A 60,948-nucleotide genomic window follows, 5' to 3' on the forward strand; every position below is an offset into this window, starting at 1 on the left:
TTGCCCTTTTCCCTGAGATAGACCATTGGAGAGAGACAAACAAACAACAAACATACAACACACATACACATACACACACACACACACATACACACACACATACACACACACACACACACACACACACAAACACACATACACACAACAGTTGGGGCAGAGGCCTTTGTATTATTTTCTGCTGCTCGACGCATGGTGCCCAATGCAGACGGTGAGGCTGTGAGTCCACAGGAAGGCTCGTAGGTTCTACACCACTGCTCTTATCATCCCGGGAGATAAGGGCTCACTTGTCCTGAGGTTCCTTGCTCCAGTGAAACTTGTGTACGTCATAGACTGTCACAGAACTTCGAAGACTCCTCTGCACCAAGAAATACAGCACTGTGTCTATTACAAACAAGAGTCCTATCAGCAGGCAGACCATGATTTGGTACCATGGTGGGAAAATGGATGAAGATGTCAGATCTAGGAGGGACGAGAAAGAGACGAGAAAGATGGCTGTCATTAAGGCAGGGGCTTGGAAGATGGTGGGATCAACACCACCAGACTGCTCCTGACACCCGCTGGGAACCAGGTCTGAGGGAGAGCCTGGGCCAGGTCTTTGCTCCTCTCACGAGATTTTCCATCTCAGTGCAGCCTGAGAGGACCTCTGCAGCTCAGATGCTTAGCCACAGCTTCTGCTTGTTTGGTGGGGATGCCACAGAGGGGGTCTGGTGAGGTAAGTCGTCTACAGGAGTCACATGACACTTGTGAGGCTGCCTTATTACTGTTGTCCAAAGTGGACAAATCTGTACATTTTACTCTCTCTCTCTCTCTCTCTCTCTCTCTCTCTCTCTCTCTCTCTCTCTCCATTCCTCCTCCCACCCCCCCTTCTTGTTTTTTAAAGACAGGGTGTCATTATGTAGCCCTAGCTGGTCTGGAACTCCCTATGTAGACCAGACTGTCCTCAAACTCAGAGAGCTACCTGCCTCCGCCTCCTGACTGCTGCCATTAAAGATGTAGACTATCTCGGGAAAAGGGCAAGCCTGGAGTCTTTAAGGACCAACCGTGAAGCATCAGTGAGCCTGCAGCTGCCCTCCCAAGAAGCAAAGCTTCAGCCCATCTCAATATTTTTTTTATTTAAACATGTTTATTTTAATTTTATGTGTATGAGCATTTTACCTGCATTATGTTGGTGTACCAGGTTTGTGTCTGGTGCCCATGGGCCAGAAAAGGATGCCAGATTCCCTGGAACTGGAGTTAAAGTTGTGAGCCACCATGTGGGTACTCGGAATCAAACCCAGGTCCTCTGGAAGAGCAGCTAGTGCTCTTAACCACTGAGCCATCTCTCCAGCCCTGGGCTTAATATTTTTTAATTAAAAATTGTATACATGTGGTGTGTGTGTGTGTGTGTGTGTGTGTGTGTTTGTGCACATGTGTGTATATGTGTACATTTGTGAATCTATGTATAGGTATAAGTGAGTGTTGTGTGTGTGTGTGTGTGTGTGTGAGTGTTTGTGTGTGCTTGCATATGGAGATCAGAGGACAACCTTAGGTGTCATCCTCAGAAATGGCATTCACTTCCTCTAGACAATGTTTGGTTAGATTTTACTGTCAATATAACACGACCTAAGGTCACCAGTGAAGATGTAACCTCAGTTGAGTCATTGCCCAAGTCAGTGAGAAACTGTGTTGATTGCTGTGGGCAGGCCAGCTCACTGTGGGCAACGTCATTCCTAGACAAGTAAGCTACATAGGAAAACTAGCTGAGCGTGAGCCAGACAGCAAGGCAGCGAGCAGTGTCCTTCCAAAGTTTCTGCTTCAGTTCCTGCTTGAGTTTCTGCCCTGATTTTTCTCAGTGGTGGACTATATGCCCAGAAGTATAAGCTGAAATAACCCTTTCCTCCCCTAAGTTGTTTTTGGTCATGGCATTAATCACAACAGAAAGAAAACTAATCCAGACAGGGTCTCTCACTGGTCTGGAGTTCACCACTTAGGTTAAATGGCAGTTCCCCGGAATCCCTTGTCTCTACCTCTCCAGTACTGGGATTACTAATGTGCCACCAAACATGGCATGCTATGTGGCTCTGGGGCTCTGGGACTCTGGCTCAGGTCCTCATACTTGTGAGGCAAGCACTTTAAGATCTACTGAGCTAGCTTCCTAGCCCTAGTCACATCTGTTTGTTTGAGACAGGGTCTTATGTGTGTCCCTGGCTGGTCTGAAACTCACTTATATAGACCTGTCAGGCCTTCAACTTACAGAGATCCACCTGCCTCTGCCTCAGAGTGTTGGGATTAAAAGCATGTGCCACCAGGCCTAGCCCAGTTTTAATTTTAATTTTTACTTTAAAAATATGTATTTATTTATTTGTTTATTTAGTCTATGCTTAGGCATATGTATGTGAACTACATTCATGAGGTTCCCTGGAAGGTAAGAAGAGGCATCAGGTTCCATGGAACTAGAGTTATGAATGGCTGTGAGCCACCATGTGGGTGCTTAGAATTGAACTCAGGTCCCCTGAAAGAGCAGCTAGTGCTCTTAATGGCTGAGTCATCTCTCCAGCTCCCTACCTTTTAATTTAATGTAGTTTTAAACTATGACTGAATGTACCTGGATACCATAAAGAATTCTCATGTGTCTTTTACTTAGGTTCTCTAATTGTTTACATTTGACTTGTTTAACTGGTCTTTTCTCCTAACTTTTTGTGGTGATTTGAATGAGAATGACCCCTGAGGCTCAGATATTTGAATGAGCCTAGTTGTTCTTTGCTAGTTGGTGGAACTGTTTAGGAAGGATTGGTGGGTGTGGTCCTGTTGAAGGAGGTATATCACTGGGGTGGCCTTCAAAAGCCCAAACCAGGCCAGGTCTCTAATTCTCTCTGCCTGCTTTATGAAACATAGCTTGTGAGGAAGACGTAAGCTCTCAGCTACGGCTCTGGTGCCATGCCTGTCTGCTGCCATGCTCCTCCGCCATCATGGTCATAGACTCACTCTTTGAAACTATGAGCAAACTTCCAATTAAATACTTTTTTTGTGTGTGTAAGTTACTTTAGTTCTGGTGTCTCTGCATAGCAATGCAGAAGTGATAAAGATACCCTTTGAGAGCCCACATCTGTGCCAGATTAAAATTTTTAAAAATTGAAAAAGACAAGCAAAGGCTCTTGCTGCCAGTCCTAACCATCTTAGTTGGTTTAATAGCCAGGACTCATATGCTGGAAGGAGAGAACTGACTTCTAGAAGTCTTCTGACCTCCACAAGCTCACAGTGACACATGCACATGGACGCACAAACGTATGCACATGCACACAGTAAATAAATGTAATGATGATGGTGATGATGATGAAATAAAATAGCATATTGTAAAAGGATCTGAAGACCTCTCACCTCCTATGTTTATATCAAAGGACGTTGAAGATTTGTTGTTGTGTCCAATGATCCCTCTGCAGAAGTAGGAGCCACTGTCATCGTGTGTAGCTTTTGGAATGTAGAATTCAGAATTCTTATGGAAATACTTCTTGCCTTTGCCATTCTGTAAATAGGTGACCTTATATACAGGTCTGTTTTGCCAGCTGTGGCATCTCAGATGAATGGGGTCTCCCTCCTGGAACAGCCACTTAGTGGTCTGAAGCAACAGCCAGCCTAAAAGACAAAGAGATCTCAGTTGGCAGGGTGAATTCTGAATGTGGATTTCTTCTGTAGGGCAAAGTTATCACTCCATCCTAGATGCAATGGGAATCCAGACTGAGAATTGTCCTACACAGCTCCTCAGGTCACACCATGACCTTTGGTCTAAAGAAGAAGAGGGGCACACACAAATACACACACACACACACACACACACACACACACACATGCACACCAACAGACAAAGAGACAGACAGACACAGGGACAAACACAGAGAGAGAGAGAGACAGAGACAGAGACAGAGAGACAGAAAGACAGACAGACAGAGAAATAGACACAGAGCCAGACAGACATAGACATAGAGACAGAGACAGAGTCAGAGACAGAGAGAATGAAGATCAATGAAGGAGGGAAAAGAGAAGCAAAGTTATATATCTGCAGAATCCCTATGTGCTGGGCTTACATTTGGCAGGTGACAAGAACTAAGAGTATTTCCAAACTCAAAATTTAAATTACATTTAAAAATGAGTTTCTAAGTCAGGTGCTGTAGTGTATGCCTTTCATCCCATTGCTTAGAAGGCAGAAGCAGGCAGAGCTCTGTGAGTTTGAGGCCAGTCTAGTTGACAGAGTGAATTCCACAACAGTCAGGGTTATACAGAGAAACCTTGTCTCAAAAACACTAAACCAAAATCAAACCAAAAAAAGTCATTCTACATTAAAAAAAAGTCATATTTCAAGAGACAAAGGGACATTGAGAGTCCCCACGGTGGTCAGGTTCAGGAGACTGTGTGTTCACAGGAGTGGTTGCAACAAAGGTCTAGGAGGCCTCAGTATGAAAGGAGGGAAGTGGAGAAAGTGAGAAGTTGGGGGGGGGGGGGTTGAAGGGCAAGGTGAGTGTCAGCTGTCACATCATCTCTGGTTTTGAAAGATCTCAGTCAGACCATGAGTAAGTAGGACTTTCAAAAGAGAAAGGATGGCAGGGATACTGTTCACACTATGATCTCAGGAGATCAGACTTCCCATGGGGAGGCTGTGAAGTCAAGGTGGGACGGAACCTAGGGAAATACATGTCAGATAAATATTGATAGCAGGTGACAATATTAGTGGGATCACGTTAAGTGCATAGAATAAAAGAAGGTGTGTGAAGAGTAATGGTAGTTTTCCCTGGGGACTGGGAGCAGAGGTTATTAGAATATTCTTTTCTTGTTAATTTTTGAACTATAACCCAAGTAGCATCCACAGTAAGAACAAAGAAACATATACTGTGGGTTTTAAATTTTAGTGTCCAGAGCTAAACAAACTTGGTAGAACATTTTGGTGGGAATTCTTTACTGGGAAGAGTCTCCAAACAGAGGGCAATTTCTATTATTTAATGAATTAGATCATTTATCAGCCAAGATGATGTACAAGAAGCCGAGGTAAGAAAATCAGGCGTTTAAGGATAGCCTGAACTACATAGTGAGTTCCAGGCAGCTCTGAGCTACATGATACCTACTATTAAAAAAATAGAAAGAAATTCCCCCAAACAAACAAAAACTATAAATAAACAAACTATGAGTTATCAAAAATACCACGTGTCTATTTAGCCCCTTACCTTTTCAGCCAAAGAGCACATTGTGGTTAGTGTAAGATTGTAATTGGTATGGATACTGCATGGTTTTGAGGTGATATTCTCTTATTAAAATGGTACAGTTTATTTGTTTCCTAAGCCATTGTCCAGTGATGCCAAGGTTATCTTGAACTTGCTTCATACAGCCAAGGATGCACATCCCTTCATCCTCCTCCTTTCCCCCCCAAGAGCTGGGGTTCACAGATGTGCTCCGCAGCAAGGGCTGGGGTAATATTCTCTGTTTTATTTGTCTTGCTGCACACAAAACTAATATACTGACATATACTCATTTAACAAACACCTGGCAGACATTTTACACTGGGGATATTCAGATTTCTACTGTGTATGGTCTCTAACCTTACAGAACCTATCGTCTAGAACATAGAAATGTACTCCAAACATTATACCGCACCGTGGTAAGTTCTACAATGAGCTGGGTGGGGGGGGGGACTATAGAGCCAGTGAGAGTAGAATAATAAAGAAAAATTCTACCCAAAGAAAACACAGAGCATAAGCAAAGGTGAATCTGGCCCTTAAGGAAAATCTGATTTACTGTTCACGGTCTCAGCCTTGCACAGTCCTTGTTAACTAGACATTAATTAACTAGACATGCCCATTTCTAGAGCAAAGTCAAACCAAACTAATTCCCTTAGAGTTGAGTTTTCTCTTTAACTTTTCCTTTTTGAGACAGGGTCTCACTATGTATCTCTGAGTGTTCTGGAGTTTACTGTGTAGACCAGGGTAGCCTCAGACTTACAAAGACCCCTCTGTCACTGCCTCACGAGTGTTAGGCTTAAAGGTACAACCTGCCATGCCTTTGATTCTGTTTTTTTAAAATGTACATGTGTTGGCCTGGAGAGATAACTCAGTGGTTAAGAGGTCCTGAGTTCAATTCCCAGCAAGTTCATGGTGGCTCACAGTCATCTGTAATGGGATCCTATGTCCTCTTCTGGTGTGTCTGAAGACAGATACTCACATACATAAAGTAAATACAAATCTTAAAAATTAATGGGAGTTTTCCCTGGGAGACTGTGCATGTGGGTGTGCGTGTACTCACATGCTATGTCATGTTTGTAGAGATGGAAGGACAACTTACAGGTGTGGCTTCCTTCCTTCTGAGTCTTGGAGACCAAACCCAGGTTTATTAAGGCTTAGCGATAAGCATCTTTTACCACAGAGCACCTCCCCAGCCCTAAGACCTGAATTTTCTATTGCTTTCTTTCAGCAATTCCCCACTTCGTTCACTCTTAGTTAGCTACCTTTCATCCAACAAGATACAGTAGCTCTGCACAGTGAGATCTGTGTGGTCTGGATGGAGAGGTAGTGGCAAAGGAGCCACAAGAAGCAGCTTGACAGGCCCAGTTCTCTGGAACCCTGGTGTAGAATTCTTGAGTTTCACCTTCTTCCCCTCCAGCCTTGTCCCACCCACTCACTGTACAAATAAGACAGTTGTGTAGATAAGAGTCAGGCTGACAGTATGTGATGTGATTCCAAGGATACTAGGAAAGAGCTATGCCTGAAAAAGTAATTCTCTTACCTGCTGTCATACTAGAATGCTGTTAACACACACATACACACACACACACACACACACACACACACACACACACGTCTATTCTATGGTAAATGTGATTCCCAACCTGTGTGTGGGTCAAGTGACTATTTGGGTAGAAATCATATCCTGCATATCGAATCCACATTATGAATCATTGCATTTCACAACAGTAGCAAGAGTGCAGTTATGAAAGTAGCAACGAAACCATTTTATGGTTGGGGGTCAGCACATGAGGAACTGTATTAAAGGGTCGCAGCATTAGGAAGATTGAGAACCACTGATGTACAGTGTGAGTGTATAGATACTCAACACCACCACGTCAAATACTCGGACCCATGGAAAATGGCAAAGCTTTCTTTGGAGTGAGTTTTAGAGGTGTGGTCCAAGTGTGGATGTTGATGGTATGTGCAGAAAATGTGCACCGTATCTCTCTATCCCTGGATGTTTATGGCCTGAAGACTGCCCCCTACAGAGACTGTTCCTACTAAGATTAGTTAAACCTGCCTCGGTAATCTATATACATATGTACATACAAAGGTATCTTCGTGTTTAACTGTATGTAATGACCCCAATTTCTTGTTCCGCTACATGCAATAATTTCACCCTCTGTTCAACTGCATATAATAAACACGCTTCGCATCCTGGGGCTGTGGCTTTGCCAATGAAGTGGGCTCTCTAATGCAAGATTTTCTGTGCGTTCATGTATTTACTTTTCCCTTATCCCCTTGCCTCCTCAGACAAGTCTGTCCTTCTTGCTAGATGTGGCAACACTGGGAGGGGCCAAGTGTATGTTAACAAGTAAGTTCCAGCACAGGATTGATGGGAAGACAGTACAGACAGACACTGATTATTAAAGATCTGAAACTGAGGATTGCGGGCTGCTTGGACCTGCCGGCTCCCGTATAAGGAGCGATTTATTAATATTTATGAGTGTCTAGGCAATATAGCTTAGCCGGTTCTCAGCTAGCTCATATAAAATTAACCCCAACTATTCCTGCCACATGACCGGTTACTTCTCACTCAGTCCGGGCACCAGTTCCTTCTACTCTGCGTCAGGCTGAGAATCTTCTGCCCCTGAATCTTCCCACAGTTCCTATCTCTGCCAGGAAGTTCCTCCTTTCCTCTCCTGCTTAGCTATCGGCCACGAAGCCAATCAAAGGCGAGGGAGGTGTCAGTTTACAAAATATCAGGTGCCGAGGCAGGTGCCGAACCATAAGAAAAAACCGGTATCAAAATCCTGGCAGTATTCAGCTCTCTGAGGATACAGAAATCAACATTTGAATAACACAAGGACAAGCTTACACTGGAGCGCAAAAAGATTACCCCAGCAGAGGAGTGTAACGTCTGAGCGATGATTCGTGAGAGGGAAACTGAGATCCTAGGAGCACAGTCTGATGAACGAATGCTACGCAGCATGTCGCTGACCTGAGAGCTCATATCTACATTGTATGTGTTCGGTGAAAATGCCAATTCCGGGAATCGTTAAATGCCAGCGGCCCTTACGCGCGCACTGCAGGAGTTTCTGATGTTTTGCATACTGCAGTTCTGCTCCTCTTCGATGGACCCCATGTCACCCTACCACTATTAACCCCAACCATACTGGCCCCACCCCCTTTCCCTTCAACTCACCCATGTGGACGTCTAGTTGCACCGGGTCACTGAGAGTGGAGAGGGCTGTCTGGCACCTGTATGCTCCACTGTCCTTAACTCGGGCACTTTCGATGAAATAGTTGGCATCCTGGTGTGAGATGAGGCTTTCATTATGAAACCACCTGGTAGAATTGTCCTTGGGGGAGAAGGTGCCCTGGCACCTGAGGGTCACATTGTCTTCCTCAAGCACCCTGACCCATTTAGGGTCTAGGGTCACTGCAGCCTTTTGGAGACCTGATGAGGAGTCAGGAGAATTTGGAGTGAAGACACAGGAGTGGACTCTACCTGACACTCCCGGGTAATACAGGCAGAGGGAATGGACCCACAGCGCTCCCAGTCCATCTTTGACTCATTCTTAGGGTATCTAGAAAAATTGACCAGAGGTACTAGAGCTAATTCTGACTGTGTTAGGGTATTGTTCCCAGTCCCCAGACCCCCACCTCTGTACCAGACACCATACAATAGTCCTTCCTCAACTTCCTGGGGCCCTTGCGTGTGTCTCCCTCCATCAGTCTAAGACTCTGAGGCAAACTCACCAGCTCGAATGCTGGAAGAAACTGCAAGAAAAAGAAAGGCACGAATCAGATGCTAAGCAGCGAGATTCCCTCCCACCTTTCCTCCTACCAGTTCCTTCTCTTCTCTAAGGCTTGGGCCTGGGCTGCAGGAAGCTCAAAGCCTAGTTTTTTACATTGTTTCCTTTCTCCTCATTCCCTATTAAAGCTGTCAGGTTAAAAGTAACAGATTGCATTTCCCTAAATCAAGCCACAGAAACCACCTAAACCTAAACCCTGCCTGGAAAGAGATGCTAGAAAGTCGGAAGGCACAAACCTTTAAGAGCACCTCGTTCGGGTTTTTCAAGGTACACTTAGGGACATGAAGACCCAGGCCAGTTAGCTTACAGCCCTCTCCTAATAAAGCACATCTCCTAATAAGATGCTGCTTATCTCTAACAGGCCCATACTGGGGGTTCTGTGCCTGGCCTGGAACTCAGGAGGTCTCTGCATGAGTTTTTACCTTCGTCTACACTGAGCCCCACTTACCTGTGAGTAACAGAGTTGTTGGTAGTAGTAGCTGCCACATGCTGCTGCAGCAGACAGAAAATGTCACCACAGAACCCCGAAGAGCCCTTTTTGACTAGAAGAGAGGAAGTAAATAGCTTTTCCCCAACCCCCTCTCCCCACGCCCATCTCACCAGTTCCATCTGATTCCTGAGCAGTTCACTCTGATTGGTGCGCCCTGCGGCAGGGCAGGAACAGGAGGGAGAGCACCTGGGGATGGGACGACTTGTTTTCTGTAGATCAGAGCTGAGCACCCTGGGAAACACAGAGAGTCTATCAGAGGACACTCTTGGTAGACTCGAGGCTCCCAGGGCCAAGAATGAGGCAACATGACTTTGCTGATGGCCTTCACAGCAAGAGCCATGTCCCAGGGGGTCCCATGGTTCTAGCTCAGAATTTATCACTGTCTTGCCTGGCCCAGACCCATCTGCATGCAGGCAAGGGTCTGACTACATATATAAAATAGTAGTTTAAACTTTTCAGTCTACTAATATTTCTTTTCAATACTATCACAGTCTACATTTTCCTTCAAAGTGTATTGAAAAATTTTTTTTTCTAAAAATCTAGGATATGTAAGAAGTTACCAACTCCCTCCCCCACATTTTTTATTGGACATTCTCTGCATTTACATTTCAGATGTTATCCCTTTCCCACAATCTCATCCCCCCCTCCCCCTCCCAGTTACCAACTTCTTAGTGCATATTTGATAGCTAAATTGCCCTTTTGTGTTTGTTTGTTTGTTTGTTAAGAGAAACCCACACAGGAGTTGAAGAATGCTCTGAGAAGAGAAGAGACCAATGGGAGGCAGAGAGAATCACAGAGAGGTGGGAGTACCAGGCGAAGACAAGAACTCTTTAAACATTCTTCCCTCCCCTGCATGATTCCATTGATTATACAGAGGAATCAGCCACCATGCCAAGTGTGTTCACTTCTTGTGAAGGTTGAGCTGTGGGTACTTGGCAGCTGGTTTCTGCATGAAACATCAGCCCTGGGTGCTAAGCCTCAACCTCCCCTTAACAAAGCTAAGTGTTTGGTAGTTATATCAGCTCAACTCCTAAAGAAACCAGACGACTCTGTTCACCAGCATGTTCCTAGGAATCCGGACAGCACTCGTCTGACTTGGGGAGGGAGAAATATAAGGTAGGAAAGAGTGAAGTTTTGCAAGGGTTGAGCAGAGAAGGAGATGCCCAAGGGCCCTGCTGACCACTGCTTTGGGCTGATGGCCTCTCTACTCCAGAATCCCATGACAACCATCTCTCAGGCTTGGCTTTTGCTTTGTTTGTCTGTAGAGCTAGTTGACTGTTGCCCATAGCCATCCAGTCCTCCTGGTGTTCTTGCAGCAGCCCCTCCCTAACTGGCTTTGGCTTAGATGTCTGATGAAGGCGGACAATGGGCAGGATTAAGACAGCTATTCTAATGTTGGTCAATAGAGTCATTGCGTCAAATACAGCTGAGAATCCAAAACCTTAAAGCTCTTTGCTACAAGGTTTTGACGCTCATCTAGAAAACCTGAAGCAGAAAATAAAAAAGTGCCTATAGACCCTTGGAGAGTTTCTAAGGTAAAGGGTGTGTTCACAGGCACTGTCTGTCTCTTGATTTCCTGGTGGCTTTCTGCTCTTCAACTCGCGGCACAAGGATTCACCTCAGCTTTCCTTCTTCGGAGTTTCACTTTTGCCTCTGACTCATCTCTTCTTCACACCCTCAGTGTAGGAAAACTTTGTTGGTAGCTGGGTCATAGGCTAGATAGGAAAGAGAGGAGAAAGCACATAGGAAAAGAGAAAGATGAGTGATATCTTAGTTATTTTTTTATTGCTGTGATAAGACACCATGACTAAGGCAACTTATAGAAGAAAGAGACCACTGTGGTTTGGAGTTTCTGTGGGTAAGACTATGGCCATCATGGTAGCAGGTAGACACAGTGCTTGAGTAGTAGCTGGGGGTTTACATCCTTATCTACAGGTAGGAGGTGGAGAGAGACACTGGGAAAGGCATGAGCTTTTGAAACCTCAAAGCCCACCTCTAGTGGCATGCCTTCTCTAACAAAGCCACACCTCCCAATCCTTCCAAAACAGTTCCATCAACTGGGGACCAAGTATTCAAATATGTGAACTTCTAGGGGCCATTCTCATTCAAATCACCACAGGCAAGAAACATCCAGCAGAATATTTATGAGTGCTCACTGAGTAGTCCTTAAATAAACTATCATCCGGGTTGTTGCAAGGATGCATTTTACAGTGTTGAGTAAGATTAAAATTTGTATAGAGGGGCAGATGGATTTGGGATATCATATACAGAATCTGTAAACACATAATTATCTTCACTGTTTATTTTCTCTCTTTCCTCTTCCCAATATTCATTCTTTTTCCCTTCTTCCTTCCCCTCTCCCCATTCCTTCTCTTCCCTCAGGAACAGAATGCAAAGTAGAGCATAGATTATTGAGATTACACAAGTCTATCAGTTGCCATTTTACAATGTTTGCAGATTCCTAGTGAAAGGTGGACAGGTAAGAACCCGAAGTGCTCTGGGTACTATGAGAGTGCTTTTGAAATATTACCTACACACAGATAAGACAGTGACTGGTCCATTTAGGTGAAGGGTCTACACAGAAGAATATGTGTTAGCTGGACCACAGAAGATGAAGAAGCACAGACACTTTTTAAATCTCAGCTCTACCATTTATGTAACCCTTGTAGGCCTGAGTTTCCTGATCTGCAAAAGCGGGGCCAGCAATAATAACACAAACTCCAAGGAGCGGTGGTGTCTAAATGAAGCAGTTCAGACAGAGTTGCTGGCTTGGTATGTGGAGCCATGCCTGCTGACTAGTAGGAGAGATAGAAGATGGGAGGTTGAGGGTTTCCTTCACTCAGTTGTACTGATCATTTGGTTTTCCCTTCACTATGACCAAAGGATTCGTTTGACTTATGGTTTCATAGAACACAGTCCATCATGGTAGAGAAGGCGCATGCGCAGACAGCACCATGGCAGTGGGAGTGTGTGGCCAGGACTCTTTACCTACCCATGACTTGGCAGAGAATGGAGATTAGAGTGTCTGGAAGCAGGGAGATGCTACAAACCTCAAGGGCTTCAGCTAGGCTTTGCCTCCTAAGGTTTCACAATCTCCAAAAGGAGTAGCATCAGCTAGAGGCCAAGGGCTGTGTGTGACATTTCACATTTAAACTGTAACAGTTGTGACACAGCTGACCTCTGAAACTCTGTTAGACCTTTGTACTTCAACACTGTGACTCATCACAGAATGAGCTGCAAGACCTTGGAAGGCATGGGTTCTACTCATTATATTTAATGACTTTATTTCCAATATTTACCCTAGGGTCCAGCACATAGTAGGGACTCAGCTAACACTAGCCAGGTGATCACAGAGGTTTCTGTATGGGAAATAGTGCTGTATACTCTTCTATACTTGGAGAGCTCTCAGGAACTAATAAAAGAGCCTCAGTTGCAGAGAAGCATTAAGCTGTGTGTATAAGTGTGTGTGTGTGTGTGTGTGTGTGTGTGTGTGTGTGTGTATGTGTGTGTTAGATCCCCTGGAACTGACATTATAGGCAATTTCGAGCTGCCCAGCGAGGGTTCTAGAAACTGAACTTGGGTCCTTTGCCAGGCAAAAAGTGCTTTTAACCACTGCGTTGCCTTTACTGCGTCACTGTAAATAAAATATTCTTATACTTGTAAGCAGTGAATTAATCTGGATGCTGTATTTCTTTTCCTTATGTTATTCCCTAATAAATTACACAAAGAAACCAAGATTTATTTAAAACTGCACCTCAATAGCTGAGCGGTTAAATGATCCATCTTTACTTTCTGTGCTCATCTGGGAACCTCCAGGCCCTATCCCATGATACTTACACATTATTATTGACCTGGATCTTTGGGCTTCCAGTGTGTATCCATGATCTCTTTCTGGACCCCTTCCTCATGGCTCCAAGTCCTTCACCCTCCTCAGTGATCTGACTTATTTTTATTAAAATAATTTAAATAAATAAAGACTTGGAGAGTGGAGTGTGGTGGGTTTCTGGGGTGTTCAGAGCTTTCTGGAGTTAGTATCTGATTATCAGTGACTGCATATTGTGTCTGTTCTTTTGTGACTGGGTTACCTCACTCAGGACGATATCCTCTAGATAGACACATACCTTTAGTCCCGGCACTTGGGAGGCAGAGGCAGAGAGAGGTGGATCTCTGTGAGTTCGAGACTAGCCTGGTCTTCTGCACAGTGAGTTCTAGGACAGCCAGGGCTACATAGAGAGACCCTGTCTCAACAAGCAAGCAAGCAAGGTCCTCTGTTTTAAAAGTGAAGATGCATTTGTCTAACCTAAGAGAGGTCCTGAGACGGTAGACAGACTCAAGTGTGTGGTTGTCCATAGAGGTGGTAGAAGAGGGGAGTCTGGGTGGGGTGCAACCCTCCCTTCTTTCTGATTGGGAGATGGGAGCATTATTTATGAACATGAGATATGCAAGAGGGGTAGGAAGTTGGGAGAAAGGTGTGTGTGTGTGTGTGTGTGTGTGTGTGTGTGTGTGTGCGCACACATGCGCGGGCAGGGTAATGTTCTCAGCTCCTTTTGCAAAGTGAGAGGCCATTGTGCAGATTTCAGGTAAAGAATCCAAGAAATCAGTTAGACACAAAGCCCCCTGGCCCTTGGAAGGTCTGTTAGGATGAAGACATGGCTGAGGAGACACACATGGTTGATGCTTTCAACTTGAGATAAGAGATTAGGATCTTTCCCAAGAAAACATGCAAATACACCCTCCTCCTCTCAGTTAAGAAGCTCCATGCCAACCCCTGCAGAAATCCTAGGAAGGTAACACACAGGTCACTTGCAGAGTGCTTTCTAGCATGATTGTCTGCTGGCGTCATAGCAGAAAGGACTTACAATAAAGTATGGATAAGGTCTCTGTAGCTTACCCTTATATCCAACTATCAAGAGTATTCAGGGAGAAGGGAGGACAGTGGGGCAAAAGGAGGCAGAGTTAAGAAGGAGAGGGTGCCAAAGAGAGGAACTTGGCACAAATTTTCACACACTGAAAAGGAAGAACGACTAACCAAAAGAGTTTGGGTAGAAGAGGCCCAAAAAGAGAAGGCAGGGAGACCATGAAGGGGGGAGTGGTCAGCAGAACTGGAAAGGGTACATGGGGTTCCATCAGTGTTGCAACCAGGAAAATGGCAATAGCCCAATTTTAGAGGGCAGAGCTAGTTTCGATTGAAAATTAAGAGGGGGGGAACATCTTTTAGTAGATTTTCCACTTCCTTTACAAATCTGTCAGGAAGGAATAGTGAATATTTTTCCTGGCTGTCCAGATTTGTTTTCTCTTCCTGTGAACATTTCATCTTCTTTGCAGGGAAGTTCTACTGTGCAGTCCTAGTAAGTGCCTACGAGGGCTGGAGAGATAGCTCAGAGGTTAGGAGCACAGACTATTCTTTCAGACGTCCTGAGTTCAAATCCCAGCAACCACATGGTGACTCACAATGGGTTCCAACTCCCTCTTCTGTTCTGGTGTGTCTGAAGATAGCTACAGTGTACTCATATAAATAAACAAGATAAACAAATCTTATTATAAATAAGATTTATATTTATAATATATTTATATAAATTATAATATAAATAATTTAGAATATATTTATAAATCTATTATAAATAAGATAAATAAATCTTTTAAAAAAGAAGTGGCTATGGTTTACTACCACAGAAACTAAAGGGGTCAGGTCCTCCTTTGCCCTACTTTGGGGCAATGTTATGGGTTACATTGTATCTACCCCAAATCCATATGTCAAAGTGTTGAGCCTTTTGTAGCCGGAACAGGACTTTAAAGTGGCCTGACATTAAATTAAACCAAGTCACTAAGATGGATTTTAATATAATGACCAGCATAAGGAGAAAGGTCATATGACCTTTATGGTGTAGGGTTGGAAGCTAGAAATCTTCACTTTCCAGTGTATTCTAGTCACCAGAACAGCTGAGAGCCCAGGCGGGAGCTCTGAGGTAGTTCAGTGCTTAAGAGCATTTGCTGCTCTTTCAGAGGACCCAGGCTTAATTCCTAGCATTCACTGGGAAACCTACAACCATCTAAAACTCCAGTGCAGGATCCAATGCCCTCTTCTGGCTTCCAAGGGTACTCACTGCATGTGTGTGCTGCACAAGAATACATTCAGGTAAATGCTCATATATACATTAATCAATCAATCAATCAATCAATCAATAAAACCTCAAAAAAAAAAAAAAATGAAATGCCAGGTGATGATGGTGGCAAAAACAGGTGGATCTCTGAGTTCGAGGTTAGCCTGGTCTACAGAGTGAGCTCCTGGACAGCCAGGGCTGCATAGAGTTAGCCTGTTTGAAAACAACAATAAGAGAGACAGAGAGAGAGAGAGAGAGAGAGAGAGAGAGAGAGAGAGAGAGAGAGAGAGAGAGAGAGAGGAGGGAGGGAGGGAGGGAGAGAGAGAGAATATAAAGATTCCACCTTTTGATGGAAAGTATGTAAAATAACTTGCACTTTTGTTTCTTCTTCTTCTTCTTCTTCTTTCTTTCTTTCTTTTCCTCTCCTCTTCTCCCCTTCTCTCCTTCCTTCTCTTCCTTCTCCTCCTTCTTCTTTGAGACAGAGTCTCACTGCATAGCCCAGCCTGAAAGTCCCAGTAATATGCATGAGACACCTATAGCTATTTAGGATTGTGATGGTTAATATGAAATCCCTTAGAGTGGAAAAAGAAAAAGACTCTTCATACTATAGTTATGTGTGGGAGTCTGGACTATAAAAGGAAGAAAATAACTTCTATTCACTCTGTTCCAGAAAGAGTTATAAGAAGTCATTAGATGACTCTAATTAGAAAGATGAAAGTCAGAAGCTCTCCCTTCCCCATCCAGAAGTTTGCCCGAGAGTAGAACTGTAAGGAAACACTCAGTTACAGAGCAATGCTGATGTGTATATTAAACATGGATTTGTTGAATTTGAATTTATAATAATTTCAGAGTTCTTCCCTATTCAACAATTCTGTAACTCCTTCAGTTGAATAGAAGTTGATTAAATTTCTCATCTTTCTTCCTTCTAGTACAAAGCTGATTTTATCTATGGTCCACTTTATTCCTTTCTGGTTCCTCACTGATCTAGGACTTTCTGAGAATGTCACATTGCCGGGGCTTTTATAAGTCATGTGGAGGAAAGAAAAGCATTATCCTAATCAGATCAGCTAGGTAGAAGGGATGCAGTGATTGGAAGTGTCTCTTCTATTGGACATGAAGAAGGGTTAATTTTGTTTCAAATTCTGCTGACAGCCATCATTAAGACTTTGACTCTGGGTGTGATGGCACACACCTGTAATCCCAGCACTTTGGAGGACCATGAACTAGACGGGAACTACATAGTGAGGGGATGCTTCCCAAGGCTAAGGGCTTGAGATGCAGTTTAGTCATAGAGTATTTGCTTGCACTTAGCCTGGGACTTTGAGGACAAGACCAAGCTCAAAAAAAAAAAAAAAAAAAAAAAAAAAAAAAAAAAAAATCAATCCAGGAAAGATAAATGAAGAAAAAAAATTGTGATTTTGGTGACACCATGAGGTTCCGAGGTATCCAACTTAGTTGTCTTTAAAATATACCTGGTTGCTTAATCGAGTCTAAGTCTGGGCTGTTGCCTTCAGCTAAAGGGGTCCATAGAATATATAGGCATTTCTGAATATGTTATTCAAAGGATAAGAAACTGTTTTTTTTTTTTTTTTTTTTTTTTTTTAAGTAGGATCTTGTTCTATAGCCCAGGTTGACCTTGAACTCAAAGGATCCTCTGGTTTTAGGTCGAGAGCTGAAACCTCAAGCATGAAACGTGACCCTTGGAAAACTCTCTGGAAGGAATTACTGTTGACCAGGGGAAGAAGGGGCAGTCAGTGAGAGAATGGTCACTTGGAGACCAGGAACTCTAGACCTGGCTAGTTAACCCCAGCTGAGCAGGTCAGGATAGAAAGCAGGCCTGCTTCCACCGCACAGAGATTTCCCCCTACTTCTGTCTCCTAAGATGTTTGCTAAGATGCCCCTCTGGTTACATGGTCTTTATATATTGCCCAAGATGACCTTGAATTCACTGTGGTCTTTTTTGCCTGAGCCTCCCGAGTACAGGGCACACACTCCACTTCATCTAGGCAATTTTATGTCTCAACAAATATCAACTAGAAGACAGATGACACTTTTTTTAAAAGATTTATTCATTTAATGCATATGAGTACACTGTAGCCGTCATCAGACACTCCAGAAGAGGGCATCAGATTCCATTACAGATGGCTGTGAGCCACCATGTGGTTGCTGGGAATTGAACTCAGGACCTCTGGAAGAGCAGTCAGTGCTCTTAACCACCAAGCCATCTCTCCAGACCCCAGATGACACTTCTACCAGATCACAAAGAAACTAACAATTAATGTTTACAGAAAGACAAAAAAAATATTTGCCTTGGTTTTATTCAGTTATAAATTTGTAACAGTTATAAATCTGTAACAGTTATAAATCTAATAAGTACCAGCGTCACTTAATAAAAAAGGTGAAGAAATAGGAGACTGGAAGTATAGAAGGAAAAAGAGGGTAGTTAGAGACGTGAAGGTGTTATTTATTTTTATATTAGATATCTGGGTGTTTTGTATCCATGGATGCGTGTGTACCAGGTACATGTAGTACCTATATAGTCCAAAGGGGGGCACCATACCCCTAGGAACTAAAGTTACAGACAGCTTTTAGCAGCCATGTGCATGCTGGGAATAGAACCTCATCTTCGGAACCATTATTTTTCTAGTGCCAGAGGCATGGAGATATTAAATGAGACAAAAGTTAGACGAGAACCCCTGGAGTGGGAAATTTAAAAGACAGTGGTGCATGCCTCTAATCCTAGCACACAGGAGACAGAAGTAGGGGAAATCTCTGTGAGGTGGAAGCTAGCCTGGTTCCTATCCTGAATTCCTGCTCAGCTGGGATGACATAACAAGACTGTCTCAGAGGTGGGGGGAAGGAAAAATGAATGCTGGAAAAGTGAAAAGAATACATTCATGTTCATTAACTCTTAGAAACAGAAGAAAATGCACATGGGGTTTGGCGTACACAGAGATCTCCAGAAATAGTTACACCTGGAGACAGAAAGCAGTCGTGGGAACCAGCTGAGAACAAATCCCACAACCAGGAAGAAACAGACAAAAGTAGGAAAAGATGGTAAGAAATGTAAATACACATTGTGGTGTGACCTTAAGCCATAGCCTGTTTACTTTGCCTGTGGGTGTTCAAATAATATAGCCTGTTGCCATATGAGAACTTCCTGAACCATGCCACGCTCTCTTGACTGACTTACATCTAGCCTATCCCACATCAGAGTGTAGTTAGACTCTGCTCAAATTAGTCATTTAAAAAATGTAAATGTATATTTATTTCTATCATTGTTCATTGTGTAAGTGTGTGCTTGTGAGTACATGCATGTGTGTGTGTGTGTGTGTGTGAGAGAGAGAGAGAGAGAGAGAGAGAAAGAGAGAGAGAGAGAGCACATGAGTGCAGGAGTCCTCAGGAGCCTGAGGTATCAAGTACCCTGGAGATACAATTATAAGCAGCTCTGAGCCACCAGATGGGGGTCTTAGGACTGAGACTTGGGTTTTCTACAAGAGTAGTACATGCTCTTATGCCATCTCTCCAAATCCTACAAAATAATTTTTATGTTAGTTTTAGGGGCTAGGAGAGATGGCTTAGCCATTAAGAACACTGGCTGATATTCCAGAGGACTTGGGTTTGATTTCCAGCACCCACATGGCTCATAACCATCTGTAACTCCAGTCCCAGGAGATCTGGTGCCCTCTTCTGGCCTACACACACACACACACACACACACACACACACACACTCATGCACGCAGAACGCACACATGCACGCAGAAGAAACACCCATATACATAAATTAAAAATGAAGTTTAAAAATTTTGTTTTAAATAATGTTTTAACTGATGCATTAAAAAAAATCTGTATGTGTTAGTATGCAGACATTCCACTGGCCTGCCCTCAGAGACCTAGTAATTGCTTATGACTTATTTCTCTCTCTCTCTCTCTCTCTGTGTTTCTCTGTCTCTCTCTGTCTCTCAGTGCTTCCTCTCTCTACTCTGCCCTCACAGCTCTACTCCCATCTGTCTGTCTGTCTGTATGTCCACTTGCCTGCCTCTGTCTCGTCCCAGGTCCTCAACTGTCTCCCTTTTCCCGATAAACCTTTTTACACCAGGCCTGTCACACTTCCTAGGCCTGTGTAACTTCCCAGGAGTGTGCCTTGGCATGGGCCCGCCAAAGGTACCGCCCTTGACCCATTTTATTTCATGACAGTATGTACTTAGACAACCATGGATGTAGTGTATAATCAAGGGAAACATACAAGTCTCCTGGAACATTTACCATTTTTTTTGAAACGGCAACATTTTAAAGTTTCAGAACAGAAGCCTCCTGTTGCAAGGCTTTGTTAGGAGAGGACTTTTGGCCTAGAAGGAAGGAAACCCAAGTTTTGGTTTCAGTCTCACGAGGCATCAAAACACTTCCCTTCCCTACGTCTGTTTCCTCATTCATAAAGCTAGGTAAATTAGGTTAGATGTAGCTAGCTTTCGCCTTCTAGTCTATAGTTCTGGATTCAGCTTCCAGATAATGTTGGTTAGAAAGACAGAAAGATGAAGGGGATGTATAATGGGAAAGGCTCCCTCACCTGAGAGTCAGATGGAAACCTTGGAATCTAGTACAGTGGACATTTGATACAGATACAAAGGGTGGTCACATAAGAAATGATAGCCTTGTATGTAGAGATATGTTCTTCCAAAATAGCAGTGAACTAGGACTAGTAACTGTAGGCATATGCTCTGGAGTCCTAGGACCTCATTCCTTTCCTTGTCCTGAGAAACTCAACAAAGACTGTCAGCCTTGTTTACAGTGAAGGAGCCTTACTATATCATTCAGGGGAGCTAGACTTTTTCTTGATCATGTGAAATCCTGCTGCTATGGTCTAGGTAAAATATTAAGGCCAAGATGGGATGTTAGGTAAATTAAGGCCTAGGTAAAATGTGACACTCTAGGTAACTGTTACTTGGCCAACCTGCCTTGTGGGCTGTTACTAATATAAGAAAGCTTTCTCACATGGTGTTTCTATTGTCACTAGGAAACTTTCTAATGCCTAGTTGATTGCATATTCTGTTATGTACTGTGCCCTTGAAAACAAAACAGAAGTCAGTAGAACTGCTTTGTATAGTCACACACAATAAGCTTGGACCCAAACTGACCACCCAGAAGCACTTCTTGCATCTCTATATAAACTTATGGTGTTTGCTTTTGAAAGCTGCCCCTGGGATGGACCCCAATGTAAGAGAGGCATCTGCACCAATATAAGAAACTATTTAAAATAAGACTTTCATTTTGTTAGGAGTCGAGAAAAGACCTCCCTAGGAACTAACATCCTACTTGGTAGAAAGAGATGTGTACGTGGGTAACTGACATCCTGGTTGGTGGGTAACTGACATCCTGGTTGATGGGTGACTGACATCCTGGTTGGTGGGTGACTGACATCCTGGTTGGTGGGTGACTGACATCCTAGTTGGCAAGTTGAGACATGAATGTTAGAGAAGGCAGGTCCCCTGTCACAGTTGAATACCCCAGCCAATGGGAGCAGGATAAATGTACAAAAAAAAAAAAAAAAAAAAAACAAACCATGTTCTGAAGGAAATCCCCCTAAATCCTGATTGGGGGAATAACTTGGCACAGATGTTTGTGGATTTTAGGCTTAACTCAATGGCACACAGTTCAGCTCCTGAGCCTGAATCCTAGCCCTGAATCAGTCCTGGGATGTATGGTTAATAAACTATCCCTTTCTGATTGAGGTCAGTGTTTGTGTGGTTTGTTAGGTGACTTCTAGACCCCAACAGTCAGCCCCACCCCCTTCCCTGTCCCCCAGAGATCTCGTTTATATTCCTTAGCAGACCTTTTGGATGGTAACTTCAAAATCCACCAAAATGGTATATTTGAATATTGTGGAAGCAAGAAAGGACTCCTGGACACTCCCAAAGGAAGGACTCCTGGACAGTCCCAAAGGAAGGACTCTCGGACAGTCCCACACTTGTGCTTTTAGGTGTATCTTGTTGTTGTTTCTGTCTCCTGTCCCTTCCACTGAACTCTCATGCTAAAATCTATGTTCAATTTTTTATTAGACCCGAGTCTGCTTCATACTGACTAGTCCTGAAATTCTTGTCTAGTAGGCCAAAGCCTTGTGTCTCCGACTGGCTAAAAGTGTAGGCAAGTTCCTCTGGGTGCTGTGGCTGAGAAAGTAAGGAGCTGGGTCTCCCGTCTCTGCCCCAGGACACTGTAGAAAGTGCTATTTTTTCTTTCCCAAAAACCCAAATGAAGGTCCTTAGGGGACGTTGGACAGGCAAAGCCTTTAGCATGTAAAAATTAATTATAAAAACGGAATTCTTGCTTTTACTAACACAAAAGACTCAGAGACCCTGATAGGGAAATAAAGACTTAGTTCTTGAAAAGCAAGTGGAAACCAGGAGGTGGTAGAAGCAGAGACAGGTGTGTCTCTGTGAGTTTGAGGCCAGCCTGGACTACAGAGGGAGTTTTATCATAGCCAGAGCTAACACTGTCTTAAAGAAAGAAAGGAGGAAAACAAAAGGAAATACTGCTTTGTTTTATTTTAATTTTTAATTAGTGCATCCTGAGGCAGATGGAAAGGCCGAGAAAATTTAGGGAAGATGAGAAGGAGAAGAAACCTCATGAAGATTTACCAGCAGAGAACCTAGAATTACATCATAGCTAACAGCTGCTGAAGGTCTTCCTCCCTTCCAGCCACAAGACTATGACTTTGTAGGCATCCCACCCAAAGCCTCACTTATAGGAAAGGACATGTTCAAAGACTTGTATAAATAACCCGAATGACTTCTGGTTTTATCTTTTCTAGTTATAACTGCCTCCACAAGGACCCTAGAATCTCACTTAGCCAAAGAGGACATGTGTGGGCAGAATTTCAGCCACCTCTTGAGACATAATCTGAGGGCCACCAAGCTGGTATATAGGGTTAATACTAAAACACTTAATTGTGACTCTCCTTTGAGGAGCACAGACTCATACTAGGACATGTCTTAGCTGTGTCTTAGTTTCTTTCCCTAAGTACCCTCCTTTCTCCTAGCCCTGATACTTAACTCCCTAATTAAAATGTTTCAAGCCAGGCACAGGTTTGATTCCAGCACTAGGAAGGCAGAAGCAGGTTGGTCTCTGAGCCAGAGTTTCAGGCCAGCCAAGGATACATAGAGGAAACCCAACCTCAAACAAAACAAAGCAAAACACAAAAACCAACCAGAGAAATTTCCATGACTCAGCTAGTAGCCAGGCCTGTAGATGCTAATTTGACCATTGGGGCCCCACGTAGCGGAAGGAGAGAATCAGTTCCAGCAACTTGGTCTCCATCTTCCACATGTGCTTGAACACACACACACTAATAAAGTAATACACTAAAGCCAGGCATGGTGGCCACACCTCCAGTCCCAATACTCCAGAGGCAGAGGTGGCGGGTCTCTGGTCCACATAGTGAGTTTCAGCACAACTAGAACTATGTAGATATTCTATGCAGACTACAAATCAATCAAAAATATTTAATAAAATCTCCAAATCTTGATACTATCTAGGTCTAAACTTCTTTTCTGTGATGAAGCCAAGGGCCTTATTCTGATCTGAATTGAGATTACTTAAAGAGGAGGGCTCTGCTCAGGCTGCTGAGGGAGACAGCCCAGGATGGTGTCTTTCCCCGCTGCAGACTGACTTTCTTTTTTTTCAGGGAACTGCATCTTACAGTGAGTAGATGTGACTAGTAACCCTTTGAGTGTCTTTTATTATCCAGTGACTTGGGTCATTTTTTTTTCCTCTCTCTCTCTTTTTTGGGAGGATGGGGTAAAGTGAGGCACTGTCTACCTACATAGGTCTGGTTGTCCTGGAACTCACTATGTAGACCAGGCAGGCCCCAAACTCAGAGATCTGCCCCTGCTGGGATTAAAGGTGTGTGCCACCATGCCAGGCGACTTGGGTCATTCTGAATAGTCAAAGATGCAATTTTCCCTTTACAGAGCCTGTCTACACCACAGCCATTCCTGCCTTTTCCTTTTTAAGTTACTAACTGCGAATCTTGGTTGTCAAGTTGACTGGGATCAACTAAGAGGCAAGCCTGTGGGTACATCTGTGAGGCACTTTCTTAACTAGATTCATTGGCATGAGAAGACCCCCTGTAAGTGTGGGCAGCAGCTGCTGGTGACAGCTCAGGTATTCTGAGATCTGAGGGAAAAGCTTTTGCTTGGCATCCCATGCCATGAGTAAATTGGTAAGTTGTAGTGTGACTTATCTTGTGAGCAAGGGCCTTTAAGAATTCTTAGCTGTTCGAACTGCTTGACCCTATGACCTATAGATGGTGTTTTCTGTTTTATAAAAAAGAGAGAGAGGATAAGTTCTTAGAGCTAGGTCTAGTGAGGTATGGGAGGGGGTACCTCTGTAGGTGGGCTCATGCTGAGGAATCCCTTCCCCCTGAGGTAGCAGACTCACCATGGGTATAGTGTAGAATGGAGTTTTATTTAGGGCATGGGAAGGGAGGAGACAGACAGACAGACAGACACAGAGAGAGAAGTGAAGAGGCCGGCCAGGAACACGTGGGATGGGTAAGGGGAGAGAGGAAGAAATATGGGTCAGGGAGAGAAGGGAGTCGGAGAAAATAAGAGAATGAGAGAGTGAGGAGGGGGCAAACCTTTTATAGTTGGCCAGGCCTACCAGGCTGTTGCCAGGTAACTGCTGGGTGGAGCCTAGAAGGAATGCTAACAGACATATACACATTCACACAGAATAGTTAGAGCAAAGCTCACACATACATATACATACTTACACACACACAATTGGTACATAGAGTGAGCTCCAAGCCATACTCAGACAAACTTTACATGTATACATAACGCACGGAGTTGATAGATGGAAGGGGCAATGTTCCACCACAAACACAAAGCTCACACACACACAGCTGATGGATATTCCAACCCCCATTCACACACACTGTACACATACACATACATGCACACAGTTGCTGGATGGGAGAAACAATGTTCCAGTTACATATCCTTTCTTCTTCCTTCTATAGCTCACACATCCCAGCAAAATCTTTCAAGCAGTATACAATTACAATGTGATTATGTCTTAGTTTCCTTCTAGTAAATGATTATGGAAACACAGTGTGTTCCCCAATACCTTTATAAGAAACAATATTATGTAGCATAGGTAAAGAAAATGAATTATCTCCCAAAACCCATGTACATCCATAACCAATCAACTTATTATAGATTAAAAAAGCGTAAGCAAGCAAGGTAGTTTTCTCAGCCAGTTTCTCTCACTGGCAGGCAGCAATTTGTGGTTACAAAGAAAGAAATGAGTGGACTGGAGAGATGGCTCAGTGGTTAAGAACACTGACTGCTCCTCCAGAGGTCCTGAGTTCAATTCTCAGCAACCACATGGTGGCTCATGACCATCTATAATGGGATCTGATGCCCTCTTCTGGTGTGTCTGAAGATAGCTACAGTATACTCACATACATAAAATAAAAACATCTTAAAAAAGGGGGGGGGCATTGTTATTTATCGTTAAAAGTAATCTTGTAAAAATGTTAAAAGAATCACGAATCTAAACTTTTATGTAAAAAAAAAATCAGTCGTATCTACTGTAAACCCTCAGAATGCATATTACTCGTCAACAATTCTTACTTAATCACTTCGGGAAGCTGAAGGCAAACATAAGACACCAATCGTCTCTGTCCAGCCTCAGTGAGTCACGCCAACCAGTGCTGCCAGTGCTCTTGTTCCCTGACCATAAAAGGTCCTGAGCTTAACTATTGAGAGTGAGCCTTTCTAACTTCAGATGGTTCCCTAAGATTTTTTACTTCAGAGCCAGTAGTAAAAACAGCTCAACCTAGCTCCACTAGCAACTTTATTTTTCCAAATGCTTTCTGAGGGTGGTGATCTCTGTCTGCTGACAAGCTACATCTCTAAGTTCTTTCCTAGGGTGGTGACTGATTCATTAATCTGCTCCAGCAGCATTAGTGCTGTGGATGCCAGAGATACTGTCCAGTGTGGGACTAGAAACCCCCTTAGAGTTTTCATAATTCTTATATCAGAGAGCAGCAAGCAGAACAGAACTCCATAACAGCACAAAGTCCTCAGGACACGAAGTCCTCGGGGCCACACAGAGGCTCATCCATGTGGCTGTGGTAACCCGTGAACTGCGTCCCATGAGTTCTAAAGCCATTGGTCGTTCCTCCATCATGCCCCTTGGCAGGAGAGGTTATGAAAAGACCAGCAGAGCCTGAAACAGAGGATTGGGCTAGCAGAGGAGGAAAAGGAGATCACTGATGCAGAAGATATGTTAGGAGACAGTGGAGTTGGGAGAGGCTGAGCTGAGCAGATAGGCTAGAACAGTTGGGAGAAGGGACTGTTTAAGCAGATTGTGGGGAAACTGAGGGAGGAACAGTTAAAAGAAACATTTGTCTGGGCTGGACAGGAAACTAGGAGAAGGGCTGGCAGGGAGTTAAGAGAACTGGTTACTGTTTGTAAGAGAAGGAGAAATTAAAAGAAACAAAACACAAATCCCACATTTTACAATATGCCTTGCTTTCAAATTCACCTACCCTGTTGCCGCCATTGCTGACACCCGCCTCCATCCTTCACCGACAGGAGGACCCAGCCTGTCTGCCTTTCACTGTGGACTTCAGACATGTGTCTTGCCAGCAAGATTCCTGGCCTTCAGCACCAGGCCAGGACTGCTGACGTTCCCAGTCTGGTGGACTGAACTACCAGCTCTCAGCCTGTCTATTGTAAAAACAGTCATTCTTGGAGTACTCAGACTGAATCAAGTAAGCCAATCTAATAACTGCCCCCCTTCTGTCACTTCTAATTCCCCGACTTGATACAGTAACAAACCACGATCTGTCTCAGTACATGATAATCATGAGATTTGGGGGAGGCTAGAACTTTCCTGGCACCAGGAAATGATTTTCAGTTAGCTTAAGCCCAACATTCTTGAAGTTGAGCTGTGACGGAATCATGTGGAGAGCTGGGTCTCTCTCTTTCTCAAAGTTTCTAAGTTTGGCAGGGTCTGAGAACTCGCATCTCCAGCCAGTTTCTAGATAATGCTGATGCTGGCTTTGAGAACCCCAGCTCTAAGGCAGACATAGGAGTCCATTCTCTCGCCAGGTATTGGGCTGATCATGTGACATGACTGTGGACAGCAAATGCCAATCTGATGGATTCTGAGATCAAGGACTGGCGAGTTCCCTGTCATTCTTTGGATATGGTGCTATTTAACCTCATGCTGCCGGGAGCTACTGCAGTCACAGGGAAAGTGGCTGACGTGTTGAATAGAGCGAGGCAGAGAGAAGGAAGTGTGTGTGTTCCTGTGGGCATTGTGGTAGGCTAAAGACTGTTGCAACTGCAGATCTCAATGATGGAGAGGTATGTCATTGAGACTGCTCAAACAAGGAAAGAGCAAGACAACGCAGGGACACAGCAGAGATGACAACTGTCATTTGCTTCATCAGGATAACATCTCTGTATGATTGGCCTTTGTAAAATGCCCTTTTCCCTTCATGCATCGGTTGTTATGACATATCTGAAGTCTCCATACAGGGACAAAAGTGGATAGTAGCCCTGTTGGAGAAATGAAAGAGATCCCAGTCTCTTCCTGTGGTTCCCTGATATCTCTCTGCCTTAACTCATGAATACTCTTTCCCTCCATTAAAGATTGCCTTAAGCAAGTTGTCCAAAATTCTGTGCAGTGTGGCCATTTCTAGGGGCCCTTGCCCACTGCCTGAGTTTGCACTTTCGTTCTGAAATGAACTTCCTCCTAATTCCTTACTTTTCCTCATTAAAAAAAAAAAAAAACAACTTTTTCTGATGATGATGAGAGACTGAAAACACTGGGCAGAGGTTTTGGTGTGTTCTCTCTCTCGCTTTCTCTTTTTCTCTCCTCTCTGTGACTTCCCCATCCTCACCACCACCGGCAGTATTATTATAAATTATTCAAAAATTTTAAGAAACGTGGTGTGCCACATGTTAAAGCCATTTTTTAAAATTTAAGCTGTTTTCTGTTTTCTGGCATCTGCTGTGGGAAGCCACCCAATGATTCTCTTCCAGTACTCAAAGACACCAGTTAATGCAGCAGAGTCAAGAGGGTCTGGGTCTCCAGACCGCAGGCTGAGGGCTACAATGCCGGCCTGTTCTAGGCACCAAGGAATCCCTACTTCTAGATCACCATAAAGGCTATATAACTCCAGCTTCTGTAAAGACCAAAGGATAGAAAATGTAGAACTAAAAACTACACTTAGCCACAATCTCTATTTCAGCCTGCACAAGGACTGTTAACACTAGAGGGCGCTGCCTGTTCTCCGCTGCTAAACTCATGAGGAAATGAAGCCTGCCAAAGCCCAGCCCTCCGAAAGCAGACCAGCCCTCTCCTATGTCTCAACCTTGAAAAGCCTTATCAATCCCTAGGCAACGACCATTGGTGGAAACCCTCCGATCTCTTGAACTTATAAACTTATAATAAACGTTTAAAACACACCCTCTAGTTGTTGCCTGTGAAGTTCATGCTTTGAGCTTACAGAGACAAAGAACCCAGACACCTGAGATGGGAAAGCCTCCATTTCTCTCAAGGACTTCCCATGTTAACGTGAGCGTTAGGGAGGCAGAACAGGCATCTTGTAGGCAGAACATCAAACCGGGATGAAGGACCTCTCTCTGTCCATGGAGCGCGTTGCGTTTTTGAGTAAGGAGTGTAGCATAGTGAGATGCGGGTAGAGTATAAAAGGTATTTACACATCACCTTCGTGTGCCTTACAGGTCTGGGCTTTATCCCGAGGTCACGGAGTACTGTGCATCATTTTAAACCGCAAAGTGTCTGTAACGTGTAGTTTTAAAAGGAACCCATGCTAAATTCAGCTAAGTATCGGTGGTTTCGCCCACCATTCCATGGCTAGCTCTATGCTGCCGCCTTGCCCTAGTTCCCTAAGGCTTGCTAAGCTAACCAAACCAGTTTAACCGGAACAGCCTGGAGCTGGAGCGACCCCCCTGTGGCTGGTCTGCGGGTCAGCCACCACCCACTCAGCTCCCAGTTCTGTGAAATGAAAACACTTGAGACTTATACCAGCCAGATTTATCATGGTAAATCACCAACCCCCAAATGCCCATACAAAGAGCACACAACTCAATAATATAATTACAAACTGCACGCTTAGATTAGGCAGATACACCACTACACCACTGTATTGCCCATCTATGAAATCCCAAGCTACTGCGGCTCCTCCAGGTCACGCAGGTCTGCTCCATCTTCCATCTCTTCTTCCTCCATCTTCTTCTCCCCCATCCTCCATCTCTCTCCTCCTCTCTTTTCTCTAAAACTTTCAGCTCTGCCTCTTCCTTCCTCTGCCCAATCACAGGCTCTAGCCTTATCTAACCAGTTAAGATCTCACCCAACTTCACTTGAGTACGTGAACGATTTCTCATCTGGACAGTCCTCTTGAGGGCGCAGAAAATCCATACGGAGCAGCAATCCATAACTAGTCTCAGGAAAGACTTGGGATTGAAGAAGACTATTCTGGTAACAGACAGTGTGAGAATTAAGACTGGGGGAAAGATGAGTTAGGTTGTTGTGGCGGCTCTGGTGGCAGATGGAGGTGATTTATGATTAAGGAGCAGAAGGTGTAGTAAGATTAGGATGTTCAGCAAGGAGAAGTGTCAAAAATTGGATGTGAGTTTTGAAACAGAGAGGTGTGGGTATTTTGAATCTGGTGTGTGTGTTGGGTGGGGGGTGTCTATGAGTCATGTTAGTGGGTCAGGACTTGCTGGCTATTTCCAGGAGAGGTCTTTGCTAGGACTGAATACACAGACTTCAGATGAATTGTGCTTTGGGAAAAACTGGACACTGGAAAAGATGATCCTATAACAGGCACTTAGAATTGATTTGCTAACAAGGGCTGACTCTTTTAGCCCCATGTGGTAATAGGAAGCAGGACAAAAAGCCTGGCACTTGTGCCTTTATTCTGAATTCCTCTATTTCTCTCTGTATAGCCATGGTAACCAGAATGTCCACGTAAAAATGGGTGGTGCCTACCTACCTACCTCATCCTTCTTCAAGGCTGGAGACACAAAAGTTAGAGTAACTGAAACTTACCTTTTAAAATGTCCTGTTCCAGGAACCCCAAAGGAGCCATAAGGCATCCAGTTCTTGTTCTAAACTTATGGCCGCCCTGGATTCCAGAGATAGCAAAGCTCCTTGGAAAGACTGCCCACTCTATAGAGGAAGGGAGTTATCTCTAATGGCAAAGAATCTCCAAAGAGAAGCTGTCATCTTGTAGGAATTAGATCTATCATTTGCATAATGTTGCTAACCATGCCTTTGGGCCACTATGCAGAGTCAGACTGAGAGAATGGTGAACCAGATCATACCTTGACCATGAAGGCTTAACCATGTGTTCTTCTTGCTCTGTCTCAGATCCTCCTCTATTCAGATCAAAGCTCGTGTTAGTACCCTGAAGTCTGGTACTAGACCCCTTTGTCTTTCCCCTTCTCTCTTCACTTTTATCAAGACTTGTCTCTAAACTCCATGCTAGGACCCCAAAAAATCGCTGTAAGGGGGTCACCAAACTTGTTTCTCTTCCTAAAGTGGCCGCACTGAATAAATTTACTTTTTAATGATTAAGTTGTCTCTTTAATTGGCCAAGTGAAAGTCGATGGCTGATCATGGTTTTATGGGGATGCTAGGACCCTAGATTACCCCAAAGACTTTGGTAAAGGATCTATTTTCAGATTTTTGAGAACTTTCACGCTTACTTCTATAGCGGCTAGACTAATTTACATTCCCACCAGCAACATGTGAAGTTTGCCTTCTCTCTGTATCTTCCTGCCTCTGCTCCCTGAGTGCTGGGGTTACTGGCATGCACAACCACACCTAGCTTCTGTGTAGCTTTAATTTGCATATCTCTAGTGGTTAGTGATGTGGAACGCTTTTTTCATATGTTTCTTGGCCATCAGTACATCATCTTTTGATAACTTTTCTTTTCTAGTTTAATTGTTGATTATGTTGTTTGATTTCTTGGTATATAGTTTCTTGAGTTCTCTGTATATTCTAGACATTAATCCTGTTAGATGTGTACTTACCAAAGGTCCCCCTCCCATTCTATACTCTTATCTCTTTACTTAAATCCTTTCTGTGTTATTCCATCTGTTGATGGCTAACATTGTACCCTGTGCAGTTAGGATTTTTTTTTTTAATATAAAATCCTTGCCGATGTCTGTATTTTGAAGTGTTTTCCGTATTTTCCATTTCAGAGTTCAAAGTCTCATATTAAGGTCTTTGATCCATTTGCAGATCTTTTTGGGTTTTTTTTTTTTTAGTTTGGTTTTTTAAGATTTATTTACTTTTATGTATATGAGTGTACTAGAGCTCATATTCAGATGGTAGCTGCCAGGCACACCAGAAGAGGACATCGGGTCCCATTACAGATAGATGTGAGCCACCATGTGGTTGCTGGGATTTGAACTCAAGACCTCTGGAAGAGCAGTCAGTGTTCTTAACCACTGAGCCATCTCTCCAGCCTCTGGATTTTATTTTTGTACAGGTTGAGTGAAGAGGATTCAGTTTCATTCTTCTACATGTTGACACCCAAGTTTCCCAGGACCATTTGTTGAGGAGGTTCTCTTTTCTCTAATGCATGCCTTTGACATCTTTGTCACAAACCAGGTGGCTATTCCATCTCAGAATTCAGATGAACAAAAGCAAGCAAGAGTTTCCAAGTTCATGCTGGGATCAAGGGTCACTCAGTCAATAAGCGGGTAGAGAGATGGCTCAGTGATTAAGAGCACCTGTTGCTCCTGCTGAGGACTAGGGTTTAGTTCTTAGTGTCCTGTAGTTTTAAGACACCTCTTTGCACCAGGAAGTGACGGAGCTACCAGCCCCCTTTCTGGTTCCCTTGAATCCTTGATCAAAGGCACACACACAGTGTTTCCTTTACAACTGCCTTCTGGCACAATTGTGGGGCCCTACTATCTCCCACCAGGAAAAGTGTGCCCTTACCAATTTCTCATCTCCATCTCTCCCACCTGTCCTATTCTTCAGTTGCTAAACTCCCCTGACCATCTGCCTGAAGGAGTAGTCCCATGTGGCCACTCCTTTTTGAGAGCTCACATGGTTGCCTAGTTCTCTTCTCAACAAATCATGGTGAATTACTTTCTCATCCCTTGCTTCTTTCTCCTGCCTCCAGTGACCCAGAAGAAGTCTTGCTCTATCCTCCTTTCAGCAATTGGTCCATGACTTTCTTTACTGACAGATCAAGAACCAATAGGGGAACAGGACCTAAGGTCATTTTTAGTAAAATGGAGTGGCCACTGGAAGGGGGCTGGCAGTATGATCACTTCCTGGTGCAAAGGCCATAGCATGAAACCACACGTTACAACCTAGCACCCACATGCTAGCTAACAACCATATGAAACTTCAGTTCAAATAATATGATGCCCTCTTCTGGCCCCAGATGCTGCCAGGCACACAGAGTTCATAGACATATGTGTAGGCTAAACAGTCATATATATAACAAAAGCCAAACCCTTAAAAAGTCACTCAATATGATGGGTATGGTGGTATACCTTCAGTCCCATCACTCAGGAGGCAGAGATATCATTGTGAGCTCAAGGCCAGTCTTGTCAGGATAGCTATGACTACATAGTAATATCCTGTCAAACAAAAAGGATTCATTCAATCAGAAGAGAAGATCAAGTGCGCTAAAGCAATGGCATCCATTTTTTCCCTCTGTTCCTGAAACAGATCCTCAGTTCCCCAGACTAATAGCTGTAGTCTATAGTTTTCTGCTACCCCACTTTAAGCGCAGGGCAAACCTTATTACCATCAGGTTTTCTTGAATCCTCAGATGAAAGACAGACAGACAGACAGACAGACACATATCCACACACACACAAGCTTATTTTTGATGTGCTTTAGCTCAATGGTCTGGTTCTTCTAAGCCTCTCTCAGGTATTGCGCCCTACTTTTCACTCCCAGCCCAGCCCTCTAAATCTGCCCTCAGCTTAGTACATTTCTAATCTCCTGCCTGCTACCCCAGGCCTAATTGGAGAAGCACCTAAAGGCCACTCCACCTGAGATCTCACATGGCTGGTGGCTCTTTTGCCCTCTGAAGCTTGATGACAACCTTCTCCCTGAGTCTGCTAGCCTGCCTGCAGAAAAATTGGAAGTCCCACTTACCCTGCCCAGCTCATTAGCTGCTAGCATCTTTATTGATTGATCAAGAACCAATTGGTGAACGGGACCTTCAGTGTTCACACACAAATTCCGAATCGAGAATCAGAACTACCCCTGTTTCTTACATTAAACCACCAGACCTTTCTTCAGCAACCTGGAACTCTATTCACTTGTCACACAGGAGTGACATTTACTTTGTTTCAGCAGAGGGCAGTAGACAGTGTCAAAACAGTTGTCTTGAGGTTTCTATAGCTGTGAAGAGACACCATAATCACAGCAACACTTACAAAGAAAACTATGGCTTACAATTTCAGAGACTTAGTCCATTATCATCATGGTGGGAAGCCTGGTAGTGTGCAGGCAGACACGATGCTGGAGAAGGATCTGAGTTCTACATCCAGAGCTGAAGGAAGATAAATGCCACACTAGGCCAGGCTTGAACATCTGAGATCTCAAAGCCCACCTCAGTGACACACTTCATCCAACAAGACCATACTTGCTTCAACAAGGCCATTCCTTCTAATAGTGCCATTCCCTAAAGATCTCTGGGGGACATTTTAATTCAAACACTCAATTTTTTAAATTCAGAAACAAACAAATAAACCCAAAACCCCATGATTATCTTCAGTGTTACACAAGCTTCACGTGTTCTTCAGGGGAGAAGATCTTCATGTAGACAGGCTAGACCTTAGAGAGTCAGCAACTCTTAGATACCCTTTCCCCATATAAGTGGCAGGTTAGCATCCTGTGCCTTGTGGAAGGTTTCTGAAGAGGGAGTGTGCTTGTGCACAATGAGGGTGAGTTTTCCAGGTAGCTTTGCTCACATAAAGCAGTACCACAGGGCCAAGGACATGGCAATGGCATGGAAGGTTTGGGGACAGTGAGAAGCCTGGAATAAGATTGAGCCAGGGGCTGGGCTTGGTGGCAAATGTCTTTGTCTTGGCAAAGGCCAGGAGATTTCTATAAGCTGAAGGTCAATATGGCCAACATAGTGATTTCCAGGCTAGACAAGACTGCACAGTAAGACTCTATCTCAAAAAAAGGTGAGGATGTAGATGAAAGCTAGATTCTCAAATGTCATGTGCCATGCAATGTGTGACCATCATCTTTAAGGGATGGACATTCTCCTGAGGGTGATGGGATGCCACAGAAAGACTGAGCAAAGCGTCAATCTGATTATCAGATACGTTTTTTAAAAATAAATCTCAGTGGTGAATGTTGGGATTCTGTAAATCCCACCCCTCAGTTACCTGGAAATAGCCAGGTATACCTCACCCCACAGTTACCTTCAGGTATGCTCCGTCCCAGTTACCTGACACTACAAAGGGGTTTACTTTCCCCCTCCTCTCTCTCTTGTCTTCTTATCCTCTTGTCCTCTTGCTCTCTCTTGCTCTCCCTGCTTACCCTTGAATAAACTCTATTCTGTACTATACCATCCTGTGGCTGGTCCCTCAGGGAAAAGGGATTCTCAGCAAGGGTCCCCCAAAGGCATCTCCCTTGCTCCCATGCCTCACTGCACCTCCAAGGAGCATATCTACCCTACTCTCTTTATCTTTTTCCTAACAGTTAAGAGTACCTGCTGCTCTCCCAGAGGACAGAGTTTGACTCTCAGCACTGGGGTCAGATGTTCCTCTTACAAAAAAAAAAAAAAAAAAAAAAAGTTGTGTTCCAGGGCCTTAGTTTATATAGGTCTAGCTGAAATTCAGGTATTTGTGACTTAGCAGTGAAATTTGGAAGGGAAGAAAAACAGCCCGTTATGCAAGGACTTTACCTCCATCAAGCCTAAGGAAAATGTAGAGATGGAAATGCCAACCTATGATGGTGGATTGCCTTAGATCTGGTGTTTTCAAATGTTAATTCTCAGAACTTGAGGCTGGAGAATGGGCAGGGGTGGGGGAGACCAGTTCGTGGTTGTATTAGGAAGAAAGTGATTTACAACAAGGGTGTAAATTGTTGCAGTAAATATTAAAAAATATTCATCGGTTTATCTCTTTACCAGCCCCGAGGTTTCACTCCTCAGGGCTGATTTTAGTTTGGAGCCTTTATGCTCCTCTGGTACCCAGTCTGAGCCATCACCGTGGTCCAACTTGTCCGAGCAACTCACTTCCCCTGACGGTTTACTACTGCCTGTTCTCTGCCTCTGTCCCAGGATATTTTTGTACCCCAAAACCCCACACAAATACAACTCTACAGCCTGATAACTTTTCATACAGGTTTATATATTCAACTCTCAATCCACCTACCCTCTACACAACAAGATTACATCAAATAGACAAAGATACCAACAGCCCTTCTATATGAGATATAGACCTGTAAAATCCTTAATATTCATAGCTTTTTAACACCAATAAATCCCACCTGGGTCCAGCTGGTCCTTGGGAAGCTCCATGTTGCCATGACCTTCCCCCTCTGTCCTCTCACCTCCTCTGCCTCTCCGACCTCTGACCTCTCGTCCTCTGACCTCTTAGACACCCCTTCTCCCACCTCCCTCACCCTGCCCAGTCACTGGCTTTCCTTTATTTTACTAATTAAAATGGGAAGGTTCAGTTGGAGTCTCTTGATTAGGCAGTCCTTCTTGGGGAAGTGAATTAACATTAAAATACAAACAGCTTCGGGACAATCTAGAGTAACTTAAAGCAGATGATTTTAATTTCTCATAAAAACAGTCTGAATTTAACTAAGTACCAGAAACCTGATACATTTGTACTGCCTTATAAAATCAGATACTTTTAACTTTTTGAAACCTATTAAAACGGTACTTTGGGTTCTACTTAATGCTTCTTAAAACATGAAAATATTTGAATACAGTATTAAGTAATCCCAGCACTTGGGAGATGGAGGCAGGGGGATTGCAAAGTCAAGGCCAGATTGAGGAGGATGTAATCAAGAGATAGATACAGCTCCAGTATTTGGGGTACAGGACCTGAATTCTTACCCATGATTGAAAATGTTCTTAGCTCTGTGGTCTGAGGTTAGGATCACTAAAAAAGTTGAGGCTGGGCCTGTTTTCTTGTTATCTTTCTTCTCCTTTTACAAAATTCTCTGGAGACTTTGAGAATGTGATCAAAACATGAACATTTCATGGGGAGACCAACTCTACTGACCAGCTCATCCTCTGTGCCTCAACCCAGGAAAGCCTTGAAGGGCGTGGAAGATGAATATCTGGGCACTATTGAGACTCATTAAGGGAAAGCTACGTCCTCCTGGTTTAAAAAATGAAGTTAACCTCTGGCTGAGGGTGGAGACACTGCATTTTGATCTGTTCCAAATATTAGAATTGTCTACCCTCGTAAGAGTTAATCTAGGGGGTCTGGAGAGATGGCTCGGTATTCAAAGGGACTTGCTCCCAAATCCAGCAACCTGAGTTTGATCCCTTGTTCCTACATGGTGGGGAGACATGCTACATGGGAGAGGAATAACTCTCACAAGCTGTGTTATGAACTTCACACTTGTGCCATGATGGCACATTCCTCCAGATGCAAAAATAAATAAATAAGAAAATGTAAAAATATAGAAGAAGAACAAGAACAAAAACAAGGACAAAAAGAAGAGGAGGAGGAAGAGAGCTGATCCAGCTGGGTTTGTCAATTACTTAGCCAAAACACCATTTCTTGGGAATGGAGCTTCACCTAAAGACGTCCTGAGAAGATGGGAGGGACAATCATCCCTTTCACAGAACAATGCCCTTACCCTTCCCAGATACTTCTCTCCCATGTAGCTCTTCTAAGTTTTTTTTGCTTATTTTTCTGAGTTCCTGCAGATGTGTGACCCTTCTTCTCTTTTCCCAAAGCGCATACACACATATCTCCTGTTACTCTGGCCTTTTTCACTTTGTCTTTGAGGCTACCACATCCTTCCGCCACAAGGATGCTCGCAAACATCAAGACTGTTTCTCTTCCTCTTCTCTGTATTCTTCCTCCAGGGAACTGCTACAGCTTACCGATCTTGATTATCTCTCAAGCTCTAAAGAGTGTCATCATGCTTCCTTTCAAATCCACTAATTAATTAATTAAGGGAGCTAGGAACTCCTAGAAGGGAACCCCAGTTTTCTCAGAAACAAAGTTAAAGCTTTGTTAAGTTACAAATTGTGCACTGATTGTGTAGATGTTGATGATGATGTCCTTTGAAAACAGGTTCTAGAAATAAAGTTTATCCACTTAAAATTAAGGGTAAAAGAAAATGAGAGGACTTAAAAGTCTTTACCTTAATCAAACACTTAGAAAGAATGTACAATAAAATGCTCTTATTAGATTAATGCAGTGCATTTCTTTTCTAAGAATGTTACCAGAGTTTTTAAGGTTCAACACGTTGGATTAACTCAGCCACCAATTCCAAAGAAACCAATTAAAGACACAAGTAATACCAAAAAGCAGAGAGAAGTGGTCATGTTGGGGAGAGGAACAAATGGGCTAGTAACTCTCAAATCCACCTTCAGGTTACTAACATGGAGTTTATATTTAAATAAATGCCAAGGATTATACATAATTAGTTATAGTTAAGGAGAAGTTCCATCCATCCCATCTCTACTCCTGTCTGTCCAGCAAGATGGTCTGATGACTCTCAGGATGATGTGAACTCTCTTCTTGGAAAACAAGTTCCTCTCTGGCTGCTATGAGGGCATCTTGTCCCTCAGCCTGGGATTCCTGGGGGAATTTTAAGCTTTGATACCCATTGTTTCTGAGTGCTAAAGAGAAGAGTGTAAATGTCCTCTTTTGTGGACATGAGGGTGACTTCATGATTTGTGATTCTTAAGAATCACTATTTGAGGCTGGAGTGACGGCTCAGCAGTTTAGGCTGTTTCTTGCTTCACTAGAGAGCCTGAGTTCACATCCCAGTACCCACAACCACGAGTAACTTCACCTCCAGGGAATCTGACACCTCTTCAGGCTCCCAAAGCACCCCCACATATGACATATACTCACACAGACAAGGCACATCAGTACAAATTAAAAATAAAGATTTAAGAGCTGACATCATTTCACGGGAAACCCAGAATTAACATTTCAATATCTATATTCTAGTTGGCTAAGATAAAGTTCTTGAATAAACAGGTTTTTTTTCCCCTTCAGTTTCAAATTTTACAGTTAATTCTTTCTTTCTTTCTTTCTTTCTTTCTTTCTTTCCTTCCTTCTTTCTCCTTTCTTTTCTGATGTTCTTTCACCTGTTCTGGGAATTGAAATAGGACCTCATGTGTGTTAGACAATTGCTCTACCACTGAGCTAGATTTGCAGCCCCATTTCATTCTGAAATGCTTACATTTTAGCTGACCACTTTTTCCAAAAGAAGAGGTGTGTAAAGAAAGAACAGAGTGAAGACAGAACAGACAGGCAACAGTCAGTGCCTATTAATGTAGTCCAAAAAGACTCTTCAAGATACTCAGGTGCACACGAACACACACACACATGCACACACACACAGAGACACATACATGCACATACACATACACGCACACACATTTTAAATATCAACTACCAAGAATAGTAATTTGGTTATATAGTGAGTTAAAAAAAATGCAAGTCAGTTATGTTGTGAGCTTTGGCTCATGCTGCTTTAGATACAACATGACACCCACAGGAAATTACATTAGTTTAGGTAAGTTCTTAGATAATTCATCATAAGTTTGCAACAGGTCAACTAGAATTCTCCTAAGAGCATCTGGACAGTTCAGCAAAGTCACAGTCAATTTCCTTACCACTCTTGTTTGGTACCATATAGCCCTTCCTTGCTTGTTACCAGAACAATTTAAATTTCCCTGCCATGCTGGCAGATGCCTATGTCATCTACCAAATTCCACATTAATTCAAAAGAGCTTAATTAATTCAGAAGAACCTCACAAGACAAGCAATTGTTCTTACTGTCAGACAAATTGTAGAAACTCACATTAGCTCAAGAAAGACCCAAATAGACCTGATATGGATGCCTCCTCGGAGGCTCTGCCAGAGCCATACTGATAACGAGGAGAATGCTTGCAGCCAACCATTGGACTGAACACGGGGACCCCAATGAAGGATCTAGAGAAAGAACTGAAGGAACTGAAAGGGTCTGCAACCCCATGGGAAGAACAACATTATCAACTATCCAAACCTACCACAGCTCCCAGGAACTAAAACCCCAACCAATGAGTTGGCATGGAAAGACCCATGGCCCCAGGTACATATGCAGCAGAGGATGGCATTTCCTGACATCAATGGGAGAAGAGGCCTTTGGTCCAGCAAAGGCTTGTTTTCCCAGTGTAGGGGAACAGCAAAGTGCTGAGGTGGGCTCAAAAGACTCCCCATACTGACAAGGAGAAGGCAGGGTAAAGCCTCAGTTCTGCCTACCAGGGTGTTTTTTGTTTTTGTTTTTGTTTTTGTTTTTTTTTTTTTTACAAAGGATTGGACTTCAGGGTGTTTAGAGTCCACACACTCATTTTCTCTGACTTACTCAATAGTGGTAGAGAGCAGATGATGCTGGCCAGAAAAAGGCTATTGGATAAAGTGATTTCCACATCTGTGTGGGACCCTTCCATCTTTCCTGTGTATCTGAGGTGTGTTTTCTGAGAATGGATATCAAAAAAAAAAAAAAAACAAAACACATGGCTTTTCTGCCAACTCAGCAAATAGTGTTGCTGGAGGGTAGAAGGTAGAAAAGCCCAACAAGCTGGCTCCATCACCCATCTCCTCTTAGAGAAACAAATGATAGTCTCCACCAGATGGTTGCCAGGATGGGCATGAGTTGCCTGCAACCTATCAAGCTGACCAAGGCAGCCACAGTGCTGGACCGGGCTGGTCCACAGGGACAGAGCACATACCTGTGCTTAGAATACACAGACGACACCAGCCGTCCCATTCTCTGTAACGCTAAAGGTTCAGTGTGATGGGAGAGGTTTTGTGGAGTCAGAAAGTGAGTCTCAGGATGCACTGAACTTGCTGTAGGGTCCCGGGCATCCAACATTTGGCCTATGGAAAGATCAACAGTTAAGTAAAGCTTTTGGTGAGAGGGGAGGAGGGGGAGGAGAAGAGGGATAGAGAAAGGGAGGGGAAAGCAGAGAAAAAAAGATTTATTGCAGTGCTAACACCAAATGACTAGAAGCAACTTTGGGAGAAAAGGGTTTATCTCATCTTATTCCTGTAGTCTGCCATCCACTGGGAACCTGGAGGCAGGAGCTGATGCAGAGGCCATAGAAGGGTGCTGCTTACTGGCTGGCTCCCCATGGCTTGTCCAGCCTGCTTTCTACCAGCCCTGGGTGGCACTGCCTACAACCAACTGAGCTCTCCCACATCAATCACCAGTCAAGAAAATGTACCCTTCTCTGGAGGCAAGTTCCTCTTCTGGCTGGCACTACAATGTTCTCCCCTCCAGCCTAGGTTTCCATGGAAAATTTTAATTCTTTGGGGTCCATGGTTTTAACAGAACAATAGGTGCGCAAGTATCATTTTAGGCTGTCTCCTCTCCTACCAATGAGCCTTATTTGCAGTAGACTCTCCTGTCTGACAAAGAATATGTACTTGACTGCCACCATGTCTGAAAGTCCAGAGAAGTAATACTTTGCTCAAAGTTATGTGAATCCATTTTTGAACCAAAAAAAAAAAAAAAAAAAAAAAAAAAAATCAAACTTTCTTTCTTTCCTCCCCAGTTTCACTTAGGCAATTAGAGATAAATGTTTCCTTGTAATTTAAGCCCTTCACTATGCCCTTACACCTCTCTCCTTTCTCTTTAGACCTCTTCAGCCTAGTGCTGTTCTGAAGAAAAGTCACCTGTGAACAAATTTACATTCTAGAGTTAACGATCCACAAAACCCAGGACATTTGCATTTCTAAAAGGTTACTGGAGATGAGGGTGTTTCAACTCGAGACCTGGTTTCCTTGGTGACTATTAGGCTAGACAGGTGCCACTGCTGTCTGGATCTAGCTCAGATCTCTCAAACCAAAGTCTCTCTAACTCAGCCACCCTCCGTGATTCCCTCTTGGTGGTTGCTCTCCCTCACAGCCCTGCCCTCCCCTGGAGTCAACATCTGCTTGTAGTGTTTAGGGAGACTCAATTCATGGGGAAGTGGTGGTAACCAGGGCATCCTAGAGGGGTTAGGACATTACTGATAAAGTAATATCACTGGATCCACTGAAATAGTCCCGATGTTAAGAGGAAGAGAAAGAAAACTCAACCAAGAAGAAAGAACAGGCAGAGAAGATGCAGAATCTGAGAACCACCCAGGTTTACAACATTCATCTATCCAGCTCAATTTGAGACTATAAACACAGTTGCTACTGGAAGCTGGAAACAGCAAACTAAACTGTTATAGTCTTTAATGATAGGACTTCTTTTTTTTTTCTTTTTAAAGATTATTTATTTTATTTATATGAGAACATTGTAGCTGTCTTCAGACCAGCTCTCGTGTCACCAGAGGAGGGCATTGGATCCTATCACAGATGGTTGTGAGCCACCATATAATTGTTGGGAAGTGAACTCAGGACCTCTGGAAATGCAGTCATTGCTCTTAACCAATGAGCCATCTCTCCAGCCCCCAATGACAGTACTGAAGAGAATTTATGTCAATGTCTTAGTTAGGGTTTTGTTGCTATGAAGAGATACCATGGCCATGGCAACTCTTATAAAGGAAACATTTAATTTGGGGCTGGCTTACAGGTTCAGAGGTTTAGTTCATTATCATCATGGTGCGAAGCATGGCAGTATGCAGGCAGACATGGTGCAGGAGAAGAAGCTGAGGGTTCTACATTTTGATCCACAGGCAGCAGAAGGAAATGGTGTGCTGTTGATGTCTATATGCAGGTGAGGGCAGGCACAAGATAAGGCAAGGCCTGCGATTGGACAGGGAAAAAGTAAGGCAGGGACAGAATTTTTGAGAGGCTGGAGAGATAGGGGAAGAGGAAGAGGCACAGGGAGAAGAAGCCAAGGTGGCGGAGGAAGAAGATAATCCATCTCCATGTGGCTTTAAATAGCCACAGGTAGCTATGAATATCTTATAAGGGATTGATTATTATAGGGCAATTTGTCTTATCTAGGTGGGCAGATTGTATCATATCAATCGGCTCTGAGTTTATTGTATGGACCTTTTGTGGAGTGAGAATTTACTGATCTAAATCTGATTAATGAATTAAAAGCCTCAAGAGTTTTGATTTTACCGGGTTGCTGGGAATGGGAGCAGGGTCCGCAGTGAAGAGCCAAGAGATAGATGGAGCTAGTCATGGATAGAAATTGGGAACTTAGTGAGTGGGATAAAGATAGTTTGAGAGCTCTGGGCCAGACTCTGCTGAGTCCAGCTGAGATGAAAATACCACACAGATACCATGTGGCTCTACAGTGCCAATGATTCAAGGGTTGGAGGATCTTTTGATAATATATGCCACAACAGAGTGCCTGCCATGTTGGGCATAGCTTGAGTCCACCCCCACACAGACACACCTCCTCCAACAAAACCATACTTACTTCAACCGACCACACCTCTCAGTAGCCAAGAATGCAAACACAGGAGTCTATGAGGACCACACCTACTCAGACCACCATAGTCAACTTTTAAGTAAACCTTTATTCACGAATTTACCTATTAATCTTCACAACATACAGTTAAGAAAAAAACACAAAGAAAGAAAACAAAACAAAGACTACAGCAGAAGCTTCTTTGGAGGAAATCAGCCTTTATTCACCTCTGGAGCAAATCTCCATAAGGAGTCTTGGACTGATCCTTAGAAGAAAGGAAAGGTCTAATTTCTTGTAAAGTTTTGGAGAGGGTGGGAAACTTCAAATGACATGATTTAGTTCTCCACAGAGCTTGTGACAAAACATGGAGGAGCCCAAGTACCATAAGTTGAAAGCTGCAAAATCACAGCACAAAGTGCAATTAATTACCTCTGTTCTGGAGAATGGCAAAGAGGCCCAGCCTGATTCAGGCCTGGTATCAAGCCCAAAGTTCAGGCTTGTGTTTTAACACTAAGAAAATCTCTATTTCGCAGAGCCTGAAAACACTGAAAAACATGTCTAGGGCTGCATGTCTGTTCAAGGTCGGACTTTTGATCTGGGCCTGTTTCCGAAACCGGTGGTCCTTGGTTGTTATTCTTATTTGTTTGCTTTCACTTCTAAGGTAGGGTCTTCCTATGTGGCCCAGAGTAACCTTATGCCATTCACATCTTCATCGAGGCCACAATCCTCCTGCCTCGGTCTCCCAAGTGCTGAGATTACAGGTGTATACCACCATAGTCATTTTGTTCTTTATCTGATTTTTCTGACAGATCTTTTCCAGGACTAGAAGCACACACTTTCTATTACATGTTCCTTTTGAAAAATTTTCCTTTCCGGTTGGCATATTTCATTTTTCAGTTGTGGGTCTCTATGTTTGTAACCACTTCCTTTTACAAGCATCTCCTATGTTGTCCTTTCCAGCTGCAATAAGAAAGAGATTCCCAAGGTTTGGTTTCAGCTTACTGTTCCTGGAAGTGCCCTGTCTGATAGTTTTGTGACTATCTCACTTGATAGTTTGTCCAGAAGATATTGCCTTGTTTGCCCGTCTCAGTGAAATAGTTGGGTCTGAGAAAAGTCAGTGTGCCAACCTATCTGACCATCTTCACATCTGGGTGCTCAGAGAAAACCATGCATGCGGTATAAACAAATGAGGGCCCTCATAGCTGGCACAACCGTGTCATCAAACCGGTGTAGAGCATGAGTGACATTCAGAGGGAGGGACACAAGCTAGAGTTATCCGAAAGTTATTGAAAAAAACACTTTCACAAGATTCAGCTGTAAGGCATTTTCTTAGTTGTTGGTGGGGGAGGGCCCAGCCCATCATTGTGGGTGGTTCCACCTCTGGGTTGGAGATCCTGGGTTCTGTAAGAAAGCAGGCTGAGCAAGCCAGTAAGCAGCACCCCTCCCTGACCTCTGCACCAGCTCCTGCCTCCAGACTCCTGCCCTGTTTGAACTCCTGACCTGACTTTCTTCAGTGAGGGACAGCAGAAGGGAAGTGTGTGGTGAATACACCCTTTCCTCCCCGACTTGCTTTTTGGTCACAGAGTTTTGTTGCATCGATAGGAATCCTAATGAAGATAAAGCGTCAGTGCAAGAGCTCACACACAGACCCAGAGGTAGTCCTGAAGTTTGAAAGCTGCTTGAATGCTGGACTGAGCACAAAGCTTTAATACTGAACGTGCCTGATTCTGTCTTTGAAGTGAAGTTTCTTCATGTGCAAATTGAGGGTGGTCTGGGATTGTAAGTCTAGTGCCTGCTTCACAGTTAGGTAGCATTCCCGTGTTTACGTAAGTATGTTTTGTTTATTAGTATGTTCACTATATACTGTTTTTATGTTTCCTTTTCTTTTGTTCTTTTAAGAGGCATATGTATTTTTTAAATATCTCAAAGAAGAAAAACTCAGAGCTTGGGGGGGGGGGGTGCAGCATATCACTGGAGTGTGACGTCACTAGTCCAACATGACCAAGAAACTTATCTTTTTTTTTTTTTTCCAGATGGGCAAACTTTATTTTATTATTATTACTTTTAAACTTTTATTGGCTCTTTGTGAGTTTCACATCGTGCGCCCCAGTTCCCTTCATTTCCTTATCCTCCAGGTATCCACTCTCTGCCCTTGTAACACCCCCACAATTAAAAAAAAAAAACACACACATAAAACAAAACAAAACAAAACAAAGCATAGCATCTCTCTGTGGAAGCTATGATGTTGCCACAGGGTGTCTGCCCCACAATGCACCTACCTCTCTGCCCACACATCTTCACTTGCAATTGGTCTGGTCTGAGGCCTCTGGCTTTTTCGACACGAACAATATTGGATCCTCACTGGGACTCCTCCGTGCTATCCTGTTGTTGCTCTGTGTCGTGGAGATCCTGCAGCTTTGAATAAACAGGACCAGCCCTTTTGAACACGCCCTAGCAATTCACAGTTCACAGTGAGGGGAGGGGCTGGTTCGGTACATCATCTGGACATCCAGGTGGTCCCAGTGGCTGCCCAGACCCTGGGACAACCCCATGGTCTCTAGTGGTAATATGAGCCACAGACACTGACCTTGACCCCTGCCACTGCATAGCCACGGATCCAGATGTGGCCTCCATCATGGCCTCCGGTGGTGGGGCTGGCTTTCTCACAACAGGCTTTTCGTCTCCTCTGTCTAGACTCCAGTCCCATCTTCCATCACAGTGTTCAAAGGATTCTACTTCTCTTTCTCTTCCGTCTGGTCATTACACACTTGCACACTGGAGTAACTCCCACACTCCAGGCAGGCCATGTGCCTGGAGGGACTCTGGGTGACCTCTGTCTGCACACATGGCATGGCTTAGTGGCAAGCAGGTCTCTCGATGACTATAGCCTCCCTTCAAACATGGCAGCCAAGTCTAAGAATGTCTTTCCCCTTCTGTACCACGTGACACGGAGGCAGGCGAGCCTCTGTGTGTCCACGGCCCACAGATCTCGTTGCAACAGGCAGGTCTCTGGATCTCTTCCTTCTCTCACGCTTTCAGCACGGGAGTAGGCAGGACCGTGTCTGCAGCCTGTTCGCGCTTTGTGCTAGATGACAGATCTCTGGGTGTCTTTCCCCTGCCAGCGCCAGAACTGAGTGGCATGGTAGTCAGTAGGTCTCTGGATGTCTCCTGGTTTTGCTTTTAACTTCTACTGTCATCTGCACAGTCCTGAGATCTGCACCTTGTCACTGACCTCAACACAGCAGTCAACAGTTCCAGCCCCAGGCAAGTCAGGATGCCTTCTATTCTAGGGATGTATTAAAGTACTGATGTCATCCCATTGCTCTCTTCCTATAGGTTACAAGTCAGGTAAGAGCTGGCAGGGGTGTGGCTGGGAGGTGAGATGGCGCCTGTAGTAAAGTCTATGGGAGATAGGGTGGAACTGTTGAAGGTTTCTGAAGACCACAGAGTGAGTGTAAGACGGTTTTATAATGTCATTTCCTTTAGTATTACAGCTTGCTTCCTGAAAGAGCATTTGGGAAAGAGGCCTCAGAAAAGCTCCCCAAGACTCATCCCAAAGCATTGCATCATCTGGGGATGCTGATAGGAAGCAAGGAAAACAAAAATAGCATCCATTCTAGATGCATTCATAGTCCCTTTTGTTTTCCAAAAACCTTGACCAGTGACAATTTAAACTACCTTGTTTAGAGGAATACGTACTAAAGCCTTAAGTCTCTTTTCTTTCACTACTGAGAAATTTTCTGCTATCTAATGGGTAGCAGCAGGCTGTGCTGCTAAACATCCCACAGTGCACAGGGCAAGCCCTCACCAGAATTATGTGACAGCCATCATGGTGGCTGTCTCAGTATTGTGGAGGCTGAGATAGGAGGAGGTCAACCTTGAGGGTACCCTGGGCTACACGGCCAGTTCCAGCCAGCCTGGATTATATAACAGCACACTTCGTAAAAAAAAAAAAAAAAACCGCTTTTCTGCTCAAAATAAAACCATTGCTGCCGAAGTTGAGAAACTTTGTTTTAATGGGTAGAAATGATGATCTTCATGTTACAGAAGTTCTGATGCTCAAACTTGCTCTTACAGCTTGGAAACCTATGATCTTTGACCATGCCATAGTGGTGAGAAAAGTAGGTGGGCATGTGAGGGTATGATCAGGATTACGGGGACAAACTGGTGCTCACTGGGTACTTAGAGAGGATCAAGTGGAGGGGGAAGGGAAGGATTCTGTTCTGCTGCTGTTCTAGCCTTTGGTCTACAATCCAACAGTGAGCTGGGGCCTGAAAAACCCACGTGGTGGTGGGTGGTCTCAGGTACCTTTATTCAGTTTCTGAAGGGGTTCAGATCCCACAGACTGAACCTCCAAAAGATTCTTGCCAACCATACTCCATCACCTTTCTTGAGGGGCACAGACTGAGGCAAATGACTGAGTTTGGGTGACTATTTTCCTCTCCTTACCAGAGGCCCAGGTCAGCTTTGGTTCCAGGAGAACAGGAAGGGAGCTGCTTCTCAGTTTCTTTAAAAAAAAAAAAATTATGTGTGATTTGAGCTGAATCCAGCTTATTCTGGTCAGTCCTGAATCTTCTAATAGGGAACGGATGAAAGGAAAGAGGGTGGAAGGGGAGGAGCCCATGATTAAACAGACCGTTTCTTTTCACTTCCCCATTTGAACTTCAGAATTTGTCTGTTCTCTGGGCACAATCTGCCAAGCCTGAGGAGAAGCCTGTGCCTGCAGCTGGTTCACTCCAGGTCTGATGGGAATCCTGTCGTTCCTGCCACTCTCTATGGAGAGCAACTGGACTGTTAGTGTGCTCTCGTGGACTTTGTACCATGTGCTACTGTGGACAGCCATGCTAAGTAAGTCGGGACCTCCGGAAGGGAGGCAGGGGCAAAGACACCTGGGTTGGGGTTGGATGGACCTACATGGCATAGGAAACATGTCAGCAAAATCAGGAGTAAGTAGCAGCTAATACTTTGAATGTAACAACCTGACTGGCCTTTGAGAAATCAAAGCTGGTAGGAGTTTTTGCTGTTTCTTCTTTTCCTGTCTCTTGGTACCACCCTCACCTCCTCTGATTGAAATCTAGCATCCTAGACTTGAGTGGGCAATTCAAAGACCAGTTTCTCTTTGAATTTGTGATTCACACAGGACCAAATCTTAGGGAAGATGTCTAGGACTGTTTTAGACAAGGGTTGGGGGAAAGCTCAAAGATGCTTTGGAGGGGTGGCAGTGGACATTCCTGTGTCTATGAAGCCACTCTGTCTATCAGAAGAACAGCCCGCCTCACTTTATTATATAAGGAGAGGTGTAGGAAGGTCTGGGTTGTCCTGGGAACTTGGGTTGAGGGTTTCACAAACCTGGACAAGTCTGGAGTTGTCAGTTTTGGGGAAAAATCTCCAGAGAAGTCTCTCATGCTTCCTTCATTGCATAGACCATGGCCCTGCTTAGTGAGAAAGTCAGGGTCAGGGTCTTAGGCTGAGATGGAGAAAGCTTTTTCTGGTCCTAGTCTCATCTTTGGTCAGAGGATAGAAACTGATGGTGCCAAGTCATTAGAAGAATTTGGGTGATGCCTGGTAAGGGAGTCCTATTGCAGGAGCATCTTCTAAGCTCAGTTCCTGGGGCATCTACCTATACCTCTGAGAAGAAGGCATACAGATCCCCATCCACCCCAAGTTACATGGTATGACTCATAGTGAAATCTGGTCAGCTCTGAGAGACCTCAGCTGCCCAAATAAATACGTATAAATATGTATGTGTGTATATATATATATATATATATATAATATGTGTGCACATACACATATATGCATATATGATGCCAAATATATATATTTGATACCAGATAGCTTGGATTTCACACGGGAAGGCCAGCTTTCTATTTGTGCTGTATGGCTATCCATCCCCTAGTGAAAACTCCCCAAATGATATTTTCTTCCATTTTCCTTTGGTAAATCTTCATTCCCCCCCCCCCACTTTTTTTTTTCTGGCCCTCCACACTTAGGACATCCTCACTTCATTCAATTTCTTTCACAGTGGATTGTCCTGAGCCAGGCAGCATGCACATTGCACTTGGCTTTTACTACCCGTGTTTCTGCTGAGTCTTAAAGTTCTTTGTGCCAGATGCTGTTCTGGATTTAGGGCCATATCAGCAAACAAAACAGTTTTCCTGCCCTAAAGTACAAGGTCTTCATGCTCCTTACAGGGAGCACTGGACATGAACAGAGTTCTCACTACTGCCATTAATGTAGAGAACGAATCATGAATGATAGCTTCCCTCTTGTGCGTATCTTTGAATTTTGGTTTTGTTTTGCTTTCTCTTTTTTCATGCACTATGCCATCCCCCTTTCCAGTCCTACGTCCTCGGGGTCTTTAGCAATTACTTCCATGTCACCAGCTTCACCAATTTATTTGTCCTTCCTCTGTATGCTTCCATTTCCCTGCCTGTTGACCAGACACCTATACATTTGTCAGCCCAGAAATAAATTTATCTTTTAATTTTTTATTAGTTTATATATATATATACACACTGTCTTCAGACACACCAGAAGAGGGCATCAGATCTCATTACAGATGGTTGTGAGCCACCATGTGGTTGCTGGGATTTGAACTCAGGACCTCAGGACCCAGTTGCTGGCTGCTCTTCCAGAGGCCCTGAGCTCTTAATTGCTCTTAACTCCTCAGCTCTTAACTGCTGAGCCATCTCTCTCCAGCCCAACATAAATTTACATTCAAAATTCAATGTAGCATCATTTCCTTACACATTTTCTTATCTTTCTAATACTTCTATTTGCATGAGCAAAGCCACCTTTCCCCTGGTTATCCATTTTCATCAAACGCATGTTTCATTAGATGCCAAGTTTTCCCAATCTTGTCTCTTAGCTTTCTCTCACGTGTGTGTCTTCTTTGCTTCCCGTTGTCTATGCAGATGAGCAAGCAGAGTCATGATGGAGTACAGGTATACTTGATGGAGTCAAAGGGTAAACAAGTGAAGGTGACCTACCTACAGTATTTGAGAAGTAAAGGCAGGAATAACTGTAGTTCAAGGCCAGCATGGGCTACATGAGAAGTTTGCAGCCAGCCTGGGCTACATGAGACCTTGTTTCAACAACAGCAAGAAAAGGATAAAGGGATTTACCATGAGGTGATGATAATGATGAACATGAGGCGTGTGTGTGTGTGTGTGTGTGTGTGTGTGTGTGTGTGTGTGCATGTGTTCATGTGTGTGTTCATGCGTGTGTTTGTGTGTGTGTTCCTATGTGTGTGTTCATGTGTGCATGTGTGTGCATGAGTGTGTACATGTGTGTGTTTGTGTGTGTTCATATGTGTGTAGGTAAACGTACAGGTAGAAAGTGATGGGGGTTGCTCAGATGGTTGTAGAGACTGTACTTGAGCAAAGAGGCCTGGAGGACGATTGTGCCTGAAGCCTGGAATATTTCATTTTGTGGCTTCTGAAGTTAGTGTGGTTTGGAGTGATAATGACAAGCCTTTGAGGTGCAGCGTTGGGCTGCGTAGCTAAAGCTTCTAAGAGAAGTTTCAGTACAGATGAGGAAGTCAGGGCATGACACAGCCAGATGTTGCACAGGCCATTAACACATGTTCTAGATCACCGGTAACCATCTCCTTCTTACTAATCTCCGGGACTTCCTGTGTCCCAATTAGTCTGACTCAGCACTGTTGGCTCCAGAATGAGCCCTCTTTGTTTACTGAGCTAAACAGCCTACTCTGGAAATTGGCCTATGATCATTTAAAAGGCGCCCACATGGCACACTCGGAACCTCACAGATGCCTTATGTGGACTGTCATGAGTCCTTACAACAATTATGGCATGGGTACTGCTGTCATCATCTCCATTTATAAGCCAGGGAATCAAAGTAGAGAAAGGTAAGGTTGTCTCTGCAAGGTCATATTACTTCCCTTTCTTATTGCTTTGTCCAAACACCAGGAAAAAGCAACTTAAGAAAGGGTTTATTCTGGCGTATCTTTCGAGGGCATTGTGGTGAAAAGGCATAGTGGCACCTTGGCTGGCCACCTTATACCCATCTTCAGAAAACAGAGGTGGATGTTAGTACATAGTTGCCTTCCTCCTTTTCTCTTGTTTATCTGAGCTAGGACCCTAGCCCATTGGATGGGAACATTCATATTCAAGGTAGGTCTTAGCACTATAGCTAAACTTTTCCAGAAACACCTTGAAGACACAATGAAAGGTGTTTCCATGGTGATTCTAAATCTAGTCAAGCTGCTAATGTGGACTAACCATCACAATGGTAAAGTCTACGTGAATTCTGTGTGCGGTCTCACTTCCTGCTGTTCGGCTTGGCATCAACAAGCTTCCAGAATACGGCAGCTGCCTTCATTTTCAGCTGTGTTCATTATCGAGGGTGTTTGTTTGTTTGTTTGTTTTTAAACAGACTGTAATTTTCAGCCAGAGGGTTGACAAGTATCCATCCATCTTTCTTAGGGAACATTCCCTCTTTGTGCCTGGTGCCTGAGGAGCCCAGAAGAGGATGTCTGATCCCCTGGAACTGGAATTAGAGATGGTCATGAGCCACCATGTGGGTGCTGGGAATCAAACCCAAGTCCTCTGGCAGAGCAGCCTATGCCCTTAAATACTGGGCCATCTTTCTAGTTCCATGCTTTCCGTCCATAATTTCTTTTTCCTAGCAAATTTGCCTAGCAGCAAAAACTGGAAGACATAAATCTTAAGTAATGAGGATGTGAAGTAAATCCAAAGAAAGTCAGTTGTAGGATAGGGCACAAATGCTAAAATGACAATAGAAAACAGACTGAGCTATTAGATCTTGTGTTGCTTAGTGAAAAATCAGGCTAGAGAACACACTCTTCTGGTATGGTCTCTTTACTGTTTGTCTGTATGCAAACATACACACACATGGTGTGTGTGTATGTATGTATGTGTATGTACAAGGACATATATACCAAGGTGATAGTATTTTGTTATGAGTATTTTCTATTATTTAACAAAGATTATGGATTATCTACATGATTTGTAGTCCCTCCCCATGAAAGAAAAACCCTACTCCTAGGATGAACTTTGGCAAAGTCTGAGGTACTAAACCACCAATCATATGTAAACTTCAATGGGGACCTTATCAGTCAAAGGTGTTCAGCCCTTGAAAGTGTCACAGCACACATTTTAAGGGGGAAGGGGCTTAATTATTTCTGAAGGTGTGCTTCATTCAGGAAGTCCCAAGGAAGGGCTATGCCATGAGGGTTGGGCTGTGGGGATGAGTTGGGGATCTGGGTCTGGGCACGCATGTCTCAGTGCAGAAGGCCCTGGCTGATGCTTGCTTCCTTTCTTACAGATCTTGTTGCTGGGACTCATGGTAAGTCCTCTTTTCATTTCTCTTCACTCTCTCTGTGTCACCCCCTCTTCCCTCAATGGTCTGTCTGTCTAGAGCTACTCTGAATGTATCAGAAACCAGGCTCAGTATCAGGTCAGGACCAGGAAAGGACCACTGTTCCCAGAAGATGCCCTGTCCTTCTCCCTGTCTGGGGAGGAAGAGGTAAAAAGCCACACTAGCTAGTATATCAACTCTTCTAGTTCTGTTAGAGTGAGGGGTGGCCAGTTATCACAAACTGCTCTTGTTCTCAATGGCCTTTCACTCTCTAAGTAAAACTGAGAGCTTTTAAAAAGTTGAACTCAAAGAAGCAGAGAGTGAATGGCCAGAGCCTGGAAAGGTAGAGGAGAGGTAAGAATGAAGACAAAGTGGTTAATGGGCACAGGGGAGCATTAGATAGGAGGAGTGAATTCTAATGTGCTGTAGCAAGAAGGCTGCCTTAGTTAGGGTTTCGTTTTCTGTGTGGAGTCACCATGATCACAGAAACATTTAATTGGGGCTGGCTTACAGTTTTGGAGGTTCAGTCCGTTATCATCATGGTGGGAAGAATGACCACATGCAGGCAGACATGGTGCTGGAGAGGTAGCTGAGTGTTCTACAACTGGATCAGCAGGAAGAGAGAGTGACACTGAGCCTGGCTCGAGCATCTGAAACCTCAAAGCCCCAACCCACTGACCCACTTCCTCCAAAAACAAGGCCACACCTCTTAATAGTGCCACTTCCTGTGAGTCTATTGGGGCCCTTTTCATTCAAACCATCACAAAGATCTTTTTCCAACGGAGGTCCTGTCCTTTCAGATGACTCTAATTTGTATGTCAAGTTGACAAAAGACTAGACAACACAGAATGGTCCATACCCTGTTCTCCTGAACTAGAGATCCATCTGCATGCAGGGGGGGGGAGGGGGGGAGGACAAGTGACCGGAGAGGGTGAGAAGAGAAGCAAATATATCTTGGTGAGAGATATTTCTGGGATGCCTCCTTTGCCCCCTGCCATCTTCTCTCTTGCTTTACCCTGTTGAACATCAATTACATTCCCTGGAACTCACAGGATGGAAGACGTAGAGAATTCAATGGAAGAAGCTTTCTGGGCCTGATCCTACCCTTAGCACCTTCAGTAAGAACGCTGGTGCCTTTTTCAGCTGAAACTTGGGGTCTGCTTAGGCTCTTGGGGCTCCCTCACCTCATACTGCCCCCTCTCTCGAAATTCAGCAGATCTTCCGAAGGCTGTGGTGAAACTTGAACCCCCATGGATCCAAGTGCTCAAGGAAGACATGGTGACGCTGACATGTGAAGGGACCCACAACCCTGGGAACTCTTCTACCCAGTGGTTTCACAACGAGAGGTCCATCTGGAGCCAGGTCCAAGTCAGCTACAGGTTTAAGGCCACAGTCAATGACAGTGGAGAATACCGGTGCCAAATGGAGCAGACTGGCCTCAGTGACCCTGTACATCTGGGAGTGATTTCGGGTTAGTAAAGGCTGGCCGGGGAGGAACTGGGATACGGAGAAGTTGGGGGTGGAGGGGGCGGATCTGCTTACTGCACAGTTTGCAGGAAAGGGGGTGGGCTGGTTTCTGGGAAGCATCACAGGGGGCTGCTTAAAGGGCCTTTTGTCCACTCGTTTCCCTTTTCGCCAGTCCTTGTGCTTAGCATGCATGTGGAGGGCGTGCGAATTCCTGAGAAATTGTGTGAACAGTTGTTTGTTGTGGTAGCCATGATTGAGCAAGAGAGGTCAAGGATACAGGCAGCTGAATGTGACAGAAAAAGGAAGTCGCTATTTCATAGAAACCCTTCTATTTCATGACACCCAGAAAAAGGCCAATAGTCCACACCTGAATCCAGGCCCAGAAAACAACTGTCTACATAACTCTGACTGATGTGTCTAACCTTGAGTTCAGCATTTCCATCTGCTCAGCTGAGGGTGCGAAGGCCTCTCCCCAGGAGGTTCCAGGGAGCACAGGCATTTTCCTTCCCTCTCACCCTTGCAGTTCTGGTGGGTCCTTGACTTGCTTTTTCTTTAACCAGCTTGTGGGCCCTTGAAGTGAAAAGCTGTCTCTCATCTCTCTCCATATTTGCAGTATCTGAAACAGGGGAGGGCTCATTAAATCTTTGCTGAGTGGAACAATGATTTTACAAGGTTCCTGGCAAAATAAGTAGGTTCCCCCTCCAACAGTAGTGGCTGGTGAACACATTAGCGATCCCAGATTTCCTCAGTAGTGTGCCCACAGCGAGCTACTGGTTCACTCCCCACCCTTGGACCATGGTCCTACATGCATTACTATTCACCCTGTTGGACCATGGTCCTACATGCATTACTATTCACTGGAGAAACTGACATTTCTGGAGGCTCAAGATGTTCTGCCATCCCCCAAACAGAAGGCTGTTGTATCTGCTTCATACTTGTCTCCTCGGGCAGACTGAATTCCTTCGTCCTTCTTGCCAGGAAGGGAGAAATTACATCCCCATCTCTTTTGCTCATCCTTCCCTTAGGAGAGGAAGGGACGCATGCATGTGTCTTAGATTCCTGTTGTGGACCATGAACTGCTGCAAAATCTGATCACACCCATTTTCACAGATGGAGAAAGTAAGGCCCAGAAGCCTTCACTTTCTTGCCCAAGATCGAAGAGCTCCCAAATGAGGGGTGTTAGAATCAGAGATAAAGACTGCCTGATGTCAAACGCTAGGAAGAGTGACCTGACCCTCCGAGTCCTATGGTCCTTTTGTGTCTTTCAGACTGGCTGCTGCTCCAGACCCCTCAGCTGGTGTTTGAGGAAGGGGAAAGCATCATGTTAAGGTGCCATAGCTGGAAGGACAAACCACTGAGCAAGATCTCCTTCTTCCATAATGGAAAATCTGTGAAGTATCATCATCACAATAGTACTTTTTCTATCCCCAAAGTCAACCACAGTCACAGTGGGGAATACTACTGCAAAGGAAATCTAGGAAAGACAGCATACTTTTCCAAGCCTGTCACCATCACTGTCCAAGGTATGTGGACTCTGTCAAGATGCTGGAAAAGGAGAAGGGGAGATAAACAAAGGCTAAAGTTATATAGTTCCACATGGAGGTCTAGGAGTGCCACAGCAGCAACGCTGGGCTTTGAGGAGAAGAGACCTGTGAAGGCCTTGTCAAGTGATGGAAAGTGGGCTCTGCCCAGAGTTCTTCTTGTGCAAGTGGTGGGTGACAAGGCTGTTGGGCAGCAGTGGAGCAGAGCCTTGTTGGTGCGTAGGTTCTCCGAGCTCCTAGACATTCCTAAGAGCTGAAGTTTAACTTCTTGTCTCTCACGTCACAGCTGTTCATTCTTGAAGGCATATCATGCTCTAGACAGTGGTGGAACCACCAACTCTGGGAGGCTTCAGATCCAGCTTCCCCACTACCTCTGAGGGCTGTCCCCTCTGCTCCTACACTGTTACCAGTGTGCCTTCATTAGTTTGGTGGGAACACTTGGTTTGTGGGGAGGCACAAGTCTGTCCACTAAACCTATGTTTATGAGGTTTCAGGGAAATGCATTACACCTATGAGTAACTAGACACAGCAACTGGTCATAGCATTGGAGGAGGGATGGATTCCGGAAAGTACTTAATACCTGTCATCATATCTGTCTTCTCCAGGGCCCAAAACCAGCAGGTCGTTACCGGTATTGACAATTGTAGCTGCTGTCACTGGAATTGCTGTAGCTGCCATTGTTATTATCCTAGTATCCTTAATCTATCTCAAGAAAAAGCAGGTTCCAGGTTGGTGGCTCTCTTTGGTCCCCCTTATTATCACTTCCTACTTAGCTGGGGCTAGCTAGGGGTTAGAGGCTCATCTGCTTTTCATATTGTCCCATCCTATTCATTCATCTTCTTATAAACTCATCTGATAAACATGACTTGAACAAACTTGACGATGTGCCATGAACTGTGCTGGACACTGTAGGCATTCAGTTCCACTTTTATTCCCAGTTAGCTCTCAGCATTGTGGGGAATACCAGATGCATGAGTGGATACTTTTTTTTTTAAGATTTATTTATTTAATGTATGTTAAACTGTTGCTGACTTCAGACACACCAGCAGAGGGTGTTGGATTCCATTACAGATAGTTGTGAGCCACCATGTGGCTGCTGGGAATTGAACTCAGGTTCTTTGGAAGAACAGTCAATGCTCTTAACCACTGAGCCATCTCTCCAGCCCCCACTTATAAAAAGGGATGAGAGCAATGGAATAATAAAGACATGGTTGTGAGCTGGAGGTCGGAGCACATTCCTGTCATCCCAGGACAGTAAGGCAGAAGAACCAAAGTCTGAAGCCAGGATCAGTAAGATGGTCCAGCCTGTGCAAATGCTTACAGTGCAAGCCCTGTGATCTTAGTTCAATCTCTGGTATCCAAGTTAAGGTGGAGAGAGAGAGAAAGAGAGAGAGAGAGAGAGAGAGAGAGAGAGAGAGAGAGAGAGAGAGAGAGAGAGAGAGAGAGAGAACTGATTCTACAAAGGTGTCCTCTGACCTTCAAAGATGGCCTATGGTGTGTACGGCACCCCCACAACAATAAATACCTTAAAAAGACTTTTTCCCCAAAGGTTCTGATGCTCTTTTTGACCAAAGGATAAATTTGAAGCCAGCCTGTGCTAAACAGCAAGGCTCTGTCTAAAATATAAAATAGACCTGTGTGTTTGTCAGCTTTCTGTCAGTGTAATGAAGAACTTCAGATAATCCATGGGTGAAGGGAAAAGACTGCTGGGCATGGTGGTAAATATACATAATTTTAGCATACAGGAGGACAACAAGTTCAAGATTCTATCTTAAAATATATATAAGTGAACAGAAAAGTTTATATGAGCATCATTTTGTAGACTCATTCCGTATTCTCTTGGCCCTATTGCTTTGGGCCTAGCCAAGCTATACTATCATACATACACAACAGGACAAAACTCTCACTTAAGGCCAATAAGAAGAGACCAAGGAACAGACCGGGGATCCCACAATCTTCTTCTTCGAGAGCATGTCCTAACGACCTAAAGACTTCCCACTAGACCCGAAACACTGAAGTGTTGGCTTCCTCCCAATCTTTCCACCTGGTGACCAAGTACTTAACACATGAGGTTTTAATGGACATATCAGATCCAAACAGTGGCAGGTAGCCTGACTGGGACAGTTACAGAAGGTTTCTTTGGGGAGCCAGTGTGATGCTGTGATCGAAATACACACAGGGGACCAGATTGCTGTGGCTCAAATCTCAGCTCACAGCTCACCAGATCTATAATGTTAAGTAAGTTACTCAACCTCTGGACCTCATTTCACTTGTCTGGAGAGTAAAAAACACTAGGGGATCCACCTTATAGGAGTATTAGGTCAATGAATGAAGCCAAGGACTTTGTACCAGTGCCTCCAAGAAAGCAAAGAATATATACGTAGGGGTTGGAGAGATGGCTCAGTTGTTAAGAACACTGTTTTTCCAGAGGAACCATGTTCAATTCCCAGTACCCACACAGCAGGTCCTAACTGTCTGTAACTCTGGCTCTAGGGGATCCAACACCTTCACACAAATGTACATGCAGGAAAGACACAGATTTCCATAAAATGAAAATAAACAAATCATTCATTTAAAAAAGAATACATAGCTATAACCTGTTACTACTGTGGAGAAGGGTGATGTCACCACAGTCGACAGTAGCTGGGCAAAGTGGAAGAGCATTCTAGGAACTGTGGCCAAGGCATGGAAATGAGGAATGTTGTAGGCAGGTCAATGGAAGCCACCGAGAAAGGGGAAATACTACTACTAACTAATACCTACTACCTCAAAACACACTTTACATTGGTTCATAGGGATTCAGTGGTGGATGATAAGTAAATGTTGAGATATACAGAGAGAAAGATTACACCATTTTCTTTGAGTCAGGGTCTCACTTTGTAGCCCTCACTGGTCTGGAATTCACTGTATAGACCAGGCTGGCCCCAAACTCAAAAAGATCCAACTTTTGTTTCCTGAGTGCTGGGGTTAAAGGTGTTCTCCATCACACCCAGCCAAAAGATGACACCTTTAAAAGACTGGACAAACCCAGGAAAGACATAGTGGAGTGTTCTATGTCACACACCCCTGGTGTTCTCTTGAGTTAGTCACTGTGGGCTGGAGACGTTCCTAGGCAGGAGAGCTGGGAATTGGGGAAGAGGAATGTTGTTAAGGGGAAGGTCTCTCTTGCTTTTAACTCTGTTCTGACCCTGGTCCTTGATCCTGATGTCTCAGGGCTCACCCCATAATCCTACTAACTTCCTACATGCCCCTCCTAGCTCTCCCAGGAAACCCTGATCACAGGGAAATGGGAGAAACCCTTCCCGTGGAACGGGGTGAGTACAGACAGCCCTCTGGGGGCTCAGTGCCTCCATGTGGACTGCAGCCTACAAGCAGCAGCTCATGTGAGTTCAGTGGGAGTGCAGGAGAGGGAGGAGCCGTGGGAGAAGGCTGGGGCTCAAATCTCTTGGTCAGTTCTGAGTCTAACTCTTGGGCCTAAGGAGGATCTCCCTAGAGATGAGAAGAGGATTCCAGAGAGAGGAAGAGGGTGGGCTGTGACTAAACTCGAGTGAAACAAGGAATCTGGACACATTCCCAGAACAGGACTGCAAAGGCATTTGCGTTGTTTGGGGGAAGATGTGCAGAGCTCCAAAGGATAGGGTTAGCAGTTGTGTGACAGAGGTCAATAGGATTAAGGAGGGACAAAAAAGAGGTCTGAACCCTGGAGATCTTTTCTCAGGAATGTGTCCTTGTGTAGAAGTAGTGGTAAGCATGGTACAACTCAGCTTTTAGTAACCTATTGAGAGATTGGAGTTGAGGACATTTTGGGGGATTAGAGCTATTCACAGGATTCACTTTGTCAGTACACTGTGGCTCTAAGGCCGACTTATGATGGTTTATAAAACATTGGCCCGATCTTCCACCATGATACAACTGACTCTGGAGTAGGTCACTCCCCATAGTGGGAAAGGAATAAGTGGGTAGATGAGTGATTTAGACTCTTAGAGTTTTGAGATTTGAAAGCCAGTGACCTTTCAACCCTGGTACAGGAGGAAGAATATAGGAGTGGGAGTTGCGTGAGGCACTTGCCTCCCTGAAGTGAAAGACAGAGCATAAAGGCAAGTGGAGTTCCCTAGAGGCTGCCAGGACAGCAGACATAGGCAGGAGAAGGAGTTTCTTATAGATTCCACTTAAGGGGGCTAGAGTGTGACTCAGAGCAAAGCCAACAGGTATGAGAGCTTGAGCAAAATAGCATTCACTTAGCTTGGCTTTGAGCAAGGTTTGCATTCTTCAGCCAGGCTGTAGATCCATGTCTAGGATCAAACCAGGTCTACAAAAAAAATGTCTAATCACAACTGGACTCACTTTCTTGTCTGGCTTTGTCTACTCTGGTATAAACACATTTCACAAGGCATGTACCCAGCCTGGCACCAGAGCTATGGGTTTCCCCTAAAGGTGCAGTTAGCTGCTGGGATTGCTAAGAGATATCTAACAAGGGGGAAATTCTGAATGTGTTGTGGGGCAGAATTTGGAACATGACAAATAGGGCTTTGTGTTCAGGAAGCAAGGGAAGAGACTCGAGATATGGTCGCAACCTCTTCCTCCTCTTTCCAAAATGATGGTTTATAAATACTGGGGTTGCTTTTCCTACTGGCAAAGGGAACTTTGGGTAAAATTAGAAGATAATGTGGTGTTTGGGATATCAGAGAAACGTTGTCTTTTTCTTTGCTCTTTTCATTCTTCCCTCTTTCTTCCCCTCCCTTTCTCTCCTCTCTCCTCCCTCCTTCTCCCTCTCTGCTCTTCTTTTCTTTTTAATGCCGTAGCATACCCATTTCTCCAGTGCTTTAGCAAGAATTAACTACACTTGTCCCACTGTTTCTCTCCCTTTGAGAAGGCAAACATCGGGGCTTGATTTCACTCTGATCTAAACCCTCTGTACTCCGTTCCCCAACCTCTCAAAGCCTCAAAGCTGCCTAGCCTGCTGCTAGGAAAGTTGAGCGATTTTTCTGAAAAGAACGTGGCATGTGGCGGTGTTCGGTGTTCCTTTCCCTTTGCCAGTACGGCCAGCAGGGAGGGCTGGGTTCCAAGATGCTCAGGGAAGCAGCACTGCTTAGTCCGATAGCCTGGGTTGGGGTTGGCAAGCCTTTCGTGGCTCTTTGCTTTGAGCTTTGGTTTTGCAGCCTCAGTAGCAAGCACATCAGGTCCTCTTTTCCCGTGGTGCCCAAGCTGATCGCTTATTTTCATCCACAGCCAACCCTTCTGATCTCGAAGTCGCTGCCAAAACTGAGGTGAGGGAGCCCAGCCATGTCCTAGCCCTGTCCCCGTTCACCCGCCTTCCCCGTGACCTCCCTGCAGCTCTCACGCCTCACTCCTGCTTTCTCTAGGTTGAGAATACGATCGCCTATTCACTTCTCCAGCACCCGGAAGTTCCGGATGAAGAAACGGAGCCTAATTACCAGAACCACATTTAGTCTCCCTTGGGACTGGGAAGAGCAAACCAGAAAGGCCAGGATCGAGTGTCTTCTGGTCTAAGTAATGCTTTAGATATTAAAGGAAACATCCAGAGTCACTTATGTGAGTCCGGAAACCAACAGACACTACGATGTTGGTTCCCAGTGGTGGATTGTACTGACCTCCGTACCTTACAGCTTCCCAACTCAAGACTCTTCTGTATAGATCCACACAGCCAATAAAATTAACCAACTTACCGCCATTAAGAGACTACAGCCACATGGGAACTGCTTATATTACATGCTAAGGGAAACAATTAATGTTAGGATACATAATCGCAGCGATGATAAACTAGACCTGTACCAGCCTGTCAAAAGCGACACTTCTTCACAAGAAACTTTGATACTTTTAATTTTTTTTCTGTAAAGATCACGTGATACTTTTCTAGTAAAATGTTGTAAAAACACCATTCTATTTACTTTTTTCAAGGCCGCAATGGTTGGAGTATAGACAGAGCTCTCTGGGGTTTGTTGGTCTTCTGTGAGAAGAATCTTGGGGAACGAGCTAAGTTTTCTCTGGGGAAGACATAAGAATCTTAGGTAGGATCTTCATGACAGACCTGCTCTGCTTTCCTTCTTCTTAATCCATGAATGACACAGCAAGAAAGCCTCTTCCAGATCCTGGTTCCTCAGTTATAAACTGCTCAGCCTCCAGAACCGTATGTTAATAAAGAATTACCCAGGCCCATGGCATTGTCATTACAACCTGGAGAAGGCTTTCTGAATCTCAAGAGTTCAATAAAAACCTACTTGTTATCTTTCCTTGAAACCTTACCAAATTCATCTAAGATTTTTAAACACTTTGGAAAAGATTTGAACTTAAATAGTTCTTTTTGAATTTGGTATAAGGTAAGGACCTGACTTATTTTTACCTGTCCTAAGGCTAGGAGTGAATTCCTTGAGTAAATGATAGGAAATAGTTCTAA

The 60,948-nt window shown here is 44.2% G+C and overlaps 2 protein-coding genes across 2 annotated transcripts; one reads left to right on the forward strand and one right to left on the reverse strand.

The window, feature by feature from the left end:
- Positions 1–280: 280 nt before the first annotated feature.
- LOC308429823 (low affinity immunoglobulin gamma Fc region receptor III-A-like) lies at positions 281–9,492 on the reverse strand (the record flags this gene model as incomplete). Its single annotated transcript, XM_080928829.1, has 5 exons — positions 281–459; positions 3,358–3,612; positions 8,392–8,646; positions 8,949–8,969; positions 9,453–9,492. 5 exons carry the CDS (start codon positions 9,490–9,492, stop codon positions 281–283), a joined length of 750 nt encoding a protein of 249 aa, XP_080784955.1.
- A 37,404-nt stretch (positions 9,493–46,896) lies between these two features.
- On the forward strand, positions 46,897–60,586 carry FCGR2B (Fc gamma receptor IIb). The gene is made up of 7 exons (XM_080938637.1): positions 46,897–47,028; positions 51,493–51,513; positions 52,739–52,996; positions 54,261–54,515; positions 55,139–55,261; positions 59,763–59,800; positions 59,897–60,586. Exons 1-7 carry the CDS (start codon positions 46,926–46,928, stop codon positions 59,981–59,983), a joined length of 885 nt encoding a protein of 294 aa, XP_080794763.1. The 5' UTR covers positions 46,897–46,925; the 3' UTR covers positions 59,984–60,586.
- Positions 60,587–60,948: the final 362 nt, after the last annotated feature.

This window comes from Micromys minutus (assembly GCF_963924665.1).
Source record: "Micromys minutus genome assembly, chromosome: 1".
Lineage (NCBI taxonomy): Eukaryota > Metazoa > Chordata > Mammalia > Rodentia > Muridae > Micromys > Micromys minutus.

What these genes read in the sequence shown, in the direction of transcription:
- FCGR2B (XM_080938637.1), top strand. Translation starts at nt 46,926, where the DNA reads ATGGGAATCCTGTCGTTCCTGCCACTCTCTATGGAGAGCAACTGGACT. An exon ending in TGTCACCATCACTGTCCAAG is followed by an intron (nt 54,516 to 55,138) that starts GTATGTGGACTC and finishes TGTCTTCTCCAG; the next exon opens with GGCCCAAAACCAGCAGGTCG. An exon ending in CAAGAAAAAGCAGGTTCCAG is followed by an intron (nt 55,262 to 59,762) that starts GTTGGTGGCTCT and finishes TTTCATCCACAG; the next exon opens with CCAACCCTTCTGATCTCGAA.